Below are 72089 nucleotides of genomic sequence, written 5' to 3' on the forward strand. Positions count from 1 at the left end.
CCCCAGGACTGCAGGGCCCATGGCAGACAGAATCCAGTGTTCCTGGGAGCTCTCTGTCCCTGTTCTGGGTCACTGCCATCAACCTGGTGGGGGCCCACATCCCCCCTCCTGGACTATTAAGACAACCTGCTGCTGGGTCTGCCTCCCACAAGGCTCTCCCCTCTCCCACTAGAGTGGTTTTCCTACAGTGCCTCGATGGTGTCACTCCTCTACTCCGGAAACCCCAGTGGCTCCCTATTCCCTCCAGGATCATATATAAAACATTGTGTTTGGTATTCAAAGCCCCCTTTCCAGTCTTCTCATCTATCACTCCCCAGTCAGTGTTTTTGGACCCAGGAATCCTGGCCTCCTGGATTCCTTCAGCTGCAGACTTACAACATCCCTCACCTTCTGTCTAAGAATTGGGGCTCAGCATCTGCTGGGAGGCAGAAGATGGGTAAGAGGTAGGCAAATGGGGAGGAGTGACTGACCTTGAGTCCCACAGACAGGAAGTGTCTTTGGACAGATTTGAACCCAGAACCTCCTAACTCTAATTCTAGTTCTCTCTTCACAGAGTCACCTAACTGCCCCCAAATGGAAACGGTGTTTTTATCTCTCACCTTCCACCTTCAGATCAGTTCTAAGATGAAAGAGGGACAAGGGCCGGGCACTCAGGGTTAGGTGACTGGCCCAGGATCATGCAGCTGGGACGTGTCTGGGGGTACATTGAGGGCCTTCCTGGCTCCAGATCTGGCACTTTCTCCATGGTGTCACCTGGCTGCTCCCAGGCCTTTTTGATGGCTTTCTGCGATGCCTGCAATCTTTTCCTCCTCATTTCAGAACACTGACCCCTTGGAACTTCCTATGAGTCCCAACTGAACCCTAAAACCTTTCTGCAGGAAATCCTTCCCGCGTCCCTCTTAGAGCCCCTTCATTCCTCTCCTCCTTCCCTATTTCTCCCAGACAGAGCTGGCTTTGTGTCCCTGTGTCTGCCTGTCGTCTCCCTCCCCCACTGCCCTGTGAGCTCCTGGAGGCCAAGGACTGTCCTCAGCCTTTTGGGGAATCCCCAGAGCTTAGCCCGGGGGCAGAACAGGTGCTGGAAGGAGGGGGAGTGGCATGGCACGTTTGTGGTCCTCAAGGTGCCCTGGTAGGTGCCCCTCTCTGTCTGCCTCCTCTTGTCCCCTGAGCTCCTGCAGACCAGCCCAAGGAGCTCCCTCCTGGAGCCCATGGGAGCCCCACGATTCCTCCCATCCTCCCCTCTGGCCTCGTCTTCACCTCTAGCCCTGCCCGCTTCCTGCGGTCTTCCCAGTCTCACTCTGTAGTTTCCTCTCCTGGTTCTCTGATGTGCCTCTGCTGCTGCTGCTGTTCTCTCCAGTTATTCACTCCTCCTGCTTTTCCGCTGCTCAGGGGTTCAAGAAGCACATGATCTCTCCCCTTAGGTCTCCCTTCTGAACATGCTTCAGACGCCCTTCATCAGTGGACCTGCACTGTTCTGGCCACTAGTGGGAAGCTCCCATTTGCAGGTCTTGGGAGTGACATTCAGCCAGAGGCTAGAGTGAGGCAGTTCTCCAAGGAAGGCAAGCAGGGGGTGCTTCCTGTCAATAAAGGGGGTCACGGCCTGCCTCTGCTAATGCCCCAAACCCTAAGAAAGGGGATAGAGCTCTTTGTGGTCTGGGGAGCACAGAACAGACAGATCAGGAATACTTGTCATAGGGTTGAGGGTCACCCCCTGGGGATAGACCGAGCTGGGATGACCAGGGACGTTGTGACTGATTGGAATGACCAGTTCTGAGGGCTCAGCAGTGCCCCACCCCTCCTCCTCTCCTCAGGCTAAGAAGCGGTTCTTGTTTGGGTCCAATGCAAGGTTCTGGCCCTGACTTAGGGCAGCAAACCGGACCTCTCTGAGAGCCGGGCTGGGCTGTAGAAATGCCAGACTGGACTCCCCGGGGCTCGGCTGAATCCTCCCAGGTCAGCTAATGCCCTGAAGGGAGGCTAGAAAGGTGGGGACGTGCCCAAGGGCTGGATTTTGTAGCTCACCTATGCCAGACTGGCTGAATATCGAGCCCAGGCAGCAGTCAGAGAACAAGGAATCAGGCAGCTGCTGGGCAAAAGCAGTTCATGGTAAATAGGATCCATAAGTAAAGGACAGCAGATCAGTCCAGCCCTGTCAGAGGATGGTCTCCCTGGGCTGCGTCCTGAGCTCCCTGGAGCAGGTTCTCTGCCTTCTCATAGATTTGGAATAGTCCAGTGTCCTTTCCATTGTGTTTGAAGGTCTGTCAGCTGAGGTAGAAAGAAAAATGTGTTTGCTTGTCACTCTCTGCTGTTGCTTCTGTATTTTGCTCTTTTTTCCATAGAAATTATCCAGGGTCAAAAGCTTTTTCTGCAGCACATTATTTCTTTTTATAGTTCTAGATTGTGGTTCCTGTGTGGTGGTGGCCACTGCATTTGCTGTCTTAGTTTCTGTCTCTCTATTACCTTCCCTTCCCAGCCAGAAGTCTGAATGAGGAGGGCAGGCAGTTCTTTGTGTAGTAAGCTTTAAAGCATTTTGCCCTGATGCTGTTTTTCCAGTCTCATCTATTGTGGCCAGCCTACTTTTGCCCTATCTCCAGGCCTAGGCTCCACACTCTTCAGCCTGGTTTTCCACGTCTCACTGCCAAGACCTTGCACTGCCCTGAGGGGTAAGTCTGTGGTGCCCTCACACAGCCCCTGAGAATTTAGGGATTGCTCAGACCCTCCCTCCTACTCTGGCATGGTAGGTGGTATGTAGGAGGGGGTAATTAGCTCCCACTTTGGTGGTTGTCATTTTACCCCCTTATAGTGTATAAATTCCCAAACACTGCATACCTTTAAGGCTGCATCCTGTGGCAGAGCCTCTTTACTCATCTGATTTTGATTTTTAGCCTTTTGACACACTTTATAGTGATTGGTTGTGAGGAGCATGCAACAGTTCTGCTACTTTGCAGTCATCTTAGCTCCACCTCTTCAACACTATTTGATTGTTCTTTTCCTTTTGTGTTTATGTTTTTTACCCAGCTCTGTTCATCTGGGTGGCCTCTGACCTTTAGGTTGTCTGTGTTCTTCCTGTCTTTGAGATCAGGATGTTTGGCTTTGGAAGCGGGAAGATTTTCTTTTACTGTTGTTGACTTTTCTTCTAGGTTGTCCTTCTCTTCTGTGTATTTCCATTCCAAATCTCTTGTTTTCTTGTTTTCTTTGGGGAGGCTTGCCCTGGTAGATTCTGGTTTTCTGTTCTCTTAGCCCCAAGGTTCTAATAGTTTAACAGAGGAAGACAATACACAAAAAAGGGATGAAAAGAGCTCTGCGTGGAGAGAAGGTGCCCATATCAAGGACCTGGTGGAGAAATCAATCAGAGAAGATCCAAAAAAAGTAGATCCGTGTAAGAAACAAGATGATTGAGATTCCCTTTCTCCATGAAAAGAGGCTTGGAGTTTATTACCTCACTCCGGGGGAAGGGAGTGCTGGATGGATGTGGGAGGTCTGAGAAGGAAAGAAGTTTGGAGTAACATCTTAGGGAATTGACCAAAGACCAGTTATCAGTCCCTAACAGGTCTGCCTTTCTTTGCTGAGAACCCACGTGGTAAATCCTAGGCAGTGAAGAGAATAACTAAGGAGATCTTAGAGGAAAGAAAAGATTTATAAATTCTTGAGAATCTGAAAAAGCATTAGAAAGAGTCAGAAATTTATCAAAATGTTCAGAAGTCAAATCCTAGAATAAAGGAAGTGAAATGGACAACTATCTCATTCCAGGGACATTGGCCAGACACATGTTGTACATAGAACAGGTTAGATATGAATTGATCTCTCCAGAGTATCAGGTTATATTCAGATCTGGCCAACTTCCTCATATGGGCCCTCAGCAGGCCTCTTTTCACTCATTTCCATGACCCTTCTTTGAATTTGCTTGAGTTCTAGGTGTAAGATTAGATGATTTCTTTCTCATAAAGAAAGTACCAACTTTTAAAAATATGAATTAGCTCAAATAAAACCCAAATTACTTAAGTATTGCTTTCTTATTGAATAAAGAAACTCCCTTTTCCATCATAATAACTCTTATTTCTCTGCCATAAAGTATAATTAAGGAATATGTACCATATAGAAATGAAAGCAATTATACAGCAAAGGTTTGACTGTGACCCATCCAACCCAGAGGAACCTCCAAGCCGTGACAGTCACAACAGACAAGTCTTCACTTGGCTGGAAAGCATCACAGAACACTCAGTAGAGTCCAGATTGTAATGAACATCTCTTTAGGACCCTCCTCGTGTTTTCATCCAGATAAGACTTGGTTTCTGTCATACAGAAAACAAACTAGATCATTTCTTTAGCTTTGCTCTCTTTTAAGGAATCCTGCTGAACTCTCTTCCCTCCAAAATACACCACACTGACCAGATTCTCACAAACTCTTCACAGATTTTGCTTGAGAACCTATCACTTGTAGGTTCTGGGAAGGAAGAACTTTGACTTCAACCTCCCTCTCTTTTCTTCCATAGATCCAGGCAACTCTCAGCTAGACCACAGACTTTCTCCATGATTTCATAGGATGTCGCATTCCATAATGTTATAATTAAAAATAGATCTGGAGGCTCATTGCCCGATTTATGAGCATTTAAAGAGAAAGAGAGAGCTTGACAGAGGCAGAGAGAGAGGTCTCAGCCTTTTAGATCTCATTCTCCATTCAACTAGCTAGGGCTTGGCTTGCCAGAGATGAAGAGGTCAGGAAAGGTCAGAGACAAACCCCCAGCTTAGAGACCAGTCAGTTCCAGAGGGGAGGTACAAAAGGCCCCTCCTCTTCCTTCTTTTGCATTTTTCCATTTTCTGGCTTCTCCCTCCATGGTTAGCTGTTTTAGTTCTAGCCCTTTGATGCTTGGGACACTCACCCTGACACGGGCTGCACAAGAAAACAGTGGCAGGGCATCAGACACATGACTGTGTCACCTACATCCCACTGCTGGCTGGGATACTTGGGATCCCAGCTGGAAGGGACATCTGCTAGATATGTTCCTTCACACTAGATAGAAACTCCTCAGCATTGCTCTGGAGGGTCATGGAACTCCTTTGCTCAAACCTCCATTGGGCTCTCAAAGATTCATCTTCTAGTGCTGACTCTGACACTGACAAAGGGTGGGACCTTTGGGCCCCTCCCTTCTCTGTGTGTCAGTTTCCTCCTGTAATTGATCAGAGGTGGGCTCTTCATTCTGGTGTGCCTTTCAGTCCTCTGTCCTCTGACTTGTTCTGTTCTAGGAGGCCATAATGTTCAAGGATGTGGCTGTGGACTTCACCAGGGAGGAGTGGCACCTCTTGGCCCCTCCTCAGAAGGGGTTGTACAAGGAGGTGATGCTGGAGAATGTCTGCAACCTGCTTTCTGTGGGTAAGGAGCCCTCTCCCTGCTGCCTGAGTTTGCCATCCAAGGGAATATTGCCCTCATCAGCAAGCAGTTTTCAGTCATGAGGAATGGATGAGGGCTGATATACTGAGTCCCAGAGCCAAGGCCCTCCTGCTGCCTAGTTCCCCTATAAAAGGACTTTGCTTCATGTAATGGGACCTTGGGGCTCCCTTTGGTATTCCTGAAGTCCAAGATCAAATGCCTGTTGGAAAATCTCAGATGTTGAAATAATCTCTGAGCTGATTTTGTCTCACCTCTCCCTGGCCTGGAATTGTGTCTCCCAAACCCATCTGGGAAAACTGTTCAGGTTGGTTTTCCTTCCACTCTCTTCCCCTCTAGCATGGATCTAGTATTGGTGATATTTTTCTCTTTAACCAGCATAAACTCATAGCTCAAAGCTCCTAAGTGTCCCCAGCAGAGCAGGGTTGTCCTTAGTCTTCCTCCTATTGCCATAATCTTCCAGCAGAACCTATGAAACAGTTAGGGAAGGGAAGAAACACTTATAGCAACTTGCTCTTGGCCAGGTGCTCTGCTGAGGGTTTTCTCTATAATATTATGTCACTTCTTATTTCTCACCTTCAACTTCCTAATTCAGTGACACAATTATCCCCATTTGGCAGATGAGGAAATAGAGATTCGAGTAAGAGATTGTTTTGAGGCACCCACATAGGAGTTGTCTGTGACCAGGTTTAAATTGAGGCCTTCCTGCCTCTCAGTTCAGGTCCCTGCCTGCTCTCCTTCTATCTGCCCCTCATTTCCAGATAGAAGAAAACTATGGACTTAGTCCAGTCTTCTCTGAAGAAAATGCCCCAGAACCAAATGTTGTTTTCAGATTGGTTCACCACCCTTCTCCTCCCTCCTTTCCCCACCCTAAATGCTTGGGACACTCTCCTCCCAGAGGCCATGTATACCTCCTATAGGCACTGCTTGTATTCCTCTATCATTGTCAGGATGAATTAATGGACAGAATTCGTAGGTTCTGATAGACAGAATTGGGACCAATTAGAATTGTTGAGTTCCCCAGGAGCAGAGCCAGAGTCTTGCTAAGAGAACAGTCCACATGGCTCAGAGAGGGAGGAGCAGTCAGGGTAGGGGGATTTGTTGGGAGGGACAAAAGCTGATCCCTGGAGGTCCCTGTGTCTGGGGCTTCAGACTGAACCAGAGCACTGACTCTTAGACCCAGTTTGGGAGTTTAGGAGTTTCTCCCAGAATGGACCAGAAGAGGATGGGACAGGGGGTAGGGGGAACTGTTGCTCATTTCAGGTCCCCAGCAGGATTAACAGGCACATCCTATTCTGGGCTTCTGCATCATAAACACTGAGTGGGGGGTGGGGGTTGGGGGTGGGGGGGTGGAGGGACTCCTGTGGGAACTCCATGATGGAGATTTTATGAATGGAGTCACTTTCCCTAAAGAGAATTCAGTGGCAAGCTTCTCTCTATCCTCCTTCCTGACTGATTCCCCATGCCCAGGGCTTCCAGCTCCCCCAGAAGATGTGATCTCGTCTTTGGAACAAAGGGTAGCCCCATGGATGCTGGAGTAAGAGGGCCTGAGGAGCTGCTGTCCAGGTGAGTGAAGTAAAAAGAGGTATGGGAGAGCTAGACTGACCAGAGGCTTCTGTGTGCTCTGGTGAAGCCAGTGCTAGATTTGGGGACAGGAGGACCTGACTTAGAATCGTTTTACAAAGGTTTTAACAAGGGCTTCCTGGGCAAGTCACTGAACCCCTGAGCCTTAGTTTCCCCATCTTTAAGAGGAGGCTGTTGGACTCCATTTCCTATCAGCTCCCTTCAGGGGATCAGTCTGTGACCTTCTTAAGAGGTCAGTGTTTAGGACTGAAGGGCCATGAAAATCTTCATGTGCCAGAAGAACTGAGCTTATCCCCTCTGAGCTCTTTAATACCCAGAATGTGTACAAGTGTTTGCTCTGTGCCAGGTCCTGTGCTAAGTTATTGGGGACATAAAGGGCTACAGTGGACATCCCCTGCCCTCATGAAGCTCACTCTCTACTGGAGCAGACAGCATGCCAACAGTTCTGTAGAAACCGTCTAGATCCCAGATCCAGGGCAGCCAATCCCAAGAGCGAAGGCTCTGAAGAGAAGGAACTCTAGAGAGGTCTAATGGGGGGAGGTGGCAATCAAAGGAAAAACAATAAAAGGAAATAATTAAAATTATGAAAATAAAAATAAAATCAACTATTTGCATAGGACACCTACTCTGTGTCACACACTATAAATATTATTACATGCTATCCTCATAGGAACCCCAGGAGTTACTTAATACTATTATGATATCCATGTTATCAAGTTGAGGAGACTGAGATAGCCAGAGCTCCTGTGAATTGCCCAGGGATGGAAGTCCTAACAAGTTTCTGAGGTAGAATTAGAATGTACCACCACACCATTGTGGAGATTTTTAAGAACTATATCATGAAAATTCCAGATTATATGTAAGGTGGTGTAAGGCTCCACTACAGGGTGGCCAACCCTGTGTGACCTTACTTGGGGTAACAAAAATGAAGAGTAAAGAATGGACGCAATATGAAATGCATAACGACAAAGTTTATTGGATTCAGACAAAGCATATGTAGGTTAAAACCACAGGAAGATATGACGTTACAGCCCAGCACCAGCAGGAACCATAATTGGCAACTTTATAGGAATTCATGACGTTACCTGCCAGGCACCAGGAGGAACCGAGAGGATTCCAAAAAAGGGCAGAAAAACAAGTTTCTCACAGTCGTTATCAAACCTCCCTCATGCTGACTATTCCAACCTTGAACACGCAGCTGGAAAGGTCGTACACAGTTCAACCCACGACCTTGACTATGCAGCCCAAGCGGGGAGAAGAGGAGGCTTTTGCCTCAACTACAAGGTGGGAAATAGGAAGAGAATTGTATGAGCTGTCTTGCTGAGGGATTAAAAATGTTTCCTTAGTTAGCTCTCTAAGATGTTAAGAAAATTAATTGCTATCTACCTTGTGAAAGATTTGTTTTTCCATTGACTCATGACAAGAAATGTATTAATTGATGAATGTAATTGGAGATCAATGGCATATATTGTGTTGTTTTTTAAACAAAGTTTATCTAGAAATCCTCTTCATAAGGGTAGAATTTCATTTTTTCTACTACTGGGAAATTGGCTCCATTCTCACTGAAACTACTGAAGGACTAGCCTGAGTTACCAAACAGTTCTTTTAAGAAAATCCTAGATAGAAGACTGATAACATAAATGGAGGTAAGTTCAAATCAGAAAACAACCACAGCATTGCAGTGAGTGGCTGGTGAAGGGCTGTTTTTGTAAAAAGGTTGTTGTCAGTGATGGTTTAATAACAGCCTCTACTCTGCATGTCTAGTGACCAGGGATTGCAAAGACTCTGCTATCACTGCTGCAAGAATGCAAACCCAGGTAACATCTTGATCTAATCATTACAGATTTGATGAGATGCAGTTACAGGGTATCACAGGAATGGGACAACTTCTCATATGTAGTGACAGCAATGAGAATCTGTGCATGCCTTTGAGCATTAATGACCATCCTTCCTGGATATTTGGAAATAATTTGATGTCAAATTGAGAAACTAAAAGAATATGTTGACTTGGAAGCAATCAGAGCTTGAGGTTGTCATTGAAAGTACCCCCAAAGCATAATATTCTTGGTTAGGATCTTTTGGAATCACTGCAGGGGGGAAAAACTCCATTTATGTTTGGAATTCTTGTCCAAAAGGAAAAATACTGTTTTAACGAAATTGGGTGCCTTTTTGTTGCTTAAAGTGTCAGTAACTAATTTTTAGCTTGTTTGTTGGAGCATTATCTCAAATCTCTAATAGGTTTATAAATCAATGAATGGGAAGGGCACAAAAGGACTAATATGGAAGCTTGCAGCACATTTTATTTAAAAAGTGATGGACTCAAGTTATTGTACGAGACCTATTTTTAAATATGGGCAATGGATTTCCGATCAAGATGGCGGCTTAGAAGCTGCAAAAGTTCAGACCTTAGAAACCCTTCCTTACCAATCGCAAACTGAGAGCTCCTAGGGCACTGAAATTCAAGCTGATCAACAGGATAGACCCTGAGAACCCTCCTCCTGGATCTGGATCAAAAGGTACGGCCCCCCAAAAGCCAAAACCCTAGATCACTCGGATCTAAGGGGTAGGCAGAGGGAAGGTCCCAGGACTCATCCCCCCAACCCAGAGCCCACGGCAGAAGCAGGAATTTCAGGGTTGGCAAAAGGGCCCCAGGGCTGGCTATTTTGAAGGACTCACCTTGAAAGCAACCTGAGTCAGTCTCCGGGATGCCCAACACAGACGGCAGGGAAACATAGAGAGAAAGGGGAAGCCTGTCACCCCCTGGCTGGGTCCCTCCAACTGAGTCTTAAGGGAGGTCCCAGCTTTAGGGCACCAGCTGAACCCAATCCCATCAGGAGTACTCAGAGCTACTGAAAGGAGAGAGACCTTAAGGCCGGCAAAGGGGTTGCTCCGAAGAGCTTACCTTGAAAGTAACCTGGGCCAGTCTCCAAGCATTCAACACAGATTGTGGAGGAGGAGGTTGTTTTCTCTCTCTCTCTCTCTCTTTCTCTCTCTCTCTCTCTCTCTCTCTCTCTCTCTCTCTCTCTCTCTCTCTCTCTCTCTCTCTCTCTCTCTCTCTTTTTGTTTGGAATATTAGGCCCACACCAGCTGAACCTGATCCCATCAGGAGCCCTCAGAGCTTCTGAAAGAACAGAAACAGGGCCAACGAAGGGCTTACCTTGAAAGCAACCTGGGCCAGTCTCCAGGCATTCAACACAGACTGTGGAGGAGGAGGTTTTTTGCTTTAGGGCTCACTCAGTACAAACAAGCTGAACATAATCCAATCAGGAGCCCACTGAGGCCACAACCCCTCCCCCCCTTAGAGAGCAGAATCTTCTGAAAGAACCAGCTAAATCTAATCCCATCAAAAGTCTCCAGAACACAGGGAAGCCCAGGCTCCCCACCCATCCTCATTGACTGCTGGACTTTAAGCCAATCAAAAGCCTCCAGAGGACAGGGAAGCTCAAACTCCCAACAACCCTCCCCCAGAGACTACACCAAGATCTTCTGTTAAAGCTCCAAGAGGGGAGACTGATAGAAGTCCCCAAAAAACAAAGAAAATGAGAGGAACGAGAGCACAGATAAATGCAGGGAGTAAAGAAGGGTGAATTTGAGCAAACAACAGAAAAAGAAGAAAGAAACTACAAGAGACAGCTACTACTCAGCAAATGGAACAGAGGGGGAGAGATCAGCAAATGATAAACCAGAAATCGCAGTGAATTGGATACAGGCTGTGGAAGAACTCAAAACACAACTAAGAGAGGCTGAAGACAATTGGGAAAAGAACTTAAAAATTAAGATAAGTCATCTGGAAACAGAGGCACTTGAACTAAAACAAGAAAATAGTGTCTTGAAAGCCAAAATCAACCATCTGGAAAATGAGGCAAAGGAGATGAAAGATGAGGTCAAGAGAATGAAAGATGATCTTCAAAGAAAATCAGACCAGAAGGTAAAGGATGATCAAAAATCCAGAGATGAAATCCAATCTTTAAGAACTATAATAAAACAACTAGAATCAAGTGACCTCACAAGGCAGCAGGACACTATAAAACAAAACAAAAAGAATGAAAAAATTGAGGAAAATGTGAAGCATCTCATTCACAAAACAGACGATTTAGAAAATCTTTCAAGAAGAGACAATTTAAGAATAATTGGACTACCAGAAGACCATGACAAAAGAAAAAGCCTAGACATAATACTAGAGGAAATTCTTCAGGAAAACTGTACCGAGATCCTAGAACAAGAGGGGAAAGTGGAGATTGAAAGAATCCACAGATCACCCCCTGTATTTAATCCCCAACTGACAACACCAAGAAATGTTATAGCCAAATTAAAAAACAATCAGATGAAAGAAAAGATATTACAACTTGCCAAGAAGAAGCCATTCAGATACCATGGAAACATGGTGAGGTTAACACAGGATCTGGCTGCATCCACACTGAAGGACTAAAAGGCATGGAATACGATATTCTGGAAAGCAAGGGCACTAGGTCTACAACCAAAAATAAAATACCCATCAAAACTGACTATATTCTTACAGGGGAAAGTATAGTCATTCAATACAACAGAAGAGTCCCAAGCATTCAAAATAAAAGACCAGACCTGAACAGAAAATTTGATGTCCAAGCACAGAACTCAAGAGAATCATCAAAAGGTAATTAAAAAAGAGGGGAAAAAACAAACAAAACAGCAACAAAAATTATATACGAGACTCAATAAGTTAAAAAGATATGTATCCCTATAAGAAAAGAGGTGATTGGTAACTCTTAAGAACTGTTGCTATCATCTGAGCAGCTAGAAGAATTACACTCAGAGGGAACAGTGTCAAACTGTATAGGAGGAAAGGACAAGATATAAATAGGTATATAGATATATGCATACAAAAATACACATGTGTATGTATATATATATATATATATGACTAGAGCTAAAAAAGAAAAGAGGTTATGACTAAAAGAAATGGGGAAAGAAACAAATGGGGGTAAATTTATATGTTACAAAGAATTATATGTCACAAAGAATCTCATGGGGGGGGAGAACATTGATACACTGGAAGGGTAAGGAGGTTGGAGACAGCAAATACTCAACTCTTATGTACTTTGAAACTGACCCAAAGAGGGAAGAACAACCCAATCCATTGGGGAAGAGAATAGATTTACGCCCTATAGGGGAGTAGAAGGGTAAAAAACGGACTGGTGGGGAGGGAAGCAGTACAAAGAAGGGAGAGTGTGTGTGTGTGTGGATTTTGAAAAGACTACAGAGGAAAAGAAGGAGGGGAATAAGAAGGGGGGGGTAGAAAGGGAAGTAAAATAAGGGTGGGAACCAGGGGGACTGATTATAAACAAACATTGGTGTAGACGGAAATAGTGAAAGAAGAAAAGGCAGGACCAGGAGTAGAAATCAAAATGCTGGGAAATACACTGCTAGTAATCACAACTCTGAATGTGAATGGAATGAACTCACCCATAAAATGCAAGGAATAGCAGAGTGGATTAGAATCCAAAACCCTACCATATGCTGTCTGCAAGAAACACACATGAGCATAAGGTGAAAGTAAGAGGATGGAGCCAAACCTATTGGGCATCAAATGACAAAAAGAAGGCAGGAGTAGCAATCATGATATCGGGCAAAGCCAAAGTAAAAATAAATCTAGTTAAAAGAGATAGGGAAGGTAATTACATCCTGATAAAAGGCAGTATAGACAACGAGGAAATATCTGTACTCTATATGTATGCACCAAATGGCAGAGCATCCAAATTTTTAAAGGAGAAACTAGAGGAGCTCAAGGATGAAAGAGATAGAAAAACTATACTAGTGGGAGATCTGAACTTCCCCTATCCGAGCTAGATAAATCAAATCAAAAAATAAATAAGAAAGAGGTGAGAGAACTGCCTGACAGTTCCTAGGAGTGTGCTGGGCTCAGACTGGAGGCTCTGATAGAGATGGGGGAGGGGGGAACAGGGGGCGGGTCAGCCCCAAGGGGAGGGGGAGGGGGGCGATCCAGCCCTCGAGTCACCGGAAGGGAAGTCACAAGGAAGCAGGGAGGGAAGATCAAAGTTAGTCCTCCATCCTCCTCCACTAACAAAATTTTTCCCGCCAGGGCTCTGGAGGGGGAGCTAGTGTGCATACCCACCGCACCAGCCTAGGCTGTGGGGCCTGGTGATGCCGGCGCATTCCGCCCCCGCCAGGTGTCTAAAACTTCGGGATGTCCTGGAGGGCTCCAGACAGACCCCGGACCCAGGGATCCCCTTCCGAGGCCAGAATCCACGTGACTAAGAAGGCACTTTCCCTAGTCTTGGCTGTTTGGCTAAACTAGGCGGGTTAAATATTTGTGGACTGCAGGAGATGGTCTAGGCGAGAGGGGCGTGGCTAGAGACTCCCGGAGCTGCTTCTCGCTTCTGCCTGTAGCTCTTTTACCCTCTGACTGAGCCCTAGTAAGTCAGTCTCTGGGTCCGGGTTCTGGAGAGACTTCGGAGCCTGGTCACGCCCACATGATTTCTTTTTATACAATCGTGGGGGAGGAGAAGAGAGTATCTTTGCGCGCCCCCGAACACTGTGTTATGGCCAAAAAGAGCTTTTCAGTCCGTACGCCTGAGGGCCCCGGGGCCCGGTTCTATCATCACGAAACCAAGGAGCCGGGAGTTCCCTCAACTAACTGGAGCGCCCGGGTAGGACCACCTTTCTGAACAACAGGCGAAAGGAACTGTCCGAGCAGGCCAGCGGTGGGTGGGGAGGAATGGGCGAGGGGGCGGGGACGGGAGGCGGGGTTCAGAATGGAGGCTCCGAATAGAGATGCAGGAGGAGGAACCAGGGGGAGGATCATCTCAAGGGGGCAGGACCGCGCGATCCGCCCGGGAGCCATAGGCAGCGCAAAGGCCTCTGGGAAACCACCCCTCCTCCTCCTCCACTTTCGAATATTTTCCGGACTTCCCTCCTTATTCAGCTAAGCAGCCTCCATTGCACTTCCCGTGAAGAATGGTAATTACTTCATGAACTGGTGGAGGGGGGACAGCGGGAATGGGGGCGGCGATCGCCCAGAGTGGGGAGGAAGTCGATGTAGAGAAGCGGGGCTCCGGTAGGGTGACCCGGGAGGCAGAGAGCATTACTCCCTTCCCCACAGATTAGAGCCGGGAGCCCCCTCCGTTCTTGCTAAGTTTGAATTCTCCTTTTTACGAATATCTTTGGGGCCGACCAACTCCAGTCTGTGATTGTGGGCGAGTGGGGTTGGTTCCGGAAAGGACCTGTGGCAAGGAACGGAGCCTGAATGTGAATCTCCTGGGGAATCCTATGTATCCTTGCGTCTAGTCTAGTCTCTGAGAGGGATCTTCTGTGGCTCCCCGCTTCCCCTTTCGGATCTTCTTTCCAGCTAAAACGTCCTACCTGGAAGGGGTGCCCAGGGGAGCCAGTACAGGATGCAATTTTACCGCCCTCTGTAAGGACCCAGGAGTCCTGCCTCCCAGACCCCCAAACTCCTGTTTCCCTGCCCCGACTTCTTTCAGGACTGCCCCTCACCTCCCGGGCCCCCTTCCAGGCAGCAGGATCCCAGGCAGGATCCTGGGTCTGAGAACTGGGTTCAAATGGGACCCCAGACACTCCCTCCCCCATCCCTGGAACCTCTTCTGCCTGGGATTTTTAGGGCTGATCCTCAGGCACACCAGGAGGCTGGCCAAGCTGAAAAGGGCCTTGAAGTGGGCACTGTGGGTCTGGGCTGTCTCTAAGGACTTTGGACAGGCCACTTCCTGGCCTATTGGCAGCTCCCCCTTTTGTCTTGGACCCTGAGCCTAGCCTGGGCCCTGGCAGGGCTTCCTGGCTGGAGGATCTCCCCCTGGAGACTGCTGGGCCCTGCCTGGAGTGCTGGGAGGGAGCTCCAGGACGCTCCCCAGCCCCAGGGAGCCTCCAGGCATGGGCAGAAGGGCTCCTCCTGCCGGTATTGGAGCACCTTCTGCAGCCCCCCCCTCCCCTGAGAGCAGGGGTTTGGCTTTGGTCCCCTTTATTGTCAGATTCCACCAATTTGGCCTCCTGGCCACATGCAGGCCCTTTTCCTGGTCTTCCTCCTCCCCCTCCTCCCTGTGCCTGATTCCCCTCACCTGCCCATTCTCCTGAGATGGTTCAAACCCCATCAGAGCCCATCAGGTGGCCCATGTGGTGGCCTCAGATTCCCTCAGCTCCCCCCATGGGAGCTCTTGGGGATTCCTGACCCCAAAGTTTCCTCCTCTGCCTCCTGTTCCTGCTTCCCTCATCCTGTGGTTCAGATAAGTTTGGTAGTGAGCTCCCTGTGACTGCTGGAACCCTAACCTCCCTGTTATTGCTATGGGAGAGTTCATCTGACTTCAATGGGCCCCAGCGATTCTGGAGATGAGGATAAACCCAGGCCAGCCACCCCAGGACTGCAGGGCCCATGGCAGACAATCCAGTGTTCCTGGGAGCTCTCTGCCCCTGTTCTGGGTCACTGCCATCAACCTGGTGGGGGCCCACTCCCTCCCACCCCCCACCGGACTATTAGGATAACCTGCTGCTGGGTCTGCCTCCCACAAGGCTCTCCCCTCTCCCACTAGAGTAGTTTTCCTACAGTGCCTCTGATGGTGTCACTCCTCTACTCCAGAAACCCCAGTGGCTCCCTATTACTCCAGGATCATATACAAAACATTGTGTTTGGTGTTGTGAGATTTAAAATGGTTGAGGTCTTAAACTGTAGTGATTAAAATAGTGGAAGATATAAATTGTGATAGATATAAGAGAGGGTGAGTAAATTTGACTGCAGAAATATGTTTCACTACAGTGTCTTGGTTTTTAAATCAAATATAAGGTGGTTGCCAGGGAAATATTCCCAATTATTCAAATACCCATGTCAATTGGGTTTTATAGAGATTTTAATTAACAGTACAATGAGTAATCAAAGAAAGAGAGAGAGAGAGTAAGAAAGGAATAAGTATGAAGGGCCTTCAAGCCAATATGGCCTAGACCTGAGTCTTAAAAGAGAAAGCAGTCAGTTTTTTAGCACTCACCACAAGGTCTGACTAAACAAGGATACTAGTGACACCAGGCCAGCTTCCTTCCTCAAAGAGTCTTCCAGCCAGAGATTGTTTCAAAGGGCCTCTCTCAAGAGCCTCCAGAGCTCCTACCGCAGAGGGACAGAGCCCCTCAGAGGAACTCCTCGAGGAGCTCTCCTTCAGAATGAGATTTCCTCCAAGAGCACTTCTCCTCAAAGAGATCTATCTCCAAGGAAAGAGCCCTCAAGCATCAGTCCTCAAGGAAATGAGTCTCTCAGAATGAGATCCTCCAGAATGAGAATCAGAAATCGAGATCCCTGAATGAGATCCAAGCTCTTATTTTTAAGGGCAAAAATTTCCTCTGTCACCTCCCCTAAGTCCTTACATCTACCAATCACTGTAGATGTTTCTAAAGGACCACCCATTTTGAAATCACAGCTGAGTAGTTTTAATCTCTTTAGTAAGTCAGAAAAAAATGCTGCTGTGTCGACAAATTTCATTAAGAAAAAACCTCTGAATAAGTTATCACCCTTTTAGGTTTAAGTAGTTTACAAGTTGCCCCACCTATATGGGTACCTAGCATCCCATTGTATCAATTTTAAAAACAGGCATGTCTCAAAGAACCTCCTGTCCTTTCCATAAGCATGGGTCAAAGCACTTTCATTGTTCAGCAAGGAGTTTTCTGTCCAAAAGCAGTCTTAAGTAGGGTGGAGTAGGGATATTCCCAAGGTAAGGAGTTTTCACATTCAAGTAGAATTCTCACTATCTGCTAGGGAATTTTTTTAAGTAGAAGATTCCCCAATGGGGAAATTTCCAACATTCATAAGTCTGAGAAATTTTAAGGTTTACAGTGTTCAAAGTCCCCTTTCCAGTCTTCTTATCTATAACTCCCCAGTCAGTGATTTTGGACCCAGGAATCCTGTCCTCCTGGATTCCTTCAGCTACAGACTATGAACATCCCTCACCTTCTGTCTAAGAATTGGGGCTCAGCATCTGTTGGGAGACAGGATGGGTAAGAGGTAGGCAAATGGGTAGAAGTGACTGACCTTGAGTCCCACAGACTGGAAGTGTCTTTGGACAGATTTGAACCCAGGACCTCCTAACTCTAATTCTAGTTCTCTCTTCACAGAGTCACCTAACTGCCCCCAAATGGAAAAGGTGTTTTTAACCCTCACCTTCCACCTTAGGATCAGTTCTAAGATAGAAGAGGGACAAGGGCTGGGCACTCAGAGTTAGGTGACTGGCCCAGGATCATGCAGCTGGGAAGTGTCTGGGGGTACATTTAGGGCCTTCCTGACTCCAGATCTGGCACTTTCTCCATGGTGTCACCTGGCTGCTCCCAGGCCTTTTTGATGGCTTTCTGCGATGCCTGCAATCTTTTCCTCCTCATTTCAGAACACTGACCCCTTGGAACTTCCTATGAGTCCCAACTGAACCCTAAAACCTTTCTGCAGGAAATCCTTCCCGCGTCCCTCTTAGAGCCCCTTCATTCCTCTCCTCCTTCCCTATTTCTCCCAGACAGAGCTGGCTTTGTGTCCCTGTGTCTGCCTGTCGTCTCCCTCCCCCACTGCCCTGTGAGCTCCTGGAGGCCAAGGACTGTCCTCAGCCTTTTGGGGAATCCCCAGAGCTTAGCCCGGGGGCGGAGGGGGGGGCAGAACAGGTGCTGGAAGGAGGGGGAGTGGCATGGCACATTTGTGGTCCTCAAGGTGCCCTGGTAGGTGCCCCTCTCTGTCTGCCTCCTCTTGTCTCCTGAGCTCCTGCAGACCAGCCCAAGGAGCTCCCTCCTGGAGCCCATGGGAGCCCCACGATTCCTCCCATCCTCCCCTCTGGCCTCGTCTTCACCTCTAGCCCTGCCCGCTTCCTGCGGTCTTCCCAGTCTCACTCTGTAGTTTCCTCTTCTGGTTCTCTGATGTGCCTCTGCTGCTGCTGCTGTTCTCTCCAGTTATTCACGCCTCCTGCTTTTCCCCTGCTCAGGGGTTCAAGAAGCACATGATCTCTCCCCTTAGGTCTCCCTTCTGAACATGCTTCAGACGCCCTTCATCAGTGGACCTGCACTGTTCTGGCCACTAGTGGGAAGCTCCCATTTGCAGGTCTTGGGAGTGACATTCAGCCAGAGGCTAAAGTGAGGCAGTTCTCCAAGGAAGGCAAGCAGGGGGTGCTTCCTGTCAATAAAGGGGGTCACGGGCTGCCTCTGCTAATGCCCCAAACCCTAAGAAAGGGGATAGAGCTCTTTGTGGTCTGGGGAGCACAGAACAGACAGATCAGGAATACTTGTCATAGGGTTGAGGGTCACCCCCTTGGGATAGACAGAGCTGGGATGACCAGGGACGTTGTGACTGATTGGAATGGCCAGTTCTGAGGGCTCAGCAGTGCCCCACCCCTCCTCCTCTCCTCAGGCTAAGAAGCGGTTCTTGTTTGGGTCCAATGCAAGGTTCTGGCCCTGACTTAGGGCAGCAAACCGGACCTCTCTGAGAGCCGGGCTGGGCTGTAGAAATGCCAGACTGGACTCCCCGGGGCTCGTCTGAATCCTCCCAGGTCAGCTAATGCCCTGAAGGGAGGCTAGAAAGGTGGGGACGTGCCCAAGGGCTGGATTTTGTAGCTCACCTATGCCAGACTGGCTGAATATGGAGCCCAGTCAGCAGTCAGAGAACAAGGAATCAGGCAGCTGCTGGGCAAAAGCAGTTCATGGTAAATAGGATCCATAAGTAAAGGACAGCAGATCAGCCCAGCCCTGTCAGAGGATGGTCTCCCTGAGCTGGGTCCTGAGCTCCCTGGAGCAGGTTCTCTGCCTTCTCATAGATTTGGAATAGTCCAGTGTCCTTTCCATTGTGTTTGAAGGTCTGTCCGCTGAGGCCCTGTAGCCCTTGTTTCTGCCTTGAACTGTTCCATGTATCCCCCCTGAAGTCTTGGAGTTTGCAGCCTGGGCTTGGTTTCCTTCTGAAGGCAATCTCTGAATTCTTTCCAGTACAATTTTGTTTTGTGTGCACCTGAAGTTCTGCCCAATGCCTTTTTTCCCCCCAAAACAAAAGATATCCTTTTATTAGAGAAAGAGACTTCTTCAAATTCTATACTCTTTTAGATCATATTCTGAACTCCAGGTATTAATTTTGTTTTTATAATTGTAGATTTTCCTTTTTGGAGAACCATTCATCCTAGCTATTCTGTGATCCGTAAAGTTTCATTCATTCAGTTATTTATTTACAGATCCTTTCATTAATAAATTAATTTAATTAATTAATTTAGAATATTTTCCCATGGTTACATGATTCATGTTCTTTCCCTCCCCTTCCCCGTTCTCTCTCCTGTAGCTAACAATGAAACCACTGGGTTTAAATGTATCATTGATCAAAACCTCTTTCCACATTATTAATATTTGCCACCGAGTGATCATTTAAAGTCAACATTCCGAGGCATATCCCCATTGAACCATGTGATCAGGCAGTTGTTTTTTTCTGCTTTTCTGCTCCCACAGTTCTTCCCCTGGATGTGCATAGCTTCTTCTTCATAAGGCCCTCAGGACTGTCCTGGGTCATTGCATTTCTGCTAGTAGCGAAGTCCATTACATTCGATTGTGCCACTGTGTATCTGTCTCTGTATATGATGTTCTCCTGGTTCTGCTCCTTTCACTCTGCCTTAGTTCATAGAGGTTCTCCCAGTTCACATAGAAGTCCTCCAGTTCATCATTCCTTTCAGTACAATCGTATTCCATCCCCATCAGATACAATTTGTTCAGCCATACCCCAATGGATGGACACCTACTCATTTTCCAATTTTTTTGCCATCACAAAGAGCGTGGCTGTAAATATTTTTGTATAAATTTTTTTCGTTATTATCTCTTTGGGGTAGAAATCCAGCAGTGGTATGGCTGGATCAGAGGGCAGGCAGTCATTTAAAGCCCTTTGGACATAATTCCAAATTCCCTTCCATAATGGTTGGATCAATTCACCACTCTACCAGCAATGCCTTAGTGTCCCAATTGTGCCACATCCCCTCCAACCTTTATTACTTTCCTTTGCTGTCATATTAGCCCATCTGTTAGCTGGGAGATGGTATCTCAGAATTGTTTTGATTAGCATTTCCCTAATTATAAGAGATTTAGGACACTATTTCATGTGTTTAGTGATAGTTTTGATTTCATTATCATAAAACTGCCAGTTCATGTCCCTTGGCCACTTTTTTTTGTACAATTGATTTAGTTCCTTATAAATTTGAGAAATTAGACCATTGTCAGAGGTTTTTATTATAAAGATTCTTTCCCAATTTGTTAATTCACTTCTAATTTTGGTTGCATTGGCTTTGTTTGTGGAAAACCTTTTTAATTTAATGTAATCAAAATTGTCCACTGTACATTTTGCAATATTCTCTATCTCTTGCTTGGTCTTAAATTCTTTCCTTTCCCAAAGATCTGACAAGTATACTTTTCTATGTTCACTTAATTTACTTACAGTTTCCTTCTTTATATTCAAGTCACTCACCCATTCTGAGTTTATCTTTGTGTAGGGTGTGAGATGTTGATACAAACCCAATCTCTCCCCTTTTGTCTTCTAATTTTCCCAGTAGTTTTTGTGAAATAATGGGATTTTGTCTCAAAAGCAGGGATCTTTGGGTTTATCATAGACTGTCCCGCTGAGATCACTTACCCCAAAACTATTCCACTGTCTCTTAGCCAGTACCATCTTGTTTTGATGACCACTGCTTTATAGTATAGTTTGAGATCTGGCACTGCTAGGCCACCTTCCTTCACATTTTTTTCCATTATTTCCCTGGATATTATTGATCTTTTATTCTCCCACATAAACTTTGTAATGTTCTTTTATAATTCAGTAAAAAAAAGTTTCCTGGTAGTTCGATGGATGTGGCACTAAATAAGTGAATTAATTTGGGTAGGATTGTCATTTTTATTATATTAGTTTGTCCTACACATGAGCTTAATTAATATTTTTCAATTATTTATAATAGTTTCAATTGTGTGGGAAGTGTTTTGTCATTGTATTCACATCATTCCTGTATTTGTCTTGGCAAATAGAATCCTAGATATTTTATGTTGTCTATGGTGAATTTAAATGGAATTTCTCTTTCTAAATCTTGCTGCTGAGTTGTGTTGGAAATTATAATGGAGGAGATAAAGAAGGAGGGAATGAAGGGAGAGAGATTGAATGGAGTGTTTATTCTCCTCTGTTACAGAATAGGAGAAGTAAACCAGGTGCTGTCTTTTCAGGGAGGAGGTGACGCAGCCCAGGGAGACCCATCCTCTGACAAGGCTGGGCTGATCTGCTGTCCTGCGTCTCACATGTGCCAATGGTGGCTCTAGCTTGACCTAGGACCGCCTAGAGGTCTGTCCTTTTTGTGCACATGTCTGTTGAAGGCCATATTCTCAAATAATTGAATCTTGAATTTTGCTGCAGCCCTTCCTAATCTTGTTACCCTGCGTAGGGTGGAGATTGTAGTTTCCAAGACCTGATTCTGTTATTCCAAGTATCCCTATTGTTATTGATCAGGAAATAACTAAATCCTATCTTCTAAAGAATGGTCTGAATAGGGTTGAGTAATTTTGAAATTCACACTAGAATCAGACACAAAAATTAAACACAGTCCCATAACATTTTATCAATAAATGGCAGGTTTCCACAGGCTTTTAAGTTTGCATTAATATTATAGCAAGTGTATACATATATATATATATACATATGTATCTATATATATTTTTATACTACTGCAGAAAAAAATCATGTTAATTATATGTACCTTTAGCACAAGAAATGAGAAGAAAGGGGGGAAATCAAATATTCTATCAAAATAAATGAAAAGCAATAATAAAAATAAGGGGGGGGGAATAAGGAATTCAGTGTGTTCTCGAAAAATAGAATCCACTTGTTAATGGATCATTATCTCAAAAGCATGTGATAGGAAAAAGTTAATCAGTCTCAACAGAAGATGCTCTCTTCACATGTGAGCAATGAATCCAAAAGTTATTCTCTCCAATCTTTATAAATGTTGGAGTAGTCATCAATATTTGGAATGGCCCTTCCCAGGAAGGCTGAGTTGCTTCAGTATCCTGGAAATTCTTAATATATACCTTGTCTCCTGGGTTCGGGTCATGAAGTGAAAAGTCTAGTGGTCCGACTTGTACTGCAGCTCCAGATTCATGGAGTTCACGTAGTTTGTGCTTTAATTCCTGTATATAGGAAGCAATAATCATATCTTCCCCTAAGAGTGATGTATATGCAGGGGAGAAAGGTTTCGCCTGTATAGGTGGATGTCCAAAAAGCATCTCAAATGGTGACATGTGTAGGTCTCCTGTAGGCCAGCTTCTAAGATAAAATAGGGCCAGAGGGAGAATTTCAGGCCATTTGAAATGTGTCTCAATGCATAATTTGACAATCACAGTTTTAAGTTCTCTGTTCATTCTTTCAACATAGCATTAGCTCTGGGGATGATATGGTACATAAAATTTGGGCTTTATCCCCAAGCAAGAATATATCTGGGTAAAGGATAATTTTAGCATTGTGACCAAAACTATATTAATTATTAGCCACCATGAATATCCCAAATGACAAAAAAAATTTACCCAAGTCAGTCTGGGAATTTATGGTGATTTAATTAATATAGTGGAAAGAAATTTAAGAAGGGAGAAGGAAAAGGAATATCCTGCCTGGCTTGTGCCTGGCGGGAAGGTGAAAGGCCCTAGAACATAAGGTTTTGGAGAGAAAAGGAGGAAGTAATCAGCCTGAACTCCAAGAGGGCTCAGCCAAAATGCCTGAACCTGAATTAGCTCAAGGGAAAACTCACCACCAAAACCAGACAAATGGCTGCCACCATGCCAAGATGATGGAATGCTTAGCACGCTGCCAGCCAGAGACGCCTGTCTGGGGAAAAAGAAGGTGAAGAGAGGAAGGGACATGCCTTATATAGACGATTTTACCTCACTTTCCTGCGTCTCATCTGTGCCAATGATAGCTTAGCTTGACTTAGGACAGCCCAGGGGTCTGTCGCTGTTTCTGGACATGACTGTTGAAAACCATTATCTCAGATACTTAATCCTTGAGTATGGTGCAGACATTCCTGACCTTGTTAAACTAAGTAGGATGGAGAAATGTAGACCCAAGACTTGATTCTGTTAGACCAAGTATCTCCATAGTTACTAATCAGGAAATAGCTAAATCAGATCTTCTAAAGTAAGGTCTGAGTAAGGTGGAGTAGTTTTAAAATTCACATCTCATTTAGGGCAGAATCAGTAAAATGACTTCCTCTATCTGAATCAATAAGTGCTTGCAGGCCAAAGTGAGGAATAATATCTTTTAAAAAAGCACCTCAATAACAAAAGCTGCTGTGGCTCGGGCCTCAGGAAATTCTTCTGGCCATCTGGTCAGTTGATCTACTATGACTAGACAAGATTTATAATGTCTGGCCTTTGGCATTGTTATGAAATTTATGTATAGGTTTTCAAAAGGTGTGTAAGCCAGAGGAAGCCCACCAAAAGCTTTGCCATGAAAGGTGTGTTGGTTATATGCTTGGCAGGTAGAGCAGGCTGTACACACTTTAGAAGCTATAGTAGTAATAACAGGAACTATCCATACTCTCTTAACAGAGTCAACGATGCCCTGGGTATCAAAGTGACCATTTCTATGAATATATTGGCAAATTTGGTGATAGAAACTTCTAGGTAACAGGAGTTTTCCTTCAGACAACACCCATATTCCATTAATCTGTTTTGCTTTTAATTTTTACTTTCATTTTTCCACTTCCTTTTAATTATAGGAAAGTGATCAGTGGTTGTTAATGTTAAAATTAATTCAGGCCTTTCTATGGCTACTAGCTTTGCAGCGGCATCATCCCGATCATTTCCCCTAGAGACAAGGTCAGTGCCACCTGTATGGGCAGAGTAATTAACTACAACTAGGGCTTCAGGCAGCTGGAGAGCAGAAGGAACTTCATTAATAATTTCTGCATTAGCTATAGATTTTCCAGCTGAGGTTAAAAATCCTCCCTGAAGCCATAGCATCCTGACTGAGGGATAAACACCAAAAGCATATGTAGAATCCATATATATTGTTGCATTTTTATCCTTGGCAATTATACAGGTGTGTTTCAGAGCTATGAGTTCTACTCCTTGAGCTCTAATATTACAGGGCAGTGAAGCTGACCACTCAGTGCCAAATTCTGTGACTATAACAGCTCCAGTAGCATGTGCCATCCCTCATAAAAGAGGAACCATCAGTAAATAAGTTGAGATCTGAATTGTCTAAGGGAGTGTCCAAAGGATTATCTTGAGGCTTTTCTGCCATGGACACTAGTGTTTTACAACTGTGTAATGGTTCTCCTGAAGTAGGTAAATCTGGAAGCAAGGTGGCAGGGTTAAGGGTTGTACAGTGTTTCAGGGTAATGTTTTCTTCGCTGTTCAACAAGGTTATTTCATACCTTGTAATTCACTGATTTGAGAATGCCTATGTTCTATGCCTTAACAACAATGCTTCTACCTCATGTGGGCACATAATTGTTAATGGGCATCCCAATACTAGATCAGCAGTTTTTGTCGCAAGTAAGGCTGTAGCAACTACTCCTCTAAGACATAGTGATGCTCCTGATGCTACTTGGTCCAGTTGGGCAGAATAATAAGCAATTGGGTGCTGAGAAGGCCCCAAAATCTGAGTTAAAACACCTGAAGCTACCCCTCTTCTCTCATATACATACAAAGTAAATGGCTTTTTGTAATCTGGGATGCCTAGAGCAGGGGCAGATAGGATAGCGGTCAGGTGTTCTGGCTTTAATTTAAGTGGTTCAGGGACTGAATCCCTTGTTAGTGCAATAAGGGGTTTAGTAATTTCCTCATAGCAAGGAATCCATTGTCTATAAAACCATGTTGCTCCTAAAATTCTTCTCAACTGTTTCTTAGTGGTAAGAGCACTTAAATTTTGAATATTTTCAATTTGGGAGAAATAGAGCAGGTATCCGCAGTCAGGATGAACCCCAAATATTCTCCTTTAGGGAGATACTGCTAAACTTTATTCCTTGAGATTTTATGCCCTCTTTTGTGTAGTTCCAAAAGAAGATGTTTACTATCTTCCTGACATGTTTCTGCATCTGTTGAAGCTAAGAGTAGATCATCTACATATTTGATTAATTTGCTGTTTTTAAATGTTATATTATCTATATCTTGGCTCAAAGTTTGTGCAAATAAACTTGAGTTTTCCACAAACCCTTGTGGCAGAAGACTCCATGTAAAATCAGAGCCCTTCCAGGTGAAAGCAAAGATATGCCTGGAGTTCTTATGTACGGGTATGGAAAAGAAGGTTGAGCACAAGTCCACTATTGTAAAGTATATAGCTGTGTTGGAATAGAGGAAATAATTGTATGTATGTTGAAAACTATAGAGTTTTTCTTCATAACGTGGTTGTTCGCAGCCCTCAAATCCTGTACGAATCTCTAGAGGTGCTTGCCATTGGGCCCTATTTTTGGTTTTTTAACAGGCAGGATGGACAAACTGTATTCAGATTTACAAGGGATTATTATTCCCTGGTCAATTAATGAGTTTATTACTGGGGTGATAACCTCTTTTGAGAGGGGATACTGAGGAATGGAAGGAGGTAGGCTAGATTTAGTTTTTATCTGCACAGGCACAGCCAACTTATGTAAGCCTACATCATAAGAAGATGTGCCTCAAAGAGACTCCTGCATATCTGCAGGTTTTACAAATATGGATTGCTCTTTCCCCTCCTGACTCTCAGAGAGAAGTACAGGAAGTAATTTTAAATATTCGTCAGGTACTTCCAATGATAAGGAACCATCTGGGGAGCAAGTTATTGTGGCTCTGAGTTTGCATAGAAGGTCCCTCCCCAGCAAATTTAAAGGGAAGTCAAAAGGAAGGAATGTTGTACTTCTAGAGGTCCTAGAGACACCATTCTAGGGGAAAGCTTTTTAACTCCTTGTGGTATCCCTGACACTCCCATCACATTCTCTGAGCCAATGGAATAGCAATGTAAATTAGGTGTACTCTTTAATACAGACTTGTAAGCTCCAGTGTCTAGAAGACAATCATAATAGGTGTTTCCCACCTTTAAAATAGCATGAGGTTCATTAGTATAGGGGGGCAGTGGATAGGGACAATGGGTAGTAGGACATCAGGGTCCAGAAAATCAAAGGTTGTATCCTCTGTTTCCTGTGCCCCCACCCCCCTCCTGGACACCTTCATCGTATTTGGGAACCATCTTGGGCACCTCCCTGAAGAGCAACCCCCCTGAGGGGCATTACCACCCCGAGTATTTTTTAAACTAGCACTAGTTAAGTTATATTGTTGTGGAATCATTTGGTTTGAGTTATCATTTTCCCAATATCTATTACTATAGTTATCATTCCTAACGTTGTGGTTTCCATTATCATTATTATAGTTATTTCTATAATTATCACTTCTGAAGTTGTTATTAAACTGCATATTCCTTCTGAGTTCCTTGGATAAACTTCTACACGCTATCATTCTGTGGCCATTTTTCTCACAGAATTGGCAGTTAATGGATCAATAATTAGATGCCTGGAGAGGGGCAATGCCCACTTTCCAGTTTAGCAATCTTATCTTTTAAATATGTCAATACTTCATTTTCTCCATGAGATCATTATTTTCTTCCTCCTTTTCTTTGTTTCCCTTTGAAACATATAGAGGTGTTTTCCATAATTCTTCAAGGTCCATCTCCGGCCATCTTGGGCATTGTGTTCTAAACTAAACCCTAGTCACTTTGCAAGAGTTTTTGACAAAGTGCCTTCTAATTTGTCTAATGCAATTTTCTTTAGATAGGTCAAAATCCAGGTATCTACCCCCAAACTCAGTTATTCTGTCCCTGAATCTGGAGGGTGTGCCTTCCTCATTTTGCTCAATCCTTTCAAATTCTGTCCACTAATCTGTTCTGTCTACTCATTCTCTCATTGCTGTTTAGATGGCCTCCCTACAATGGTATACTTGTAAATAATCCTCAGAGTTGTTATAGTCCCTTTCGGGATACTAAGATGGCCAGTATGCTGCATTGAGCCCCCGGGTTTTATTGACATAAATAATTATTTTATTTTTCTTAAATTCAGTTTAAAAAGCCTATAGCAAGTTTTCAATGCCTTTGTAAAACGGATTTTATTGAAAAAAATGTTTCTATCATCTTTTTTGTTACCAGAAAGCGATCTTGTTAAAATGTGGTAATATTTCATGTAAATGCATTTATTTCTTAAGGAGTAAATGGTATATTGTGCCTTAGAGTCACCACATCCCCTTTGTGTCTTATTTCAGGTACTTTTCTTAGAAGGAAAAAGCCTGGAATTAAATTTGGTACCTGTGGGTCAATTTGACTAAGATGAGTTTCTTTAGAAGGATGAGATTTCCTTGGGGCTGGAACAGATTTTTACTTGTTTTTCTGCATATCAGCTTCAATTTTTTTTTGTTACCATTTCTTAACATAGTACTGAGTAGTACAATAATGTCATTACCTAATAACATAAGAAATTGGAGGTATCCTGAATTCCTTAATATCTCTAATTCTTCCAACTCCATATAAATGTCGGAGAATGTAGTATTCATTTATATATATGTGTATATATATAGTATAGTATAAATATGGGTGGTAGTATAGTATAAAATGGGTGTTGTATTTTGTCAAAGGCTTTTTCTGCATCTATTGAGATAATCATGTGATTTTTGTCGGTTTGCTTCTTTATATGGTTAATTATGTGGATGGTTTTTCTTATATTGAGCCATCCTTGCATTCCTGGTATGAATCCTACCGGATCGTAGTGGATAACCCTTGTGATGACTTGCTGGAGTCTTTTTGCTAGTATCCTCTTTAATATTTTTGCATCTCTATTCATTAGGGAGATTGGCCTATAGTTTTCTTTCTCTGTTTTTAACAAACTGCCTGGCTTTGGGATCAGTACCATGTTTGTGTCGTAAAAAGAATTTGGTAGAACCCCTTCTTGCCTTATTCTGTCAAATAGTTTGTATAGTATTGGGATTAGCTGTTCTTTGAATGTTTGATAGAATTCATTTGTGAATCCATCTGGACCTGGGGATTTTTTCTTAGGGAGTTCTTTGATGACTTGTTCAATTTCTTCTTCTGATATGGGGTTGTTTAGGTAATTTATTTCTTCTTTTAGCCTAGGCAATTTATATTTTTTTTAAGTATTCATCCATATCACTTAGATTGCCATATTTTTTGCCATATAATTGGGCATAGTTTTTCATGATTGCCTTGATTTCCTCTTCATTAGAGGTGAGGTCTCCCTTTTCATCTTGGATACTGTCAATTTGGTTTTTTTCTTTCCTTTTTTAAATTAGACTGACTAGTACTTTGTCAATTTTATTTGTTTTTTCAAAGTACCAGCTTCTAGTCTTATTTATTAAATCAATAGTTCTTTGACTTTCAATTTTATTAATTTCTCCTTTGATTTTTAGGATCTCTAATTTAGTCTTCATCTGAGTGTTTTTAATTTGTTCACTTTCTAGGTTTTTAATTTGCATGCCCAATTCATTGACCTCTGCCCTTCTTAATTTGTTTATATATGAACTCAAGGATATAAATTTCCCCCTGAGTACTGCTTTGTCTGCATCCCATAGGTTTTGAAAGGATGTCTCACCATTGTCATTTTCTTCAATGAAGTTATTAATTGTTTCTACGATTTGTTCTTTAACTAGCTGGTTTTGGAGAATCATATTGTTTAATTTCCAATTAATTTTTGATTTATCTATCCATGTACCCTTAGTAATTATTATTTTTATTGCATTGTAGTCTGAGAAGGTTGCATTTATTATTTCTGCCCTTTTGCACTTGTTTGCAATGATTTTGTGCTCTAGTATAAGGTCCATTTTTGTGAATGTACCATTTACTGCTGAAAAGAAGGTGTATTCTTTTTTGTCCCTATTTATTTTTCTCCAGATGTCTACTAACTCTAATTTTTCTAAGATTTCATTTGCTTCTCTCACCTCTTATTTATTTTTTTATTTGACTTATCTAGTTCGGATAGGGGAAGGTTCAGATCTCCCACTAGTATAGTTTTTCTGTCTATTTCATCCTTGAGTTCCTCTAGTTTCTCCTTTGAAAATTTGAATGCTCTGCCATTTGGTGCATATATAATGAGTACAGATATTTCCTCGTTGTCTATACTGCCTTTTATCAGGATGTAATTACCTTCCCTATCTCTTTTAACTAGATTTATTTTTACTTTGGCTTTGTCCGATATCATGATTGCTACTCCAGCCTTCTTTTTATCATTTGATGCCCAATAGATTTGGCTCCATCTACTTACTTTCAATTTATGCGTATCTACCTTCCTCATGTGTGTTTCTTGCAGAGAGCATATGGTAGGGTTTTGGATTCTAATCCATTCTGCTATTCACTTGCTTTTTATGGGTGAGTTCATTCCATTCACATTAAGAGTTATGATTACTAGGTGTGTATTTCCCAGCATTTTGATTTCTACTCCTGGTCCTGCCTTTTCTTCTTTCACTATTTCCGTCTACACCAATGTTTATAGTCAGTCCCCCTACTTCCTCCACTTATTTTACTTCCCTTTCTACCCCCCTCTCTTCTTATTCCCTCCCTTATTTTTCCCTGTAATCTTTTTAACATTTATTTTTTTTTAACCCTTACCTTCCTTCTTGGAATCAATACTGTGTATTGGCTCCAAAGCAGAAGAGTGGTAAGGGCTAGGCAATGGGGGTCAAGTGACTTGCCCAGTGTCACACAGCTAGGAAGTGTCTGAGGCCAGATTTGAACCTAGGACCTCCCATCTCTAGGATTGACTCTCAATCCACTGAGCTACCCAGCTGCCTCCATCTTTTTAAAATTTCTCCCTCACTGCTTCCCTCCCCACCAGTCTGTTTTTTACCCTTCTACTCCCCATAGGGCGTAAATCTATTCTCTTCCCCAATGGATTGGATTTTTCTTCCCTCTTTGGGTCAGTTTCAAAGTACTTAAGAGTTGAGTTTTTCCTGTCTCCAACCTCTTTACCCTTCCAGTGTATCGATGTTTGCCCCCCTCCCGCCATGAGCTTCTTTGTTACATATAAATTTACCCCGTTTTATTTCTTTTCCCTTTTCTTTTAGTCATAATCTCTTTTTTTAGCTCTAGTCATGTATATATATATATATATATATATATATTATGCATGCATATATCTATGTACCTATTTATGTCTTGTCCTTTCATCCTATACAGTTTGTCACTCTTCCCTCTGAGTGTAATTCTTCTAGCTGCTCAGGTGATAGCAACAGTTTTTAAGAGTTACCAATGACCTCTTTTCTTATAGGGATACATATCATTTTAACTTTTTGAGTCTCTTAAAAAATATTTGTTGTTGTTGTTGTTGTTTCCCCTCTTTTTTAATTACCTTTTGATGATTCTCTTGAGTTCTGTGCTTGGACATCAAATTTTCTGTTGAGGTCTGGTCTTTTATTTATGAATGCTTGGCACTCTTCTGTTGTGTTAAATGTCCATACTTTCCCCTGTAAGAATATAGTCAGTTTTGATGGGTATTTTATTCTTGGCTGTAGACCTAGTGCCCTTGCTTTCCGGAATATTGTATTCCATGCCTTTCGGTCCTTCAATGTGGATGCAGACAGATCCTGTGTTATCCTCACCGTGTTTCCATGGTATCTGAATGGCTGCTTCTTGGCAGCTTGTAATACCTGTTCTTTCATCTGATTGTTTTTTAATTTGGCTATAACATTTCTTGGTGTTTTCAGTTGGGGATTAAATACAGGGGGTGATCTGTGGATTCTTTCAATCTCCACTTTCCCCTCTTGTTCTAGGATCTCAGGACAGTTTTCCTGGATAATTTCCTCTAGTATTATGTCCAGGCTTTTTCTTTTGTCATGGTCTTCTGGTAGTCCAATTATTCTTAAATTGTCTCTTCTTGAAAGATTTTCTAAATTGTCTGTTTTGTGAATGAGATGCTTCACATTTTCCTCAATTTTTTCATTCTTTTTGTTTTGTTTTATAGTGTCCTGCTGTCTTGTGAGGTCACTTAATTCCAGTTGTTGTATTCTGGTTCTTAAAGATTGGATTTCATCTCTGGCTTTTTGGTCATCCTTTTCCTTCTGGTTTGATTTTCTTTGAAGATCATCTTTCATCCTCTTTACCCCGTCTTTCATCTCCTTTGCCTCATTTTCCAGATCATTGATTTTGGCTTTGAAGACACTATTTTCTTGTTTCAGTTCAAGTGCCTCTGTTTCCAGATGACTTATCTTAATATTTAAGTTCTCATCCCAATTGTCTTCAGCCTCTCTTAGTTGTGTTTTGAGTTCTTCCACAGCCTGTATCCAATTCACTGGGATTTCTGGTTTATTGTTTGCTGATCTCTCCCCCTCCGTTCCATTTGCTGAGTAGTAGCTGTCTATTTTAGTTTCTTTCTTCTTTTTCTGTTGTTTGCTCAAATTCACCCCTTCTTTACTCCCTGTATTTGTCTGTGCTCTTGTTTCTCTCATTTTTTTGTTTTTTGGGGTCTTCTATCAGTCTCCCTTCTTGGAGCTTTAACAGGAGATCTCTTGGTGTAGTCTCTGGGGGAGGGTTGTTGGGGGTTTGAGGTTCCCTGTCCTCTGGAGGCTTTTGATTGGCTTAACAACCAGTCAATGAGGATGGGTGGGGAGCCTGGGCTTCCCTGCGTTCTGGAGACTTTTGATGGGATTAAGTTCAGCTTGTTTGGGCTGGGTTTGCTCTGAGTTCTAAACTTCCTGGACAGAGAAGCAAATATGGAGGAACTCCAAAGCTCTGGCCAGGCTGCCAGGTTTATGCTCCTTCTAGGCCGCCATCTAGATTCCGCCTCTAGGTTTCTGTTCTTTCCGAAGACCCTGCTCTCTAAGGGGGAGGGGTCCTGGCCTCCCTGGGTTCCGAGGGCTCCTAATGGGATTAAGTTCAGCTGGTGTGGGCCAAATGCTCCCCGAACCAAAAAACCTCCTCCTCCACAATCTGTGTTGAATGCTCAAAGACTGGCCCAGGTTGCTTTCATGGAAAGCCCTTTGGAGTAATCCTTTTGCCAGCCCTGAGGTTTCTGTCCTTTCAGAAGCTCTGAGGGCTCCTGATGGGATTGGGTTCAGCTGGTGCCCTAAAACTGGAACCTCCCTTGAGACTCAGATGGAAGGACCTAGCCAGGGGGCTATAGGATTCCCCTTCTCTCTATGTTTCCCTGCCATCTGTGTTGGGCGGCCCGGAGATTGGCTCAGGTTGCTTTCAAGGTGAGTCCTTCAGAATAGCCAGCCCTGAGGCCCTTTTGCTGGCCCAGAGTTTCCCGCTGCTGCCATGGGCTCAGCACTCTGTGTTGGGGGAGATGGGTCCTGGGACCTTCCTTCTGCCTACCCCTTAGATCCTAGTGATCTAGGGTTCTGGCTTTTGGGGGGCCATACCTTTTGGTCCAAGTCCAGGAGGAGGGTTCCCTGGGTCTGTCCTGTTCTTCAGTTTGAATTTCGGTGTCCTGGGAGCATTCAGTTTGTGATTGGTAAGGAAGGGTTTTCAGAGGTATGAACTTTCGCTGCCTCTAAGCCGCCTTCTTGACAGGAAGTATCTCTTGTCCCTAGTCTCAGAGCTAACTAGAATCCTAAAGTACTCGTAAAGGGCTAAATAAGCAAGAGAAGGGAGAGATCTCAGGGAAGGATCAGGGATGGCTCTGGTCAGAGTCCAATTCCAAAATCCCTCATGAGGATTTGTGATATCGAAATCACTTTAAAAGACTGATATATATTAATTTAAGGTCGCCAAGGAATTCAGCTATGTAATTCCTAAATGAAAACTCAAGTCAGCAGTCAACCTTTTATGGGGTTTTTAATTACAAACAGGAGGAAGAAAGGTATTGGGGGGGGGGGAGAGAAGGGACTAGGGCTTAAATACCCCCTCTGTTTAGGCTGGGCCAAAGGCCCAAGCCCTTAGATAGCTGAGGCAAAGAAAAGAGATCAGTCCCTATCACTCACGTGACCAAAATGGAGAAACAGTCCCAGGGGCCTCCACCTCCAGCCTCCTTCAGAGCAAGCCCTCCTCTCAGACCTCTCCAGGAGCTCTCCCTCCAGGACCTCTCTCCTCTCAGACTCCTTCAGAGCAAAACTTCTCAGAGCAAAACCTCTCCCTTTGCACATGTCTGTTGAAGGTCATATTCTCAAATAATTAAATCTTTATCTTTGCTGCAGCCCTTCCTAAATCCTGTTACTCTGAGTAGGGTGGAGATTGGAAGTTCCAAGACCTGGTTCTATCATTCCAAGTATCTCTATTGTATCAATTCTAAAATCAATCATGACTCAAAGAACTTCCTGTTCTATGCTTAAGCATAGGTCAAAGTCCTTTCCATTGTTTAGCAAAAGGTTTCTGTCCTAAAGTAGTCTTAAGTAGGGAGGAGAAGGATCCTCCCATGCCAAGGGGTTTCACATTCCAATAGAGTTCTTACTATCAGTAGGAAATTTTTTCCAAGTATGAAATTTCCCAATGATGAAATTTCCAACATTCGTAAGTCTAAGAAATTTTAAGGTTTACAGATTCCAGTAGTTGACGTTGAGGAGACTTAGTGGAGATATTTCAGGGTCTCGGAAGGGAAAACAAATGTCAAATGGATGGGTTCTTTCTCACCTTTCAGGAGATCCACCTTCCTCCTCCACCTTCCTGGCAGGAAGTTGTCCTGTCAGTTGGGTTCAGAGTTCTCTCCTCCCTCAGAACTCTCAACATTCTTTTTGCTTCATCGCTGATCTCTCCATGAGCCTGGTTTCTCTTCTAAATGCAGGATCTCTCTTCTCTTACTTTACAAAATATATAGAAGTGCTGATGATTTCTGTGGGTTTATTTTGTATCCTGCAACTTTGCTAAAGTTGTTTATTATTTCCACTAGTTGATTCTCTACGATTGTTTAAGTAGACCATCATATCATCTGCAAAGTGATAGTTTAGTCTCCTCATTACCTGCTATAATCCCTTCAATTTATTTTTCTTCTCTAATTGCTAGTGCTAGCGTTTATAGTACAATGTTAAATAATAGAGGTGATAATGGGCATCCATGTTTCACTCCTGATCTTATTGGGAAGGCCTCTAACTTGTCCCCATTGCAGTTGGCACTTGCTGATGGTTTTAGATATATACTGTTTATTATTTTTAGGAAAGGCTCATCTATTCCTCCACTTTCTAGTGTTTTCAATAAGAACGAGTCTTGTATTTTGTCATAGGTTTTTACTGAATCTATTGAGATCATCATGTGATTTCTGTTGGTTTGGTTGTTCATATGGTCCATTATGTGGATATTTTTCCTAATGGTAAACCATCCTTACATTCCTGGTATAAATACCACCTGATGAATAATCCCTGTGATTGCACTGTGGAGTCTTTTTGCTAGTATTTTATTTAGGATTTTTGCATCTATGTTCATTTAGGGAGATTGATCTGTGGTTGTTTTTTCTCTGTTTTGGTCTACCTGGCTTTGGAATGAGTACCATATTTGTGTTATAAAAGGAATTTAGTTCAACTCCTTCTTTGCTTATTTTGTCAAATAGTTTGTATAATATTGGGTTCTTTGAATGTTTGATAGAATTCATTTGTGAATCCATCTGGCCCTGAGGATTTTTTCTTAGGGAGTTCATTGATGGCTTGTTTCTTTTTCTGAAATGGGATTGTTTAGGTATTTAATTTCCTCTTTTCTTATCTAGGCAATTTGTATTTTTGTAAATATTTACCCATTTCACTTAGATTGTCATATTTATTGTCATCTAATTGGGCAAAATAGTTTTTAATTAATTACCTTAATTTCTTCTTCATTAGATGTGAGGTTGTCCTTTTCATCTTCGATACTGTTAATTTGATTTTTTTTCTTTCCTTTTTAAAATTAGATTAACCAGTACTTTATCTATATTATTTCTTTTTCAAAGTACCAGCTCCTAGTCTTATTCATTAATTCAATAGTCCTTTTAGTTTAAATTTTATTAATTTCCCCTTTGGTTTTTAGGATTTCTAATTTAGTTTTTATCTGGGGATTTTTAATTTGTTCTCTTTCTAGTTTTTAATTGTATGCCCATTGAACTCCCACAGATTTTGACATATTATTTCCTGATTGTCATTCTCTTCAATGAAATCATTAATTGTTTCTGTGATTTGTTCTTTAAACATCCCAGTTTGAAGATTCATTATTTAATTTCCAATTGATTTTTTATTTGACTCTCAATGTAACCTTACTACTTACAATCTTTATTGCATTATGCTCTTTCAAAGTTGCATTTATTATTTCTCCCTTTTTTTGCATTTGTTTGCAATGTTTTTATGTCCTAGTTACATGGTCAGTCTTTGTGAATGTACCATGTGGTGCTGAAAAGAAGGTATATTCCTTTTTGTCCCTATTTATTTTTCTCCATATATCTATTAACTCTAATTTTTCTAAGAATTCATTCACATTGCTTACCTCTTCCTTATTTATTTTTTGGTTTGATTTTTCTAGATATGATAGAGGAAAGCTCAGGTCTCCTACTAGTATAGTTTTACTATCTATTTCCTCCTTAAGTGCCAATTGTTTCTCCTTTAAAAATCTGAATGCTATACAATTTTTTGCATACATGTTGAGTACTGCTATTTCTTCATCATCATCAGGATGACCTTTCCTATCTTTTTATTTTGTGTTTTTTTTTTTAACCCTTACCTCCCATCTTAAAATCAATACTGTGTATTGATTCCAAGGTAGAAGAGTGGTAAGGGATAGGCAGTGGCGGTCACATGACCAGCCCAGGGTCACACAGCTGGGTAGTTTCTGAGGCCAGATTTGAACCTAGGACCTCCTGTCTCTAGGCCAGGCTCTTAATCCACTTAGCTACCCAGGTTGCCCCTTCCCTATGTGTTTTAATCAGATCTATTTTTACTTTGGCTTTATCAGATATCATGATTACAACTCCTTTTTTTTTCTTAGTTGATGCCCAATCAATTTTGCTCCAGCCTCTTACTTTTTTCTCTGTGTGTCTACCTGTCTCATGTGTGTTTCTTGTAGATAACATACGGTAGAATGTTACTTTCTAATCCACTCTGCTATCCGCTCCTGTTTTATGGATGAGTTCATCTCATTCACATTGAGTTTAGATTACCACCTGTGTATTCTTCATCATTTCGATTTCCTCTTTTACTCCTGCCATTATCCTTTCACTCTTCCCTTCTAAACCAGTGTTTTGCTTTTAATCAATCCCCCTAGTCCCCATCCTTATTTTACTTTCCTTCCCACCCCTTCCCTTCTTATTCCCCTCTTATTTTTCTTTATGTTCTATTAATCTTCACACATACACACACACGGTTTTTCCTTCTCAACTTCCCCGTAACTTAAGATAGAATTCTATACCCCAGTTCTTCCTTCTCAGAACTGATTCCACTGAGAGTAAAGTTTAATTACCTATTACCACTCTCTTCCTCTCCTTCTTATAATAGTATTCTTTTCCCCATCCCCTGCCATGAGCCTTTGTATGTGGTATAATTTATATTATTTTTCTTTTTCCTTCAAGTTTTTCTTTGTGCCATCCTCTATTCCCCCCCTCCCTTTCTTACATATCATCTTAAACACCTTAGTACCTCAACATTGGCCTATGAATAATTCTTCTATCTACTATGATACTGAAAACATTTTTTTGAGATTTACAAATTCTAGAATAAAGGAAGCAAAATGGATGACCATCTCATTCCAGATGCATGTTGTACATAGAGCAGGTTAGACCTGAAGTGACCCCTCCAGATTATCAAGTTATGTTCAGATCTGGCCAACTTCTGCATATGTGCCACCAGCAGGCCTCTTTTCACTCATTTCCTTGACCCTTCTTTGAGTTTTCTTGAGTTCTAGGTGTAAGATTAGAGTATTTCTTTGTCATAAAGAAAGTACCAACTTTTTTATGAATTAGCTCAAACAAAACTCAAATTAATTAAAGATTGCTTTCTTATTGAAGAAAGAAAGTCTCCCTTCTTCATCATAGAATCTCTTATTTCTGTGCCATTAAGTATAATTAAGGAATATATGCCATATACAAATGAAAGCAATCATAAAGCAAAGGTTGGGCTATGACCCATTCTAACAAGAGGAACCTCAAAACCCTGACTGTCACAACAGACAAGTCTCCTTCACTTGACTGGAAAACATCTCAGATCACTCTGTCAAGTCCATATTGTAATGAACATCTCTTTTGGATCCTCCTTGTATATTCATCCACTAAAAACTTGGTTTCTGTCATATAGAAAACAAACTAGATCTTTTCTTTAGCTTTGTTCTCTTTTAAGGAATCCTGCTGAACTCTCTTCCCTTGAGAATATACCACATTAACCTGATTCTCACAAACTCTTTACAGGTTTTGCTTGAGAACATATCGCTTGTAATTTCTGGGAAGGAAGAACTTTCACCTTCCTCTCTTCTCTTCCAGGCACCTTTCAACTAGAACACAGACTTTCTCCATGATTTCATAGGGAGTCGCATTCCATAATGCTATAATTAAAAAATAAATCTGGAGGCTAATTGCCCAATTTATGAGCATTTATTAGTTAAGAGAGAGAGTTTGACAGAGGCAGAGAGAGAGAGGTTTCAGCCTTTTTGATCTTATTCCCCTTTAGCTGTCTCAGGCTTGGAATGCCAAAGATTAAGACATCGGTAAAGCTCGGAGAGAAACCCCCAGCTCAGAGAGCCAGTTAGTTCCAGAGAGGAGATACAAAAGGCCCCTCTCCTTCCCTCTCTTGCATTTTCCATTTTCCAGCTTCTCTCCCTGTGGTTAGCTGTGCTGGTTCTAGCTAATTGACTCTCAGGAAACTCACCCTGACATGGGCTGTACCAGGACACAGTGGTAGGGCATGAGATACGTGACTGTGTCACCTACATCCCATTGCTGGCTGGGGATCCAAGCTGGAAGGGATATCCACAAGATGTGTTCCTTCACACACTAAACTCCTCAGCATTGCTCTGGAGGGTCATGGAACTCCTTTGCTCAAACCTCCATTGAGCTCTTAAAGACTCAGCTTCTAGTGCTGACTCTGACACTGACAAAGGATGGGGCCCTTGTCCCTTCTCTGTGTGTCAGTTTCCTCTTGTTATTGCCCAGAGGTGGGCTCTTTATTCTGGTGTGGCTTTCAGCCTTCTGTCCTTTGACTTGGGCTACTCTAGGAGGTGGTGACGTTCAAGGATGTGGCTGTGGACTTCACCAGGGAGGAGTGGCGCCTCTTGGCCCCTCCCCAGAAGGAGCTGTACAAGGAGGTGATGCTGGAGAATGCCTGGAACTTGCTCTCTGTGGGTAAGGAACCCTCTCCCTGGAGTCTGCCATCCAAGGGAATATTACCCTCATCAGCGTGCAGGGTTGGGAGTCGTTTTCATGAGAAAGGGATGAGGGCTGATATGTTGAGTCCCAGAGTCAAGACCCTCCTGCTGCCTAGTTGCCCTGTTAAAGCACTTTGCATTGTATAATGGGATCTTGGTGGCTCCCTTTGGTACTCCTGAAGTCCAAGATCAAATCCATGTTGGAGAATCCCAGACATAAAAATGATCTGAGATGATTCTGTCTCACCTCTCTCTGGCCCAGAATTGTGTCTCCCAAACCCATCTCGGAAAACTGTTCAGGCAGGTTTTCCTTCCACTCTCTGCCTCTAGTCTAGGGTGTATATCCTATTGGGGATATTTTTCTCTTTAACCAGCATAAACTCATAGCTCACAGATCCTAGGTGTCCCAGGCAGAGAAATGTTGTCCTTAGTCTTCCTCCTATTGCCCTAATCCTCCAGTAGAACCTATCAGACAGTGAGGGAAGGGAAGAAGTTTTTATAACAACCTTCCCTTAGCCAGGTGCTATAAAAATTAAATTATAATCCCTAATAATAAAAATATTATATTTTATGAGGTTTATTAAATGATCATTAGAAATCAAGGAGTAGAGAGGGTACGTGCCCAAGCCTGGTTAGCCATTTTTAAAATCCCCACTCACCACCATCACTGCTGACTGTAAGCCCAAGAAAAGGAGGCACTGTCCCTGTCCTCTCATTATATCCTCTGTCTTCAGGAAATATATAATGACAGGAAGTCAGTGGGCTCTCTGGAAATGTAGTTCTTTTTTTAGGGCAACAGATTTTCAATTTTATATCCCCACCCCACCCCTGAGAGCCAAGGGAGACTACTTTCTCCGGTGTGTCTAGTAAATATACCAGCTTTGAAATTACAGTAATTTGAAGATAAGAGGAAAAGAGAACAAAACTAATGTTTGCTAGGCGCATTGACAAAAAGCCAATTGGGGGAAGTCCCCTTTGGCATCAGAGTATACATACAAAACAAATGTATTCAACCCCACACAGAAGAGGGTGTTGAAAAACACAGGGATCACCTGAGTTATGAGGTATATGAATCAATTGGTAGAAAAGTCAAAACATCAAAAAAATCCAAATAAAAGAGAAAATAATTTATGGATGAAATATAGACTATCAAAGTCTCATGTGTAAAAATTTCTAAGTAAAAGAAAATATACCTACAACAGGTCCTTGAATCAGGAAAGACAGAATCATTAAGCATAGTCCCATAAATTTTTTATTTAACTATCAGTGTCATAATTTTTATAGTCTAAACCTTTGTCAGTATGCATTGACATTTTGGCGAATATATTTTAAACTTATATTACTGCAAATTCAAAAAACATTAAAGAAAATCGTCTCAATACTCGTGACATGTGCTTCAAATACATAAAGGAGAGAAAAAATAAAAAACTGAAATAGTATATTGCAAATGCAAGCAAAAACAATAATAAAAGAGTTAAAATTCAAAAATATATATCTTATAATCATTGACACACTGTGTCAACTAAGGAAATGTAGAAAACAAATATTTCTCACCAAAAAATGAGATCCATTTCTTTTTTCAAATCTGGCCATGATCCACTGTGCAAAGCAAATTATATTCAGAAAGTAACAGTTTTTTATAGGGAATAGTAGTACAGCATGTAATGCACATTCAAAGGAGTACCAAAGTCCCCAAAATTCACAATAGCCCAATTATTAAAATAGCAAAGAAAGCCACTATCATTTCATAGAAGTTGTTGTATGACAAAAGAAATCCTATGAATTGGTGGAGATTTGTCACAATTTCATAGATATAGCAAATCTTTCAACTTTGGAAAGTATATTTTTAAACAAAGTAAAACTTATTTGGGTCTAAAACATCACCAAGAAATCTAGATTATTCTGGTGGAAGTAAATTAAACTGAATAATTTTGCAGGAGCTCTTTTTGGCTGCCTGTTTCATAAAAACACCTTGGTAGGAATATTTCTTTCTTTCTCATATTCTTGGTTAGGATCTTTTGTAATCAGTGCAAGGGGAAAAAAAATAATTCCATTTATGTTTGGAATTCTTGTTGTCTAATAGGAAAACTGCTGTTTTAACAAAATTGGGTGCCTTTATTTATTGCTTAAAGTGTCAGTAACATATTTTTAGCTCATTTGTTGGAGCAGTATCTCATATGTCTAAAGGATTTATAAACCAATAGATGGGAAGGACACAAAAGAACTACTATGGAAGCTTGCAGCTCATTTTATTTTTTAAAATGATGGACTCAGAGTTACTGTATGAGACCTATTTTTAAACATGGACAATGCCTTATCTTTGTTTCAATTGTTTGCAGGAGAAGGACTTCATGGTAGTGAAATGAGACATTTAAAACAATCAATCAAACAAACAAACAATCAACAAAACTTTCTCTACCTTTTACACAACATTCTTTATAAAATAAATATTTTAAAAATCATCCATTCAGAAACCACTAGTTAATTAAAATTATTTCTGAAGACATCTTAGAATTACAATTTAAATTCTTAGCTCATTCTCCAAAGGTTGCATACAATTTATCCAGTTTTGTTGAAATCCATCCATCATCATCATCTATGTGACAATTTACAAAATCAAAATAGAAAAAAAAGGCTGTTATTTTATATGGGCTTATTCAATAATATTTGTTCAGTATAGTTATAGGGGAAAGGTAACAGAATATAACAGTAGTTAAAACCCAGTACATTAAAATAATTCAGTGTAACAGAATAGTATTGAATACATTAATATATGAACTGAAAACAACAAAATTAAATCTTAAAACAATCAGTCAAATACAATAAAATGCAGAGATTTTCATTTTTAAAAGGAGTCTGAAAAGGCTTAAAATTTCACCTCCAGACCCTTTAAAGTTCCTTTTTCTAAAATTCTGATCCCTATTGTCAGCACTGTGGAATCTCCCATAGTGAGTGAGTACATGGGTTTTAGGAATCTCAAACCGGGCAGGCCCAAATGGCAAAGAGTTGTAGGGAGTTGAATTTTTCCCCTGAATCTCAGATAAGATAAGTAAAAGTATCAGTGCACTCATGAATGGTAGAAGCTGTTTGAAATAGGCCATGCACTGTTCTTTCATAGAATATGCCATGCTTGTAATCAACTTCCTGTTTGGGAAGACTAACTTTCTTCACTTCCCCACCCCACCCCGAGGTCCCCTGCCACATGGAGGCAAATTGTTTCCTAAGGAAAGAACACCTGAGTTTTTTACCATCTGCCCTGACTCCTATCTTCTTGGTGGCTCAGCAACAGCGGTACGGGTCAGGGTCTAGTTGGAGGCAGATTTTAGCAGCAGAGCCACTGGGGCGTGGGACTGGGGGCCAGATGAACGATTGGGGTGAAGGGCTGGAGGAAGCAATATCAGCAATGCAAGAGTGCATCTAGGAATTAGGACTTAAGCAGTTGGGTGCGGTTTATCTCTTCTTCGTTAAGAGTCCCGGGGCTAAAAAATAGCCCAGCCAGTAGGGAGAGCAAGCAACTGGACAAAAAGTAGGAAAAGAAAACCGCAGCAGCTCCAATGAGAGTTGAAGTTTGCAAGGGGTGGGTAGGGTGGGCAAAAAGCCTTGGGAGGAGAAATGTGGCTTAAAAAATTATCTAGGCTATTATAAAAAAAAAAAACGAGTTTCTCATCCTTTTTGGTTGCCAAACTGAAAAATTTTAAATTATGTCTCTAATACAAATATTATATTTTACATAGGTTTATTAAAGATGATTAGAAATGAAGGAATAAAGAGGGTAAAAAGTAAAAACCACACTTACATGTCTGGTTAGCCGTTTTTTAAATCCCCACTCACCACTATCACTGCTGGCTGCAAGCCCAAGAAGAGGCAGAACTCTCCCCGTCCTCACATTATATCCTCTGTCTACAGAAAGCATATAATGACAGGAAGTCATTGGGCTCTCGGGAAATATAGTTTTTTTCTTTTTAGGGCAACAGATTTTTAATTATACAGTGCTTTGCTGAGGGTTTTCTCTTCAACATTATAGCCCTTCTTCCTCACCTTCATCTTCCTAATTCAGTGACACAATTATCCCCATTTTATAGATGAAGAAATAAGAGATTTGAGTAAGTGATTGTTCTGAAGCACCCACAAAGTTGTCTGTTGCCAGATTTAAACTGAGGCTCTCCTTCTAGCTGACTCTCATTCCAGATAACAGGAAATTATGGACAGAGTCCAGCCTTCTCCAAAGAAAATGTCCCAGAACCAAACTTTCTGGTCCCTCTGATTAGTACCCTACCCTTCTCCACCCTCCTCTCTCTACATTAAATGCTGTGGAGACTCTCCTCTAGGAAGCCCTGAAAACTTCCCCCAGGCACTGCTTGCACTTATGTGTCATTGTCAGGATGAATGAACTGGCTGAGAGACAGCATTGGGCCAAACTAGGATTGTTGAGTTCCCCAGGAGCAGGGGTCAGTCTCTCAAAGAGAACAGTCCACAAGATGGTGGAGCAGGCAGGGCAGGGGGACAAAACTGATCCCTTGAGGTCCCTATTTCTGGAGCTTCATATTGACCCAGAAGACTGACCCTTCAACCCAGTTTGGGAGTTTAGGAGTTTCTGCCAGAATGAACCAGAATAGGATGGGGTGGAGTTTTGTTGCTCTTTCCAGTTCCCCCAGCAGGGAAACAGGCACATCTTACCCTGGGTTTCTGCATCATAGACACTGAGGAGTGAGAAAAAACTGCTGTGGGAACCCGATGGAGAGATACTGTAAGTGGAATCTCTGGACTCCCCCATATTTCCCCAAAGAGAATTCAGTGACGAGCTTCTCTCCATCCTCCTTCCTGACTGTTTTCCCATGCCCAGGGCTTCCAGCATCCCCAGAAGATATAATCTCTTATTTGGAGCAGAGGGAAGACCTTTCGATGGTGGAGCAGGAAGATTTGAGAAACTGCTACCCAGGTGAGTGAGGTAAAAAGAGATTTAGGAGAGCTAGAGTTACCAGAGACTTGTATGTGCTCTGGTGAAGCCAGGTCTAGATTTGGGAACAGGAGGACCTGACTTGGAACCCTTTTTCTTTTCTTTTTTATTTTTAAACATTATTTTATTTGGTCGTTTTCATACATTATTCACTGGGAACAAAGTTCATTTTCTTTTCCTCCCCTCCCACTCCCCCCTGCCTTTCCCTCTCCCATAGCTGACGCATGATTCCACTGGTTATCACATGTGTTCTTGACTCGAACCCATTTCCCTGTTGTTGGTATTTGCATTATAGTGTTCATTTAGAGTCTTGGAACCCTTTTTCAAAAGTTTTAGCAGAGGTTCCTGGGCAAGTCACTGAACCCCTGAGCCTCCTTTTCTCCATCTGTAAGATGAGGCTGTTAGACTCCATTTCCTGTCAGCTCCCTTCAGGGGATTGGTCTATGACCTTCTTAAGAGGTCAGTGTTTGGGAATGAAGGGCCCTGGAAGTTTCCTGCAGGTGCCAGAAGGGCACCTCCACTCTGAGCTCTTTAGTATCCAGAAACATGTACAACTATTTGCTTTGTACCAGGTCCTGTGCCAAGTTATAGGAGACATAAAGGACTACAGTGGACATCCCCTGCCCTCATGGAGCTCACTCTCTGCTAGAGCAGACAGCATTTGGATAGTTCTGTAGAAACCCTCTAGATCCCAGATCCAGGGCAGCTAATCAAGAGAGGAAAAGCTCTGAAGAGAAAGAACTCTTAGAGAGGTCTAATATGAGGAGGTGGCAAATCAACGAAAGGGGGAAATAACCAAAATTTTAAAGACAAAAATAAAAGTCACTCTTTGCATAGGGCATGGTAATGTGTCACACACTATAAATATTATCTCACGTGATCCTTATAGGAGCCCCAGGTGTTACTTGATACTATTATGTCTATGTTATCAAGTTGAGGAGTCTGACATAGACAAAGCTCCTGTGAATTGCCCAGGGAAAGCCCTAGCAAATTTCTGAGGTAGAATTAGAATGCACCACCCTACCTGTATCAAGATTTTTAAGAAAAATATCATGAAAATTCTGGAGTATATGTAAGATGGGAAATAGGAAGAGAATTCTACAAGCTCCCTTGCTGAGGGATGAAAAATGTTTCCTTACTTTTAGCTTTGTAACCAATAAAGAAAATGAATTACTACCTACCTTGTGAAAGGTTTGTTTTTTCATTGACTCATGCAAGAAGTATATTAAATGATGAATGTGGTTGTAGATCAATGGCACATATTGCTTTGTGTATGTTTTTTTTTTTAAACAAAGTTTCTCTTTGTAAGGGTGGAATTTCATTTTTCGTACTACTGGGAAATTGGATCCATTCTTACTGAAACTACTGAATGACTAGCCTGAATTACCAAATAATTCTTTTAAGAAACCCCAAAATAGAAGAATGATAACATAAATATATTTAAGTTCAAACCAGAAAACCACAGCATTGCAGTGAGTGGTCTGTGAAGGGCTGTTTTTGTACAAAGATTGTGTTCAGTGATGGTTTCTTAATGACCTCTACTCTGTATATCTAGTGACTAATGTTTACAAAGACTCTGCTATTTCTGCTGTAAGAATGCAAACCCAGGTAACATCTTGATCTCATGATTACAGATTTGGTGAAAAGCAATTACAGAATAACCCAGAAATGGACAACTTCTCATGTGTAGTAACAGCAATGATAGTCTGTGCATGCCTGTGAGCATAAATGACCAACCTTCCTGGAAGTTTGGAAGAATTTGATATCAAATTGAGAAACTAAAAGAATATATTACACTTAGTAGCAGTCAGAGTTTGAGGTTGTCATTTAATGTACCCCAAAAGCATCCTAGTCTTGGTTAGGATCTTTTGGAATCACTGCAAGGAAAAAAATAATTCAATTTATGTTTGGAATTCCTGTTTTCCAATAGAAAAAATACCATTTTAACAAAATTTGGTGCCTTTATTTATTACTTAAAGTGTCAGTAACTGATTTTTAGCTCATTTGTTGGAGCAGTATCTCATATCTCTAAAGGATTCAAAAACCAATAGATGGGAAGGACACAAAAGAACTACTATGAAAGCTTGCAGCTCATTTTTAAAAATGATGGACTCAGAGTTACTGTATGAGACCTATTTTTAAACATGGGCAATGTCATATCTTTGTTTCAATTGTATTCAGGAGAAGGACTTCATGGTAGTGAAATGAGACATTTTAAAAAAAGCAATATCTACTATCAAGAAGTAGGGAACAGAAGAAAGTTTTTTATGCCTTGGATAAATGCAAATTAGTGATTTTTCTTCCTTTGATCTTAGATATTGTAAGAAAAAATAAGTGAACAAATCATCTAGGAAACTATATAAGTAGTACAAATGAGCTAGATTGTGAATTTATTGGAATATTTAGTATATATGTACCCCATTTTTTATAAATATGAAGATATGATTGATTATGTAGACAATGAAAATGAAAGCAAAAAGGAAAGGTGGAATGTGCATTATCTAGTAAGTTGGAGAGAGCATACGCCATCACAAAGTTTGGTTTCAACTGCCAGGATTTGACTCAAGTCACTCCACCACCATTCTGAGGTGATAGTCTCAGATAGGAATGTAATCATGCTAGGGTGGCCAGAATCACAGGTTTGTTATGAAGAACCAAAGTTATCATATGGGAGGCTGTTTGTTATTAAATTGTTCTTAAGTTTTGAGGTAATGGTTTTTTCAAAGGATGGATTGTGCCCATTTAAGTTTCATGTATGTGTGACTATGCTTGTGTTTTACTGTTTCTTTCGGAAGGTGAGATCAGACCTGATATGAAAGTGACTCCAACAGAAGTGAGCTTTTCTGTGGAAGAAACTAAGAAACAAAAACTCATGAGTGATGTTCCAGGTAACTTAGCTTGGAGAAAGTTCTGTGTTGAATTTCAAAATTCATACCTTCCTGAACATCAAAGAATGAACTCGGAGGGAAAGCCTCATGAATGTAATCAGTGTGGAAAGACTTTCATGCACAGGGCCAGTCTTGCTGGACATCAGAGAATCCACACTGGGCTGAAAACTTATGAATGGAAGCAATGTGGAAAGACATTCAGTCGGAACTCTAGTCTTTCTCAATATCAGAGAATCCACACTGGCGAGAAACCTTATGAATGCAAGCAATGTGGAAAGACATTCAGTCGGAAATCTAGTCTTGCTAAACATCAGAGGATCTACACTGGCGAGAAACCTTATGAATGTAAGCAATGTGGAAAGACATTCTTTCGGAGATGTAGTCTTCACCATCAGAGAATCCACACTGTGGGAAAACCTTATGAATGCAAGCAATGTGGAAAGACATTCAGTCGGAAATCTAGTCTTGCTGAACATGAGAGGATCCACACTGGCAAGAAACCTTATGAATGCAAGCAATGTGGAAAGACATTCTTTCAGAAATGTAGTCTTCTTCACCATCAGAGAATCCACACTGGCGAGAAACCTTATGAATGCAAGCAATGTGGAAAGACATTCAGTTGCAAATCTAATCTTGCTGAACATCAGAGAATCCACACTGGCGAGAAACCTTATGAATGCAAGCAATGTGGAAAGAAATTCAGTCGGAAATCTAGTCTTGCTAAACATCAGAGGATCCACAGTGGCAAGAAACCTTATGAATGTAAGCAATGTGGAAAGACATTCTTTCGGAGATATAGTCTTCTTCACCATCAGAGAATCCACACTGGTGAGAAACCTTATGAATGCAAGCAATGTGGAAAGGCATTTAGTTTTAGCTCTGGTCTTTCTAGCCATCAGAGAATGCACACTGGGGAGAAACCTTATGAATGCAAGCAATGTGGAAAGGCATTTAGTTTTAGCTCTGGTCTTTCTAGCCATCAGAGAATCCACACTGGGGAGAAACCTTATGAATGCAAGCAATGTGGAAAGACATTCAGTCAGAACTCTAGTCTTGCTACCCATCAGAGGATCCACACTGGGGAAAAACCTTATGAATGCAAGCAATGTGGAAAGACATTCAGTTGTAGCTCTGTTCTTTCTAAACACCAGAGAATGCACACTGGGGAGAAACCTTATGAATGCAAGCAATGTGGAAAGACCTTCAGTCAGAACTCTAGTCTTGCTAACCATCAGAGGATCCACACTGGGGGAAAACCTTATGAATGCAAGCAATGTGGAAAGACATTCAGTTGTAGCTCTAGTCTTGCTGAACATCAGAGAATCCACACTGGGGAGAAACCTTATGCATGCAAGCAATGTGGAATGGCATTCCGTTATAGCTCTGTTCTTTCTAAACATCAGAGAATCCACACTGGGGAAAAACCTTATGAATGCAAGCAATGTGGAAGGACATTCAGTCAGGACTCTGGTCTTGCTGAACATCAGAGAATGCACACTGGTGAGAAACCTTATGAATGCAAGCAATGTGGAAAGGCATTTAGTTTTAGCTCTGGTCTTTCTAGCCATCAGAGAATGCACACTGGGGAGAAACCTTATGAATGCAAGCAATGTGGAAAGGCATTTAGTTTTAGCTCTGGTCTTTCTAGCCATCAGAGAATCCACACTGGCGAGAAACCTTATGAATGCAAGCAATGTGGAAAGGCATTCAGTCAGTCATCTAATCTCACTGAACATCAGAGAATCCACACTGGGGAGAAACCTTATGAATGCAAGCAATGTGGAAAGGCATTCAGTTATAGCTCTGTTTTTTCTAAACATCAGAAAATCCACACTGGGAAAAAACCTGAAAAAATCCACACTGGGAAAAAACCTGAAAAAAAATGAAAGCAATGTGGAAAGATGTTCAGTCAGAAAATTCGTTTTGCTATACATAGTGGATTCACACTTGAGTGAGACCTTATGAATGCAAGCAATGTGGAAAGACATTCATTTGGAGCTCTTCTTGCTCTACATAAGAGAAATCTGGATTTTCACTTAGAACTCTTAACTTGCTCTAAGATTAAGTGCAAATGAGCATATGATTTGTATCTAAAGAGATACCATAAATAAAATGAGGGGGCATATAATAATCCTCATTTTATATCAGTTTATTGATAAGACAGAAACTTGTAACCAAATTGGAAATAGAAAACAGTGTGGTATATAACATGTTACCTTTGGCATGTTAAATTCAAATTTTTTTCTACAAACAAATCCAATAAAACCAAGGTTAAAACGTAGAAAACAGTTATCCCCTTTAAAACATTTTCTAATTAAAGTCCTAATATTTCGTTTTAATCACAGTTTCGAATACTTACGTCATTTCATAGCATCTAAATTTAAAGTATAGTTAATTCAGTAGAGGAATAATGTCATTGCTCCATAGAAGCAATTTTAAAACTAAAGGTATTGTTTTGCCAAAAGTCTGTGCAAATGAAAAACTAAATTATAACATGATATTGTCAACTTTAAAAGAAAACTATTGACAGCCAAATAATTTCTATTCAGTTGAATGCATCATCAAATTATCTGACAAAAAACTTGCATCTATTAGCTTGGCCCTTTGGCCTGATAGGGAATAAACTAGTGTAATATGACTTTTACAATTATATTTATTTCTACAATTTCTCAACATGTTACTTACACATCAAATTTTAAGCCTATTTTTCATTAAGATCTGTGCCACCTGTACAAGTTCAAGCATAATCATACTGGTAGAAAGATACACATGAATATGCTACATTACAATTTATTTTTACAGGCCCATCCAATGTTGATTCACAATTTTAAATGGTAACCTAAAGAATCTTCTCTCAAGAGACACTTGCTGTCATCTCCTGAAATGACATGCACCTTTACTGCTGCACATGCTCTGTCGCAATCTTTCTTCTTTCTGAGTCTTTGGGATGAAGGAGGAAAAGAGGCAGGTGTTAAAGAGATGAAGAAAGTGGAGATGCAGAGATGATTCCTAGTGATAGGAATCTACACAAATTTAGGTTTGGGGTTAGGAATCTGCCCAAATTTAGGGTTAGAGCCTCTCCTAGAAGGCAAATGCATGCTCTGGCCTGTCTTATTTCTGTCTCTTGTCCTTATTTCTCAAGCGTCAACAGTAACTTTGTTGCAACCTGAACAGACCCAATCCTTAAGATCCAAGAGTCTTCTTTCTAGGATCTTATCTCCCTAAAGTGAGGTGGTATGGTCACCTGGTTGTCCAAGAATAGGGCAAAGCCTGAGCCCCAGAAAGCAGGAAAGGGCCTGGATCTGATTTAGGCAAAGCTTTGCCTTGTGTGAATCTTAAAATTTCTCAGACTTGTGAATGTTAAAAATTCTCAGACTCTATCTTAGAACATTTGGTTAAGACAATTCCCCAATTTAAACAATGAAGGTACTTGATCAGGAATGTGAGAACTCTTTAACATTATTCCACTGATACTTAAGCATACTTTAGGGGAAGATAAAATTGTAAACTTCCTACTGTGGCATTTAAAAAGAGCGGGAGCCATAAACTGTAAGAATTAAAATGGTTGTGGCCATAAACTGTAAGAGTTAAAATAGTTATGGTCATAAATTGTAGTGATTAAAATAGTGGAAGACTTAATTTATGGCTGCTAAAGGAGTGGGTGAGTAAATTGTGACCACAGAAAATATGTTTTCACTACAGTGTCTTGTTTTAAATCAATATTTAAGGTGGTCGCCAGGGAAATATTCCCAATTATGAATATACCCAAGTCAACTGGGTTTTATAGAGACTTTAATTAATACAATGAGGAATTAAAGAAAGAGAGAAAGAGTAAGAAAGGAATAAGTTTGAAGGGCCTTAAGCCAACATGGCCTAGACCTGAGTCTTTAGAGAGAGATCAGTCAGTCCTTAATCACTCATCACAAGATTTGTCCAAGCACGAATATAGACACCAGTTCAGCCAGCCATCCTTCTCCAGAGAGAGATTCTTCTGACTGTCCTCAAGAGCCTCTCCCAAGAGACTCCTTAGAGACTGTTCCTTCAGAGCCTCCTTAGAGCACTCTCCTTCTGACAGCCTCCTTAGAGACTTTTCCAAGAGATTTTTTTTCAACAGACTGTCCTTATATAGGGGGTTTTCTCCTATGTCACGTTCCCCTAAGTTCTTCCATCTACCAATCACAGTAGACGTTTTCCAAAGGACAGCCCATTCTGAATTCACACCTGAGTAGACTAATCCTTTTAGTAATCCACACCTGAATAGGCTAGACTCTCTGTGTGAGTTTTTTCTTCTTTGCTTCTTTTAAGTTCACAAGTTGCCTGACCTTTATAGGTACTTAGCACCCCTTTGTATTCTAAAAATAGGCATGGCTTAAGTATGGGTGTAAGTATTTTTCATTGTTCAGCAAGGAGTTTTCTCCCCTAAAGCAGGCTTAAGTACGGGTGGAGTAGAGGACTTCACATTTTTGATCTAAGTAGAGTTCTCACTGTCCAAATGGGGAATTGTCCCAATGGAGAATTCCCCAATGGGGAATTTTTTAACATTCACAAGTCTGAGAAATTTCAAGATTCACACTACTGAACAATGGAAAAGTACTTAACTCATACTTATAGTGAGGCAAAAGCCCTTACGCTAAGTCTATTTTTAGATCTAATACAAAAAGTTGCTAAGTTCCTATGAAGGTCAAATTAATCACTAAAAGGTCAGGAAACTTGCAAGGGACAAGCTTAACAAAAGAGGTGTAACGTTTAGTCTACCCAGAGAAGTTGAGAACTAAAGAAGATGTGAATTAAGAATGGTCACTCCTGTGAAAATGTCTACTGTGATTGGTAGATGTGAAAACTTCGGGGAGGTGATATAGGAGAAAATTTTCTTTAAAAGGAAGAGGTTTAGGCCTCTGAAAGGGGGCAGCTTTCCAAAGCTGAATTGGAGGGGTTGGTGGCTGAACTTAGTTGAGCTGAGGAGCTGAACTGGTGGGTCTCTCTGAACATTAGGGAATCTTGTTTGGGACAAATCTTGTGGTGAGTGGATTAAAGACTGACTGATCTCTCTCTTAAGGCATAAGCCTAGGCTGGCCCAGGCTGGCCTAGCCCTTTTCCTACTATTCCCTCTTACTCTGTCTCTCTCCCTTTCTTTAATTCCTTATTTGTATTAAATAAAATCTCCATAAAACCCAGCTGACTTGGGTATTTCATATTTGGGAATTTTTCCAATGGCGACCACTTTATTTTTAATATAAAATCAAGACACAAAAAAATTATCTTTACAGTTTTGGAAATTCAAAGTCTTGAAACCATATTTTTGGGGTCACAGTTTAAGGCAACCACTCTTTTAACTGTTGCCACTTGTATCACTTCTCAGGATTCAGCAGTCTCCAACCCTAATTATGTGCTGTAGGTCAATGGAGAAAAGGAAAATCAGGAAACCAGCTTCCTGGCTCCACTCTAAATCTAGTCTCTCTGATGTCAGCTGTGTTCTCACCATGGCAAGGCAATTTTGTGACGTCTCCCTAATGGATTCCCTTTACCATCTGTCACAGCAGGCTTCCAAATATCTCCCTTGTCTCCAGCTTTCCCTTATAACCCCACTGCCTACCCACACCTTCTAAGCTGAGAATTTGACCTCATATTTCACTGAACAAAAGCTGGACCTCTGCAGAGCTCTCTTATCCTCCAGATATAACCCAGCCCAGCTGCTTCCTTTTTCTCTCTGGCCTCAGGATCAGAGGAAATGGTCATTCTCTTAGCTAAAGGAACACTCCTTCCATCTGCAAAGAAACCCATCTCATCCCTCACCTAAGTCCAGTCTATTCCTCCTTCCAAGACCCTCATTGTTCTTTCATATTTAGCCTTTCCCACACTAATGAGCTAATGACTTTCTCTGGGGACCAATAAATCATCCCCAATGCTCTCTAAACACCCTCACTTGATCTCTTCATGCCTCTGAGATACTATCCAGTGTCCTTGGATTCAGGGAAAAACTACTAGAAATGGCCATTTGCAGTGAGTTGTGCCAGTGCCTTTCCCCTGTTCTCTCTATCCTTCCCCAAGAATTCTTAGTGTGGCTCTCCTGAAGGCCCAGGTTACTTACCCCCATTAGACTTCTCTAGTGCTCCTTCCCTCTTGGGCTTGGCTGCCCTGGATATGGGATCTAGAGGGTTTCTACAGAACTGTCAGCATAATTAGCTCTAGCAGACGGTGTGCTCCATGAGGGTAGGGGATGTGCACTACAGCCATTTATCAACCCTATAACTTAGCCCAATACTGGCACAGGGCAAGCCCTTATACATGTTTCTGAATAATAAAGAGCTCAGAGTGGATATGCTTAGCTCTTGGCACCTTCAGGAGATTTCCAGACCCTTCAGTCCCAAACACTGATCTCTTAAGAAAGTCAGACCCATCCCCTGAGGGGAGTTGGTAGGAAATGGAGTCCAACAGCCTCGTCTTGCAAATGGAGAAATGAACTCAGTGAGTCAGTGATTTGTCCAAGAATCCCCTGCTAAGACCTCTGAAAAAGGATCCCAATTTGGGTCCTCCTGTCCCCAAATCTATCCCTGGTTTCACTAGAGCACTTAGAAGCCTTTGGTCACCCCAACTCTCTTACACTACTGAACTTTCCCCTCCCTCACCTTGACAGCAGCTCCTCACACCTTATTTCTCCAGCATCCATTGGCCTTCCCTCTGTCTTAAAGGAGACAGCACATCCTTTGTGGGAGGTGGAAGCCCTGGTCAGGGAGGAGGATGGAGAGAAGCTCATCACTGCATTCTCTTGGGGAAGGTGGGGGAGTCCAGTAATTCCATTCAGAGAATCTCTCCATGGGGTTCCCACAAGAGTCTGCCCTAACCCCTCAGAGTATATCATGCAGGAAAGGTGTGCCTGCTACTGGGGGACCTAGAATGACCAACTGCCCTCTCTCCCTTCCTATTCTTGTCCATTCTGCCAGAAACTCCTAAACTCTAAAACTGGGTCCAAGAGTTAGTGTTTTGGGTCCGTCTGATGCCCCAGACACCAAGACCTCAAGGGGATCAATTTTTGTCCCATGTCCCTGCCTGCTGCTCCCTCCATGATGCCTCTCTGAGCTCCATGGACTGTTCTCTTGTCTGAAGTCTGCCTCTTCTCTGAATTGTCTCTGCCTCTTCTAGGGAACAAGACCATCTTCATTAGATCCAATGTTGTCTCAACCAGTCCATCCATCCTGACAATGACAGAGGGTGTGGAAGTAGTGCCTGAGGGAGGTTTACAGGACTTTCTAGAGGAGAGTCTCCACAGTATTAATTGTGGAGAGCAGAGGGTGGAGAAGGGTGGGATACTAATCAAGTACCAGAAAGTTGGTTCTGGGGCATTTTCTTTAGAGAAGGCTGGACATTGTCCATAGTTTTCTGTTATCTGGAAATGAGAGTCAGCTAGAAGGAGAGCAGACAGGGACCTGTGCTGAGAGGCAGTTTACATCTATGAAATCATGAATATTTGTTACAAGTTCTACAGATTTAGCTAATCCTTCAAACTTGACTGAGATAATTTTTTAAAAGTCCCTTGTTACTATCATTTCAAAATGAGTCCATTCATCATCTCTGTGTGACAAGTAATTAAAGAAAAAAAGGAGCAAAATGTTGTTTATGGAGGAGATAGAAATAAAGACAATGTAACATTTCAATTTTGATAACTTATGAAGTGGTTAACAAGAAATTACATACATCTTGTATTTAGAATTGTGTTACAGAGGCTTCATTATGGGGAGGGGAACAAACTGAAATAGTTAACATCAATAAGGCAATGAGGTCTGAAGAGGCTTGCAATTTGCCTCCAGACCCTTTGAGGTTCCTTCCCTTCTCAAGTATCATCAGTCATCCACATTCCTTCATCCACACCTCTGGGGTCCCCCATACTGAGGGGGTTCCCACAGTGAGTGCAGATGTTCGGGTGTGAGTTATGATTTGCCTCATTTGAATAACTATTCCTCCTATCACCATCATATCTGAAGTTTCTATTTCTATTTTCTTGATATCTCTTCTTACAATTCATAATGCCATAACCCACCTTTCCACAGAAATAACATGTTAGGAAAAAAAAAAGCAGCAACCTCCTCTTCCACAGTCTGTGTTGAATGCCCGGAAACTGGCCCCGGTTACTTTCAAGGTAAGCTCTTTGGAGCAACCCCTTTGCCAGCCCTGAGTTTTCTGTCCTTTCAGTAGCTCTGAGGGCTCCTGATGGGATTAGGTTCAGCTGGTTCTTTCAGAAGACCCTGCTCTCTAAGGAGGGAGGGGTCATGGCTTGCCTGGACTCTGATGGCTCCTGATGGGATTAGGTTCAGGTGGTGTGGGCCAAATGATCCCGGAGCCAAAAAAAGGGAGAAAAAAAAAAGCAGCAACCTCCTCTTCCACAGTCTGTGTTGAATGCCTGGAAACTGGCCCGGGTTACCATAACAATATTCATTTGGAATAACAAAAGATCAAGGATATCCAGGGGAATAATGAAAAAAAAAACACACAAATGAGGGGGGCCTTGCAGTCCCAGACCTCAAACTATATTACAAAGCAGCAGTCATCAAAACAATTTGGTACTGGCTAAGAGACAGAAAGGAGGATCAGTGGAATAGACTGGGGGCAAGTGACCTCAACCAGACAGTATATGATAAACACAAAGATCCCAGGTTTTGGGACAAAAATCCACTATTCCATAAAAACTGCTGGGAAAATTGGAAGACAGTGTGGGAGAGACTAGGAATAGATCAACACCTCACACCCTACACCAAGATAAATTCAAAATGGGTGAGTGACTTAAACATAAAGAAGGAAACCATAAGTAAATTGGGTAAACACAGAATAGTATACATGTCAGACCTTTGGGAGGGGAAAAGCTTTAAAACCAAGCAAGACATAGAAAGAATCACAAAATGTAAAATAAATAATTTTGACTACATCAAACTAAAAAGCTTTTGTACAAACAAAACCAATGTAACCAAAATCAGAAGGGAAACAACAAACTGGGAAAAAATCTTCATAGAAACCTCTGACAAAGATTTAATTACTCATATTTATAAAGAGCTAAATCAATTGTACAAAAAATCAAGCCATTCTCCAATTGATAAATGGGCAAGGGACGTGGACAGGCAGTTCTCAGATAAAGAAATCAAAACTATTAATAAGCCCATGAAGAAGTGTTCTAAATCTCTTATAATTAGAGAGATGCAAATCAAAACAACTCTGAGGTATCACCTCACACCTAGCAGATTGGCTAACAACAGCAAAGGAAAGTAATGAATGCTGATGGGGATGTGGCAAAGTAGGGACATTAATTCATTGCTGGTGGAGTTGTGAACTGATCCAACCATTCTGGAGGGCAATTTGGAACTATGCCCAAAGGGCGACATAAAAATATCTACCCTTTGATGCAGCCATAGCACTGCTGGGTCTGTACCCCAAAGAGATAATGGACAAAAAGACTTGTACAAAACTATTCATAGCTGCGCTCTTTGTGGTGGCCCAAAACTGGAAAACGAGGGGATGCCCATCAATTGGGGAATGGCTGAGCAAATTGTGGTATATGTTGGTGATGGAATACTATTGTGCTAAAAGGAATAATAAAGTGGAGGAGTTCCATGGAGACTGGAACAACCTCCAGGAAGTGATTCAGAGCAAGAGGAGCAGAACCAGGAGAACATTGTACACAGAGACTGATACACTGTGGTGTAATCGAATGTAATGGACTTCTCCATTAGTGGCAGTGTAATGTCCCTGAACAATCTGCAGGGATCTAGGAGAAAAAACACTATCCATAAGCAGAGGACAAACTGAGGGAGTAGAAACACCGAGGAAAAGCAACTTCCTAACTACAGTGGTTGAGGGGACATGACAGAGGAGAGACTCTAAATGAACACTCTAATGCAAATATTAACAGCATGGCAATGGGTTCGAATCAAAAACACATGTGATACCCAGTGGAATCATGTGTCAGCTACGGGGGGTGGGAGGGAGGTAAAGAAAATGATCTTTGTCTTTAATGAATAATGCATGGAAATGATCAAATAAAATACTATAAAATTTAAAAAAAAAAAGAAATAACATGTTAGTAGTTGTTTTGTGGATTCTTATAAGGGAGCTATGATCTCTCCCTGCTTTACCTTTCCAACTATTTTGGTTAATTCTTTTATTTTTTTCCTCAATGTTTCCACTAAATAAATGTTCTCTTAATCCTCTCCCTGTTTATCAGTTGTCCTTTATTTACTTCCTTAATGTTCCCATAAAATCAGTGTTATACTCCTTTTCCTTATGTCCCTCAAAAGCATAAACTGTCATAATTTTCAATTCTTCAAGATCCATATTTGACCAATTTGGACACCTAGTCATAAAATAATTCTTAACTACCGTACAACTGTTTCTAACAAATTGTATTCTGATTTGTCTAATATCCCAGTCCCTAGCAAGATCCAATTCTATATATCTCCCTCCCTACTCAATAAGCCTATCCATTAACTGAGAGGGATTTCCATTGTCTTCTTCTTTTAGAATTTTTAAATTTAGTCCACATAACTGGCCTATCAGAACAAGCTCTCATTGCTTTTAGTAATGCATTTCTAGCCTGGCATAATTGTAAGTAATCTTGTTCTGAATTTGAGTCCCATTTGGGATCTCAACTTGGCCAACTAGGTGTTCCCTTTCCTTGGGCCTGAATAATAAGAGAAAATATCTTATTTCTTCCCCTTTCCACTAGCAGGGCCTAGAGCAAAATTTCCACATCAATTCATGTGGTATTATATGTGCAGAAAATGCTTTCAATCTTATTTATGAACACTATAGTCTCAGATTCAAAGGAAGGTAATTTTTCTTTGAATTTCTCAATGTCTTGTGGAGAGAAAGGTGTATGACATCTAATGTTTACTAAATCTCTACGTCTATTATAAGTAGGAACATCTCTCAAAGGGGAAAGGCCTTTATTTGAATCACCTCTGATAAGTGCTGCTTGACCTGTTTTCTGGAGTTCAGTGGAATAGTTAATAGTGAGACTAGTAGGGGAAGGGAGAGTGGGTGAATGGAGAATGAGGGTCTGGTCAGGAGGTGTGGAGAAAGGGTGTAAAGATCAGTGGTGGGGCTGGGGTGGGAGGAAAGGAAGAGGGGTGAGGCTGGGAGGAGAGGAAGGGGGAGAGCTGGGGGCAGGGTGTAGAGGGGGTGGAATTGGGGGCAGGGTGGAGAGGAGCAGGATGGGTGAGGTCTAGAGGAGGAGTCATAGTAAGGTGGGTAGGATCAGTCAGGGGAAGGAGTGTAGGGAAAATAATAAGCCGATGGTACAAGTGTGGAAAGGGAAGATGTGTAGGCACTGGTTACTGAGAAGGAAACTCTGGAGTGCGTGACTAGTGGTATGATAAGGGAAGGTAGAAAGATTGGGAGGAAAGGGGACAGGAGGAGAGGGCAATGAGGGAGGTCTGACAGGGAGAGGAGCTGAAGGGTTCAAGTCCTGATTTGGGTTAGAATGAGGAGAAACCTCTTCACAGGCCAGGTGGGATGATAGTGTGTTTCTTGCTAAATCTCATCAAGGGTTTAGGAGGAGGAACTGAAGGAGTTAAGCTAGAATGGTCTGGTTCCAAAGAAAGAATGCTTTCCTCAATGGAATATGTGTATGCAGGAGTCAATCTGGAGGAATATTTCCTGATTTCCCTTGATTTGTTGCATTTTTTCCCATAGTGTCTAGTCTGTCTGTCTTAATCTGCCTATTTAAGCTAGTCTGAGTATTGCTAAATGGTCAGATTAAACAATGAAAAGTTACTAAAACATAAACAAAATGGAGACACAAATTTCCTCAGTATTATTGTGGAAGGTAATGAGAATAGTTTTAAATAATAAACTAATGTAAGGAAATAAGTAATTGTTGCACAGCAAAAGTACCAATAATGAATGCATATTTAGTATACATATTGTTATTAATATTTATAATAATTATTGTTGTTATTAATGAATTAAAGTATATTAATTTTATATGTAATTAATAATAGTAAATAATCAGATACAAGTCTCGATTATTATCATTAAAAATTAATAATGGTAGTGACTAATAATAGTTCTGAAAATTTATAATTATTTTGCTGATATTATTATTAATACTATTGTGTTCTATAATTATTCCTTAATATTGCATTTAATTACTTCAATTTAATTTTGACATTGTTCAATTTTAGAAATTTGGTTTTACTTTTAATTCAATATTATTAATGCTTAACTATTAATAATCCTTTTATTTAAATTTTTCAATTTAATATCATTATTTTGGATCACTATGAGAAACAGGGAAGGTGTTTTCTTTCAAATTTCCTGCAGTTTTACTTCTCAGAAGCAGGTGGTGCTATAAATGCATGTAGAGTGCAAGGTACTTAAGGGTAGGCCTTATTGAAAAAAACAGAGAGAAAGAAATAAGCCCCAGAAGGAATGTGTAAGGGGGGAAGGGAGAAGTGAAAAGAATCCCATAAAGCACTTCCTCTTAGCCCAGTCCTAAGGAATGTTTGAGGGGGAAAGGGAGGGAAGAAAATTCAAAACAGAACTTCCTTGTAAAAGTGCAGTCCTTTCCCTACCTCCAGCAGTGAAGCCACATGTTTTCAAAGTTGCCTTCACTGGGGAGGGAGCTCCTATCCGCCAGTGGGATTTTCAGCCTAGGGTGTCCTGTCTCCAATCCAGGCTCTCAAAACTACTGAGCACGTGAGTTCCCAACACCTCATGTTGTCTACTCTAGTCCTTTACTGTTGGGTTCCAAAGTTGAGGAGGTCTGGGTCTTAGGGCCTCCCTACTCCAATCCACAGGCTGAAAGGACCCCCCAGATTAGTTTAAGGAGTGTCTCCTGTAAAGGATAATTTTAGCATTGCGACCTAAATTATATTAATTATTGGTCACCATGGATATCCGAAATAAGGAAAAAAAATAGGCAAATCAGTCTGAAATTTTATGGTGATTTAATTAATATAGTAGAAAGAAATTAAGAAGAAGAGAGAAGGAGAGGGTGTAGGATTTCCTCCCACCTGGCTTGTACTGGGCTGGAAGATTAGGGGATCTAGAAAGTAAGAGTTTGGAGTGTGAAAGAGGAAGGAATCAGCCTGAACTCCAAGAAGGCTCAGCTAAGATGCCTGAACCTGAATTAATTCAAAGGAAAACTTACCGCCAAAACCCAGACAAATAGCTGCCACCATGCCAAGATGTCAGAATGCTTAGCATGCTACCAGCCAGAGATGCATCTCTGGGAAAAGAGGGAGAAGAGAGCAAGTGACATACCTTATATAGATGGTTTTACATCACTTTCGTGCATCTTATCTATACCAATGATAGTTTAAGTTGACTTAGGACAGCCCAGGGATCTGTCCTCTGTTTCTGCACATATCTGTTGAAGGCCATTTTCTCAGATAATTAAATCTTTGAGTATGGTACAGACATTCCTGACCTTGTTAAACTAAGTAGGGTGGAGAAATATAGAGTTCCCAAGACTTGAATCTGTTAAACCAAGCATCTCCATTGTTACTAATCAGGAAATAGCTAAATCAGATCTTCGGAAGTATGGTCTAAGTAGGGTGGATTAGTTTTAAAAATCAATCTCCCTGAGGCCCGAGGAAGACTAGTCTCTCCGATGGGTCTTATAAACATACCAGCTATGAAATTACAATAGTTAGGGAGGAATAGAAAAGAGAGAAAGCAAAACCAATGTTTTGATAGACACATTGTCAAAAAAGTCAAATTAGGGACAGTCCCCTTTGGCATAAAAGTGTACATTTACAATAAAAGTTCAATCAAACTTCAGTTCAATCAACCACACCCAAAGTTCATTCTTGATCTTCTTGATGTAGTGTAGGTTTTCTGGAATCTTTCTGCAACAGTTCATTCTCTGGACTTAGGAGTTAGCAAGCTTCTTCCTTGAAGATCTTACTCGAAAAAAATGTCAAAATCTTGAATTTTTATTAAAATACCATCCCTCCTGAAGTGAATGTTAAAAAACATCCAGTTCAGCTCAGGATGCATTGTTGAGTTATGGGGTTGTATGAGTCAATTATAAAAAGAATTAAAAAACAAACACATATATGCACGTATATATATATGTATATATATATATATGTATGTGTATGTATATATATATGTATGTGTATGTGTATATATATATATATGTATGTGTATGTATATATATATATATATAGGGGGGAAATGGAAGAAAGTTAAACTTTTGGGAGAAAGAAAAAATTCTAAATAAAAAAATCTATGTATATAAAATGTTGAATAAGCAAGAATGAATTCATAATAGGCCCCTTTACAGGTCCAATTTATTTTTTTTTTAATTTTATAGTATTTTATTTGATCATTTCCATGCATTTTTCATTAAAGACAAAGATCATTTTCTTTTCCTCCCTCCCACCCCCCGTGGCCGACGCGTGATTCCACTGGTATCATATGTGTTCTTGACTTGAACCCATTGCCATGTTGTTAGTATTTGCATCAGAGTGTTCGCTCAGAGTCTTTCCTCTGCCATGTCCCCTCAGCCATTGTAGTCAGGCAGTTGCTTTTCCTTGGTGTTTCTACTCCCTCAGTTTGTCCTCTGCTTTTGGATAGTGTTTTTTTTCTCCTTGATCCCTGCAGAGTGTGCAGGGACATTACACTGCCACTAATGGAGAAGTCCATTATATTCGATTATACCACAGTGTGTTTGTCTCTGTGTACAATGTTCTCCTGGTTCTGCTCCTCTCGCTCTGCATCACTTCCTGGAGGTTGTTCCAGTTCACATGGAATTCCTCCACTTTATTGTTCCTTTGAGCACAATAGTATTCCATCACCAACATATACCACAATTTGTTCAGCCATTCCCCAATTGATGGGCATCCCCTTATTTTCCAATTTTTGGCCACCACAAAGAGCGCAGCTATGAATATTTTTGTACAAGTCTTTTTGTCCATTATCTCTTTGGGGTACAAACCCAGCAGTGCTATGGCTGGATCAAAGGGTAGACATTCTTTTATCGCTACAGGTCCAATTTAAAGTAATTTTTATCCCACAAGTCTGTAGGACAGAATGTAGTAATATTTCACTTACCCATTTGCAGCCAGAACTACAGGAAGTTGCCATACTATAAGAAGAAAGGGAACTAGAATTCTATTTTGATGGGGAAGCGTCATTCCCTGGACTGATTTTTGTCATTCTCAGGGATATGGGAAGCCAGGATGATAGTCAAATTTTGGTATTTACATGAGTACTTCACAAAGACTGTAGATAGAAGAAAGTCCTACGAATTAACATATGTCGTGTCGCAACCTCGAGTCTCACACTAGTTTTTTCCTGTGTGCTCTTTTTGGCACTGTTCAGGTTAAGTCTGTGCTCCTTGTTTTTATCCCTTTTTTCTGGAATCAGACACAAACATTAATCACAGTCCCATAACATTTTATCAGTAAATGACAGGTTCCCAGAGATTAAAGCTTTGGGGTATGCATTGATATTATAGCAGGTATATATATATATATATATATATATATATATATATATATATATATATATATATATATATATATATATATATATATATATATATATATGTATATATATATATAACATATTCATGCAGAAAAAATATTAATATACGTACCTTTAGTACAAGAAATGAGTAAAAGGGAAAAAATCAAATATTCTAATCAAAAGAAAAGCAATAATAAAAAAATAAGGGGAAAAATCAGGAATTTAATTTGTCTTTGAAAAACCATATCCACTTGTCAATGGATTATTATCTCCAATTCTTGTGATACAATAGAGTCAATCAGTCTCAACAGAAGATGCTTTCTTCACATGTGAGCAATTAATCCAAAAGTCCTTTTCTCCAACCTATATAGATGTTGGAGTAGTTAATATTTGGAATGGTCCTTCCTAGGAAGGCTGAGTTGCTCCAGTATGCTGGAAATTCTTAATAAACACCTTGTCTCCTGGGTTCAGGTCATGAAGTGAATAGTCTAGTTGTCCATCTTGCACTGCAGCTCCGGATTCATGGAGTTCATGCACTTTGTGCTGTAATTCCTGTATATAGGAAGCAATAGTAGTATCTCCCCCTGATAGTGATGTATATGCAGGGGATAAAGGCTGAGCCTGTATAGGTGGATGTCCAAAAAGCATCTCAAATGGTGAGATGTATAGGCCTCCTCTAGGCCTGCTTCTAAGATAAAATAGGGCCAGAGGGAGAATTTCAGGCCATTTTAAATGTGTCTCAGTGCATAATTTTCCAATCATAATCTTAAGTTCTCTGTTCATCCTTTCCACTTGGCCTGAGCTCTGGGGATGATATGGAACATGGAATTTGGGAGTTATCCCTAAGCAAGAATATATTTGATTTAAGACAGAATCAGTTAAATGACTTCCTCTATCTGAATCAATACGTGCTGGCAGACCAAAGTGAGGAATAATTTCCTTTAAAAGCACCTTAGCAACAAAAGCCATTGTGGCTCGGATCACAGGAAATGCTTCAGGTCATCTGGTCAGTTGATCTACTATGACTAGACAAAATTTTAATGTCTGCCTTTGGCATTGTTATGAAATCTATGTATAGGTTCTCAAAAGGTGTGTAAGCCAGAGGACACTCACCAAAGGCTTTGCCACAAAAGGTGTGTTGGTTATATGCCTGGCAGGTATAGCAGACTGAACACACTTTAAAGGCTATAGTAGTTATACCAGGGGCTATCCATACTCTCTTAAAAGAGTCCACGAAGCTCTGGGTACCAAAGGGACCATTTTTATGAATAGATATTCAAATATGATGATAGAAACTTCTAGGGAGCAGGGGTTTTCCTTCAGATGACACCTATACTCCATTATTCTGTTTTGCTTTGAATTTTTGTTTCCATTTTTCCATTTCCTTTTCATTATAGGAGAGTGATAACTTTAAATCACCATTGGTTGTTAATGTTAAAATTAATTCAGGCCCTTCTATGGCTGCTAGCTTTGCAGTGGCATCTACTCGATCATTTCCCCTAGAGGGAAGGAGAGTGCCACCTGTGTGGGTAGAGTAATGACCTACAGCTAGGGCTTCAGGAAGCTGCAGAGCAGAAAGAACTTCATTAATAATTTCTGCATTAGCTATAGATTTTCCAGCTGAGGTTAAAAATCCTCCCTGAAGCCATAGCATCCTGACTGAGGGACAAACACCAAAAGCATATCTAGAATCCATATAAATTGTTGCCTTTTTATCCTTGGCAATTATACTGGCATGTTTCAGATCTATGAGTTCTGCCCTTTGAGAGCTAATATTAGAGGGCAGTGAAGCTGACCACTCAGTGCCAAATTCTGTGACTACAGCAACTCCAGTGTAGCATATGCCATCCCTGCCATAAATGAGGATCAATTAGTAAATAAGACCAGATCTGGATTGACTAAGGGAGTGTCCAAGAGATTATCTCAAGGCTTTTCTGCCATGGACACTAGTGTTTCACAACTGTGTAATGGTTCTCCTTAAGTTGGTAAATCTGGAAGCAAGGTGTCAGGGTTAAGGGTTGTACAGGTTGTACAGCAGTTCAAGGTAATATTTTCATTATTTAACGAGGTTATTTCATACCTTCTAATTCGCTGATCTGAGAATGCCTGTGTTCTATATGCCTTAGGAACAATGCTTCTACCTCATGTGGGCACATAATTGTTAATGGGCATCCCAATACTAGATCAACAGTATTTTCACTAGTAAGGCTGTAGCAACTACTCCTCTGAGACATGGTGGTATTCCTGATACTACTTTTCACCTTCCAGGTGAAAGTAAAGATATACCTGGAGTTCTCATGTATGAGAATGGAAAAGAAAGCTGAGCACGTCTACTACTGTAAAGTATATAGCTGTGCTAGGAATAGAGGAAATAATAGTACTTATGTTGGAAACTATGGAGTGTCTCTTTATAACATGCCTGTTCACAGCCCTCAGATCCTGTACGAATCTATAGAGGTTCTTGCCATCGGGCCCCCTTTTTGATTTTTTAATAAGCAGGATTGGAATGTTGCATTCAGATTTACAAGGGATTATTATCCCCTGATCAATTAATGAGTAAATAACTGGGGTAATACCCTCTATTGCCTCTTTTGAGAGGGGATACTGAGGAATGGAAGGAAGTGGGCCAGATTTAGTTTTAATCTGCACAGGAACAGCAGATTTAAGTAAGCCTACATCGGAAGAAAATTTGGCCCAAAGAGACTCCCATACATGTGCAGGTATTACAAAGGTAGGATACTTTCCCCACTCCTGACTCTGAGAGAATTACAGGGAATAAATTTAAAGATTCCTCAGGTACTTCCAATGATAAGGAACCATCTGGGGAGCAAGTTATTGTGGCTCTGTATCCGGGCCTGCCGGACTTCAACGGTGGGGTTCGGGGAGCAGCCACCTAAAAAGAACCCATAGGGGGAGAGAGGGGGAGACCAAGCACGTAATAGAGAGACAGAGTCAATCTGGTAGTGTCAAGGCTCCGTTTATTGCAGGTGTAAGGTAGAATATATATGCTTGAGGTAAAGGGGGGGTGGTGGTGGTGACTAAAGACTGCTTGTACCAGGGGGGAACATGAAGAATGGTTATTGTTATGTTTTGTGGCTGTTGGTCTTGGCGACGCCTGGGAGGTAACTTGTTTGGTAAGTTTCCCTAGGATCATAAATCTTGTTTCAGGTCAAGTTGTCCCCGAATATGGTCTCTGACAATTCCCCCTTTCTTTTTTATAGAGGGAAGGTTTTAAGTCAGGACCGCAGCGACGGCCCCTGTCTTAGGCTACACAGGGGGAGTTGCTTGACCATCAAGGGTCAAGGACCTGTGCTATTCCCGTCATTGGGTTACCGCCCTGCTAGTAAATTGGAGACGATCAGTAGGGATGTGTGGTCGGTCAGTATCTGTTATTTCGATACGATGGTATTGGACCGTAGGGAACTTAGTAAGGGCTGAGTCAATGTTTGATTTAATAAATCCAGTCAGGCGTTGGAAAGCCCAAGGGCCAAAGGTGAGTATTAGGAGGATGATAATAACGGGAGCTATTATTGTGGGAATTAGAGTAGAGAGCCAAGGGGTTTTTCTTAAAAGATTGTTGTACCATCCTTCTTGGGCCTCGGCCTTCTTTTTTCTAAGGGCTAGGCGTTCTCTTAATTTTGCCATTGATTTTCTGACCATGCCTGTGTGGTCAGCATAAAAGCAACATTCTTCTTTAATGGCTACACATAATCCCCCTTCTTTTAAAAAAAGTAGGTCGAGGCCACGTCTGTTCTGCAGTACAACTTCTGAGAGGGAGGATAGGGATTTTGCTAAAGCAGAGACAGACTTTTCTAGGATCTCAATGTCAGTTGTCATATCAGCATGTAAAGTTGTGAGGTGTTGGGTCTGTAGGTAAGCGGTGGTGCCGGTACCAATGCCGGCAGCAAGACCACCAATACCTAGAATAATGGCAATAGTAGAGAGGGGTTCCCGTTTAACCCGAGGGGACGGAGACAAAATTTTTTCTAAAGCAGTGTCTGTGTGATAAGTAATTCTGGGCCATAATTGTATAAGTACACAGAATTCTGAGGAGGTATTAAAAACCTGAAGGGAAATGCAGGGGGTGAGGCCGGTGTTGCAGGCCCAAAAGGTGTTATTGGGAGCCTCTAGATAATAAGGGGAGTGGGAGATAGGAAGGGTAACATTACAAAGATGGGAGTGAGAGGAAGGGGGGTGACCTATGCAAAGGCCTTTTCCGGAGACTTCAGCAAGGGTAAAGTGGTGGGGGAACCGGGCGCATCGAGGGGAAGGGGCAGAGGTGTTATAAGGGTGATCGGTAAAGGCGATTCCTTCATAGTATGGGGGCTGCGAGTGGAGACATAGCCAACAACTGATTGTAAGGTTTGGGGCAGTGGCATTCAAAACCAAATAGGAGCTCTCAATGAGTTTGAGGAGTCTATCAGTGGTACCAGGAGGTATTTTGGGAATAGGGGTAGGTGGGAGTGTAAGGGAGGGGAATTGGGTGGGGGAGAGGGGTCGGGGGGGGGCTGGGGGAACTGATATGAAGGGCTGTGTTGGTCAGTGAGAACAAAATTAGGACCCATAGAGTTGGTAATAGGGGTCACGCGCAGTCGGAGTGTGAAGAGAAAGACATCATCGGGGCCCCTTTTATAAAGGCGCAGTCCCCAGGTGAGTCCTTCTGTCCAACGGGGATCCGTTTTGCCCTTGTTGGTGAATTTGATAATAAGGGGATTACAATTGGGGGGATTAAAGGAGCAGGTCTGAGGGCGGGAGGGATTTCGGGCGATGGTAATCAAGTCTTTGTTGGTGATCCAATGAGCAGTGCCAAAAGTCACACAGTCCCATGTGGCACAGAATCCATATGAGTGGCCCCCACAGTAGTCTGGCTGGCCGAACCCAGGGCAGCCGTATAGAGGGTACTGGGTATATTGGGTCCAATAGTCCTTAATCGGGAGACCAGGCACATTTGGGGCACAATAGTGCATTGATGACTGGTATGGGATACCGAGGACACAAAGGTCGATGGTCAGTTGGGGGAACCATGTAAGGCGCGGCCACTGGGAACTGGAGACAGAGGCAAGAACGGCTTGGTTAACTGGATTGACAATCTCCCATACTTGATGAACGGGGATGTGTGGACTTCCTGATCTGGTGGCTGGTAGCAGGATACAGATGAGGGTTACTGTCAGAACTGTCGCCATCTGTTCCATTGTGAAGTAGCTGAAAGAGAACAGAAGATTTTCTCAGGGATGGTCCCTGGAAGGTGATTAAAGGGAGGGGATATTCGTGGTTTTGATTAATCGAGACGGGACCCAGCGGGCGTTGTTTGCTTTGGCATCAAAGATGCAAGCTGAGCCTTTTCCCCAAGTGAGGACAGGGTCAGGGCCTTGCCAAAGGCCTGTAAGTGGGTCTCGCCAAAGAACTTTTGCCAGATCAGATGTGGTGTGTGGATGCCAGTGGCGATCAGCAGCAGAGCGTCCCTCTGCATTCAGAGTGAGGAAGTTAAGAACAAAAAGTGCATGCGCAAGAAGCAGGGTCTGGTTGCCACCTAGTGGGTAAAAGGTTTCCTGGGTCTTAAGTTTAAAGAGGGTGTTCTTGAGGGTTTGGTGTGCACGTTCAACAATACCTTGTCCTTGTGGGTTGTAAGGGATACCTGTAACGTGTTTTATGCCTAACTGGGAACAGAATTGTTTAAAGGCCTGGCTGGTGTAGCCAGGGCCATTATCTGTCTTGATGGAGAGGGGTTTTCCCATCATGGACATAGCAAGGAACATATGTTTGATAACGTGCTTTGTGGCTTCGCCGGATTGTGCAGATGCAAAAAGAAAGCCGCTAAATGTATCAATGGAGACATGAACATATTTGAGTCTAGCAAAAGAGGGGACGTGAGTAACGTCCATTTGCCATAGATGGCCGGGGAGAAGACCTCGGGGGTTGATCCCCAGATGGGGTTCAGGCAAGAGAGTAACACAATTCTTGCAACCTTTAACAATTGACCTGGCCTGTTCCCTGGTGATTTTGTAGGCTAGGCGAAGGGTTTGAGAGTTGAGGTGGTGAAGTCTATGTGCCTCTGTTGCAAGGGAGACGGGATCAGTTGAGGGATGGGGAGGGGGGGTAGTTGTGGCAACCAAGGCTGCTAAACGAGTGTGTTGATCTGCAAGATCGTTCCCGAAAGACAAAGGGCCTGGGAGGCCTGAGTGGGCACGTATGTGACCCGTGAAAAAGGGACAGGACCGTCGTCTAATGGCTTGTTGAAGTTGTGAAAAAAGGGAAAAGGTGGCGGTTGTTGGCTGAACAGCGGGAACAATCTCGAGTCTGAGCAGAGATTGAACAACGTACCTGCTATCTGAATAGAGGTTAAATGGGGTATCAGGCAGGGAATGGAAGACAGTTAGGGCTGCATAAAGCTCTACTAGCTGTGCAGACTCATAGGGTGTTTTGATAGAGCGGGGGTGGTTATTTATAACTATGGCGGCAAGACCAGTTTTAGAGCCGTCCACAAAGACCGTGGGTGCCCCCGGGATAGGTGAGGATCGGGTTTGGCGTGTGAGTATGAAGGGGGTAAGGGTGAAAAACTGCAATAATTTATTACTGGGCATGTGGTTGTCCAAGATGCCCTGGTAGGTAGAGATGAGTATAGCCCAATTATCATTTTGAGATTTGAGCCAGTCAAGCTGCTCCTTGTTATAGGGGGAAACCACATGGTCAGGGGAGCGGCCGAAATGCCGGGTGGAGAGACGGATGCCCATCATTGCTAATCGGGCAATCAGGTCAGGATAAGGGGCAAGAATCTTCCGGTTATACATAGGGAGGTGGATCCAGATGAGGGGAGAGGGATCTTGCCATAGAAGTCCCGTGGGGGAGAATTCAGTGGGAAAGATGAGAAGGTAAAGGGGAAGGTGGGGAGAAAAATACCCAATGTTCTGTGTAGCTATAGCTTGTTCTACTTTCTTAAGGGAAGCTTCACCTGCTGGGGTTAGGGAACGAGGGGAGGAGGGGTCAGCATCCCCTCGAAGGATGTCTTCCAGAGGGCGAAGGTCCACCTTGGCGAGTTGTAGATAGGGGCGGAGCCAATTGATGTCCCCTAGAAGTTTCTGGAAATCATTAAGGGTTTTGAGAGTGGAGCGTGTGAGTGAAACCTTATGTGAAAATAAGGAGTCAAGCTCAAGGCGGAATCCCAGGAAGGTGAAGGGGTACTGGGTCTGGACCTTGTCAGGGGCTATTCTGAAGCCCCGGGCCTGGAGTGCACATACAATGGTCTGAGCTATAGTCTGTGTTAAGTGGGAGGATGGAGCTGCTATCAGGAGGTCATCCATATAATGAATGATGTAAGCTGAAGGGAATTGTGTCCTTACAGGGTTAATGGACTGAGCTACAAACTTTTGGCATAAGGTCGGGGAGTTGGCCATTCCTTGTGGGAGGACTCGCCATGCGAAACGGGGGTTGGGCCCAATGTGATTAACTATGGGAATGGAAAATGCGAAGCGGGGACTGTCGGCTGGGTCAAGGGGAATGGAAAAGAAACAGTCCTTGATATCGATGACTATTTTACTAAAACCTTTTGGGATGGCAGTTGGAGATGGAAGGCCTGGTTGTAAAGCCCCCATGGGAAGCATAGTTTTATTGACCTCTCTTAGGTCCTGCAAGAGCCTCCATCCCCCAGATTTCTTTTTGATAACGAAAATGGGTGTGTTCCAGGGGGAATTAGAGGGTTCTAGGTGGCCCAAGGAAAGTTGCTCCTGCACCAGCGTTATGGCAGCCTGAACCTTCTCAGATGTTAAGGGCCACTGATCAATCCAGACAGGGGAGTCAGATTTCCATGTAATTTTATCAGCCTGGAGTGCAGGAGGATCAGTGACCCTTATGAAAAATTTTTTGAAAAACTTTGCAACCCCAAACCTTCCCTGTCCTTATGGGGTCGAAAGGAAATGGGGTGGGGGAGGCCTTGTTCCCTTTTTCCAAGGCCCTTTCCTGGAAGGTATCCAGATTTTAACATCATGGTGGTGACAGGGTCACTAGGGCTAACCATGAGAAGTCTCATTTGGGCTAGGATGTCTCTGCCCCAGAGATTGACAGGAAGCCCTGCAACTACATATGGGCGTGTGGTGCCTCTATTGCCCTCAGTATCTTGCCAAGTAAGGATCTTAGAACTCTGCAGGGTGTCTTGGACTTGGCCTATTCCTGATAGATGGGTAGATGAAGGTTGAAGGGGCCAGGAGCGGGGCCAGTGAGCCTGAGAAATAACAGTAGAATCCGCTCCTGTATCTAGTAATCCAGTGAAGGTTTTCCCTTCGATTTTCAACTTGAGTGTGGGTCGGGACTCAGTAAGTTGCTGCACCCAGTAAATATTGGAGGAGCCTGGGGAGGAGGGGCCCCGTGTATGGGCTACCGCTGGAAAATTGCCAATCATAGGGAGGGGGAGTGCTTGGGCTAGGCGTTTGCCTGCAGGGATGGTAACAGGGCCATGTGGAGATTCTATGATGATTTTTATTTCTCCTGTGTAATCATTATCGACAAGGGTGGGATGTACTACAACACCTTGCAGGGTGGTGAGTGCTTTACCTATAACCAAGAAAAACATACCAGGGGGTGGTGGTCCGAATTTGCCAGTAGGGAGGATTATTGGGCCCTCCTCTGGTGTCAGTATTCTGGTGGTGGAGGCACAGAGGTCCAAGCCTGCGCTACCTGCTGTGGCTCGAGTAAGGGAGCTGGACAGGGGCTCCCGAAGGAGCCCCGCACCCCGTTTCCCTGAACCGGGGGAAATATCTGCCCATTAAAGGTGGTTCTGGATCGGCAGTCTCGGGCCCAGTGCCGGCCCTTCCTACACTTTGGGCAAATGCTAGGCGGTGGTTTGGGAGGGGCTATTATTGGTGCGGGTGCCTGCCTAGGATTTTGTCCAGAAGGGCATTGACGTGCAAAATGACCAAGTTGTCCGCATTTAAAGCAATTGCGGGGGGTGTTGGGGCGAGAAGCCTGGATGGCTGCCCCTATGGCTAGGGAGATGGACTTGTTTATTTTGTGATCATAAGCATCAATATCATTGCATAAGCGGATCATTCCATCTAGATCAAGATCTCTTGCTTTTCCTCTTAGGGCAGCCTTACAGGCAGAATTAGCATTTTCGATTGCCAAATGTCTCACCATCGGGTTATCTGCTCCATCTTGGCCCAAGACCCTTTCAGCAGTTTCTAAAAGTTTTGCAACAAATTGAGCGTATGGCTCATTGGGTCCCTGGAGAATTTTTGAGTCAGAGGATTCTTCAGAAGGGGGAAGAGAAATGTCCTCCGGTAGAATCTGAGCGGCTTGTTGTTGCCTAGTAACAACCGGGAAGGCAAGAGTGGTCTTATCTTTTAATCGAGTTGGCTTGGACTTAGGGATCAGAGGCCGAAAAATATCTATTTGCAGCTCATGTAATTGGTTAGTTAATGTATGCACCTCCTTTTGACGTCCTAGGAAATTTTTAAGTTCAGTAACTTGCTGGCTGAGTTGTTTTGTGGCCTCTTTAAGATTCTCAGAACCAGGAAGTACGGAAAAATTAGGAGGAGTGAGGCTGCCACAGAGATCGTGCGGGAAAGATTTGTTTTTATACTGCAGGGGGGGCCTGTTTTCCAGGCGATTACTGTCCTGATAGCGGGCGGCCTCTTCTTCTAGTTCTGTCTGATAATTGGGTTTAAGTATGTTCTCTGATTCGGGGTTTGTATATAGAACAGGATAAAGGTGGGGTTTGGAAGGGACAAGGGGTTCCCTAAGGGAGGAATTTTCAATTGGTTCATCTAAGAGGGAAGGAGGGCGTTTGTCTTTTTCTGGTGGTATTTCCTCCTTCTCAATTTTTGTTTTATGGTCTAAGATAGCCTCTTCAGCTAAGCTAAGGAGGTGGGACACCTGTTTATTGGTGTCGGCTTCTTTAAGAATATCACGGATTAGTCCGTAGTAAGAAAAATATTCATCGGAGATCTCTTGGCCTGATTTTATTAGGCTATTCAATTCTTTACCCACTTTGTTCCAAGTAAGGGGGTGAATTCCCGGGCCATGTAGAATGAGCCAGGGGCATTGTTCCTCTATGAAGCAGAAGAACTTAAATAAATTTTTCTTTTTTACCCTAATACCTCTCTCCCTGAGACTATTTTTTAATTCTTTAACAAATAGAGTTTCTTTTGAGAGTGTCTTCCCCATCTCAGTCACACAATTATTACACACAGTCACATACAGTCACTCTGGGGTAATTACTCTCAACTTCTTATGCCTATGGGGGATGGGACGACTTACCCTTATCTCAAGGCTGTCCGTTCAGCCTCTACCGTTTACTTTGTCCGCGGAATCTGTTTCTCAGTCGTCCGGTAAGCTGTCTTACTCAAATCCCAACACGTTGAGGCGCCATCTATCCGGGCCTGCCGGACTTCAACAATCGAATGTAATGGACTTCTCCATTAATGCCAATGCAATGTCCCTGAACAATCTGCAGGGATCTAGGAGAAAAAACACTATCCACAAGCAGAGGACAAGCTGTGGAAGTAAAAACACAGAGGAAAACCAACTGCTACACTACAGGGGTTGGGGGGATATGACTGAGGACAGACTCTAAAGGAACACTGGTGCAAATAACAATAACATGGATATGGG

At 42.2% G+C, this 72089-nt stretch overlaps 1 protein-coding gene across 3 annotated transcripts; it reads left to right on the forward strand.

The window, feature by feature from the left end:
* The first annotated feature begins 13379 nt into the window (after positions 1-13379).
* On the forward strand, positions 13380-56218 carry LOC100618161 (zinc finger protein 420-like). Of its 3 annotated transcripts, none has more exons than XM_056807810.1 (4): positions 13380-13611; positions 38031-38157; positions 43024-43119; positions 45933-56218. In XM_056807810.1, the coding sequence occupies exons 1-4, from the start codon at positions 13435-13437 to the stop codon at positions 47909-47911; spliced, it is 2379 nt and encodes a 792-aa protein (XP_056663788.1). In that variant the 5' UTR covers positions 13380-13434; the 3' UTR covers positions 47912-56218. The 3 variants fall into 3 exon arrangements, with proteins under 3 accessions (XP_056663788.1, XP_056663789.1, XP_056663790.1); XM_056807811.1 differs by lacking the exon at positions 13380-13611 and adding an exon at positions 13779-13921; XM_056807812.1 differs by lacking the exons at positions 13380-13611; positions 38031-38157 and adding an exon at positions 42872-42927.
* Positions 56219-72089: the final 15871 nt, after the last annotated feature.

Source organism: Monodelphis domestica, chromosome 8 (assembly GCF_027887165.1).
Source record: "Monodelphis domestica isolate mMonDom1 chromosome 8, mMonDom1.pri, whole genome shotgun sequence".
Taxonomy (NCBI): Eukaryota; Metazoa; Chordata; class Mammalia; order Didelphimorphia; family Didelphidae; genus Monodelphis; species Monodelphis domestica.

Coding starts and splice junctions, on each gene's coding strand:
- LOC100618161 (XM_056807810.1), top strand. CDS start 13,435: ATGATTTCTTTTTATACAATCGTGGGGGAGGAGAAGAGAGTATCTTTG. Junction 13,612..38,030: donor CAACTAACTGGAGCGCCCGG/GTAGGACCACCT, acceptor GGGCTACTCTAG/GAGGTGGTGACGTTCAAGGA. Junction 43,120..45,932: donor TTTGAGAAACTGCTACCCAG/GTGAGTGAGGTA, acceptor TTCTTTCGGAAG/GTGAGATCAGACCTGATATG.